This window comes from Miscanthus floridulus, chromosome 5 (genome assembly GCF_019320115.1).
Source record: "Miscanthus floridulus cultivar M001 chromosome 5, ASM1932011v1, whole genome shotgun sequence".
NCBI lineage: Eukaryota > Viridiplantae > Streptophyta > Magnoliopsida > Poales > Poaceae > Miscanthus > Miscanthus floridulus.
Genome location: NC_089584.1, coordinates 35,418,427 through 35,479,374, shown reverse-complemented (window position 1 = coordinate 35,479,374; position 60,948 = coordinate 35,418,427). Strand labels below are relative to the sequence as shown.

The 60,948-nt window shown below is 45.1% G+C and overlaps 1 pseudogene; it reads left to right on the top strand.

Moving 5' to 3' along the window:
• Positions 1 to 23,862: 23,862 nt before the first annotated feature.
• Positions 23,863 to 40,358, top strand: LOC136454511 (protein argonaute 4A-like; annotated as a pseudogene).
• The last annotated feature ends 20,590 nt before the right edge of the window (positions 40,359 to 60,948 follow it).

Below are 60,948 nucleotides of genomic sequence, written 5' to 3'. Positions count from 1 at the left end.
AAGGATGGAACTCAGTGTGTACAGAAGCCACGCAGAGACATGCAAGTCAATAGGTACCGTCGGTTGGTACAGAGAGTAGAATTTGACGAGAGGGAGCCGTATAGGGTTGGCCTTTAAGAGTTTAGCATGACCCACTATCAAAATCCAAGGATTCTGAGACCTGTCTTAATGGCTATTTTATATAAGTTTTATGTAACATTAAATAAAATGTTACCTTAGCAAAACGATGATATGACAAAGAAATCTAGAGGAGAGAGAGAACAATCGCTTCATCACGGTGAAACGAGTTCACACCGTTTCCAAGATGTTGGAAACCGGGTGAAACGTTCACTGAGGCCTTTCCGTGTCATCTTTTTTGCTTTCCCCGATCCAGTGTGGCTGGCCGCACCATGGTGACTGTGGGGGTATGGCCCCTAAGATATGGGCCGTATCATCGGAGGTGGCCCGATCTACAAGATCAAGATGTGCACGGCGCTGTTCGGCGTGCACCGTAAGACATTATATAGTACCAAATATGATACTTTACTTGTAACCCTACCCCTCCAGAATATGTAAGGAGAGGCAGGGGTCCTCTACTCGACATCATATATTCAATACAATACACTAAAGACACATGACGTAGGGTATTACGTCGATCAGACGGCCCGAACCTGTCTAAATCGATGTCTCTGCGCCTTGTGTTACCCCCACCGACAAATCTACCATCGTGGGATACCCCTCGGTGGACTGCCGACGATATTCTGTCGACAGTTGGCGCGCCAGGTAGGGGTGTGCGCTTGATCCATGGCGAGCCAGATGGATATCAAATCAAAGCGCATTCTCGTCATCAATCTCGTGGAGATCCATACCGGTCCATGACGACGATTCATCACTGGCTATACCAGCCCTTGCGATAGCAGATCCGATCTCGGAACCACCTCCGAGGTCGTCTTCACCAACAACTCATCACCCGCCAGGTGCTCGCCGTCAACGCCGACCAGACGCTCCGTCCAAAGCTAAGTCACGCTTTAATATTCTTCTAAATATTCTTCGATCTTCGTATATCACCATAATGTTTCTCCGAACTGTTTTCTCTATGTTTGCTCTCCAAATGATTTTTCGACCCCCCAAACAGTCCTGTTGATGCTCAGACGCCTCCAGAGATGGCCCTGTCTCCGGCAACTCCCTACACGTGCTACGGGCTCCGCGCTCTGCGTTATGGGTGGTCGGCAGCGGCTCCTTGGTCACGCCTATTCCTCCCACACGTGCACGGACTCCGTGCTCGACGTTATGGACTATGGGCTAGCTAGGGCTAGAGACTCAGCTACACACTAACTGGTCGGGCGGTTTATATTAAACATAAATATATTTTCACGCCAACTAATCACCGAACTGCATACGCCGTTTCATCACCATTGCTGATTTTTCTCCGGAGTTTTTTGTACATCATGTACTACCCGTTCTACATATTTGTATTGCAGGATCATCGTCCAGGTGATCGGACCACCTAGTGCTCGGGCTTCTCCACCGATCAACTGGTCGGACCGCTTGGTTCATGGACTCCGTCGCCAACCAGTTGATCAGACTGTTCGCCGGTCGTTTCTACTCAATGTTCACTTCACCGCCGACCAGTCGACCAGAATGTTCATCGCTCGTGCTTCATCACCAGTTACGTCGGTTACCCCTCGGGCCTCGGATTCTTCGTGCTCGAGGACTAAGTGAGCATACTTCACCACACGAGCGTCGTCAACTACGTCGGTGCTCGGACCTCGCCGCCTACGCCGGGTACTCCTCGCTCCTTGGTGCTCGGTCATCGCTAGCGACGCCGGGGACTCCTCGCTCCTCGATGCTCGGTCATTGCTACCAACGCCGGGGACTCCTCGCTCCTCGGTGCTCGGTCAGCACCGCCAGCGCCGGGGACTCCTCGCTCCTCGGTGCTCGGTCATCACCAGCGACGCCGGGGACTCCTCGCTCCTCGGTGCTCGGTCATCGCCAGCGACGCCGGGGACTCCTCGCTCCTCGGTGCTTGGTCATCGCCACCTACGCCGGGGACTCCTCACTCCTCGCTCCTTGGTGCTCGATCATCGCCGCCAATGCCGGGGACTCGTCGCTCCTCGGTGCTCGGTCATCACCAGCGACGCAGGGGACTCCTCGCTCCTCGGTGCTCGGTCATCGCCAGCGACGCCGGGGACTCCTCGCTCCTCGGTGCTCGGTCATCGCCAGCGACGCAGGGGACTCCTCGCTCCTCGGTGCTCGGTCATCGCCGCCTACGCCGGGTACTCCTCGCTCCTCGCTCCTCGGTGCTCGGTCATCGCCGCCAGCGACGCCGGGGACTCCTCGCTCCTCGGTGCTCGGTCATCGCCGCCAACGCCGGGGACTCCTCGCTCCTCGGTGCTCGGTCATCACCAGCGACGCCGGGGACTCCTCGCTCCTCGGTGCTCGGTCATCGCCAGCGACGCCGGGGACTCCTCGCTCCTCAGTGCTCGGTCATCGCCGCCTACGCCGGGGACTCCTCGCTCCTCGCTCCTCGGTGCTCGGTCATCGCCGCCAGCGACGCCGGGGACTCCTCGCTCCTCGGTGCTCAGTCATCGCCGCCAACGCTAGGGACTCCTCGCTCCTCGGTGCTCGATCATCACCAACGACGCTAAGGACTCCTCGCTCCTTGGTGCTCGGTCATCGCCAGTGACGTCGGGGACTCCTCGCTCCTCGGTGCTCGGTCATCGCCAGCAACGCTGAGGACTCCTCACTCCTCGATGCTCGGTCATCGCCGCCTACACCGGGGACTCCTCGCTCCTCGGTGCTCAGTCATCACCGCCAGCGACGCCGGGGACTCCTCGCTCCTCGGTGCTCGGTCATCGCCGCCAATGTCGGGGACTCCTCGCTCCTCGGTGCTCGGTCATCACCAGTGACGCCGGGGACTCCTCACTCCTCAGTGCTCGGTCATCGCCAGCGACACCGAGGATTCTTCGCTCCTTGGTGCTCGGTCATCGCCGCCTACGCCGGGGACTCCTCGTTCCTCGCTCCTCGGTGCTCGATCATCGCCGCTAGTGATGTCGGGGACTCCTCGCTCCTCGGTGCCCGGTCATCGCCGCCAACGCCGGGGACTCCTCGCTCCTCGGTGCTCGGTCATCACCAGCAACGTTGGGGACTCCTCGCTCCTCAGTGCTTGGTCATTGCCAGCGACGCCGGGGACTCCTCGCTCATCGGTGCTCGGTCATCGCCGCCTACACTGGGGACTCCTCACTCCTCGCTCCTCGGTGCTCGGTCATCGCCGCCAACACCAGGGACTCCTCGCTCCTCGGTGCTCGGTCATCGCCACCGACGCCGGGGACTCCTCGCTCCTCGGTGCTTGGTCATTGCCAGCGACGTCGGGGACTCCTCGGTGCTCGGTCATCGCCGCCTACACCGGGGACTCCTCGCTCCTCGGTTCTCGGTCACCACCAGCTATGCCGGGAACTCCCTGGTTGGTCGGACATCGCCGGCTACGCCGGGGGCTCCTCGGTGCTTGGATCTTGTTACGTCTCGTCGGTGTGCTATCAAGCTGCTCCATGCTGTTCGGATTAGGGTGCTGATCTTGGGCAGCACGTCTGGGGTCTTGATACGTGCATGTCAGACGACGTCGGTAAGCTTTCAGACTTATTTTTCTTTGACCCTGCTACAAGATTCATTCTTCATCTTCTAGTAGGCTCAGGGACTAAGTGGGCACACTTCACCTTGCGGTGAATGTGCTTGTTCTCATCTCGAGGCTACGCCCAAGGACTGGCTGCCTGCTCGGCTGGTCTTCTACTTTATGATTCTGGCACCACGTGACTGCGTCACCTACTGTTAGGCTCGGGGACTAACTGTGGGGGTATGACCCCCAAGACATGGGCCACACCATCGGAGGTGGCCCGGCCCACAAGATCAAGGCGTGCACAGCGCTGCTCGACGTGCACCGCAAGACATTGTATAGTACCAAATAGGATACTTTACTTGTAACCCTGCCCCTCCAGAGTATGTAAGAAGAGGAAGGGGTCCTCTACTCGACATCATGTATTCAATACAATACACCAAAGACACAGGATGTAGGGTATTACGTCGATCAGACGGCCCGAACCTGTCTAAATCGTTGTCTATGCGCCTTGTGTCTCCATTCGGTTCCTGATTATGCGCACCCCCACTGACAAATCTACCATCATGGGATGCCCCTCGGTGGACTGCCGACGATATTCTGTCGACAGTGCCCGTTCTCCTACCATTCCCCGATCCGCGTTCGTGCTGCAACCAAAAATCAAAAGCCGACATCCTCTTTGGCACCATCATGGAATGAGCCAAGGGATGAGTCGCCAGCAGCCTGTGCTGCCATCGTCTATCTAGAAGGCATGAAATTGTGGCCACCGTCTGTACTAGAAGCCATGATTGTTCAATTAGCAAACTTCCTCTCTGCTGAAAAAACAATTAATAAAACTGAGTAAAGAAGCAACCTTTGTGGCTCTAGATTTATCTTCTTTCCTCTGCAATCTTTTTGAGTAGTCGACATTTTTGTCTTTGGTTCAAGTAGTACTTTTTATCTTAATGCAAGAATAAAATAACCACATAGTTTATATTGCACATTTGATCATGACACCATTCAAGAATTAAATGCTACAATTAACCTATGAAACAGTGAAAGAAACTTGTGCACTGAGATTGTTTCATTTATCTGAAAAGCTGTCACAATAGTCTTGAAAACTATGACGTGAAATTCCCATTGAGACTGGCCTAATATGAGATGGGTAAAAAAATTAGGTGAGAATTATTATGGATAGATTAATTGGTGCCTCGTGCCTGGTGGTAGTAATAATACTACAAGTACACCTCTTCATTTTCACTTTAAGAGTTTACCATTGTCGACATGGAAATTTGGATCACCGTGCAAACACACGACAAGCCTGGGAGATTTGCTTAACTCCAAACATAGGATAAGTTGGTTTTTGAGTCGTTCGGTGTGTCAGTGAATTTGACTCTACAATTGACAAGGAGAGAATAATCAGTAGTTTAAGGTGGAACATGCCGGTGTTGCACCAGACAGTTCCAATATGTTGCTTGTAAGGGACCGTGACGCCTAAGAGAGGAGTGAATTAGACAACTTAAAATTCTACTTCTAACTAAGGTCTCTAATTCCACCTAGTCAAAACCTATACAAGAAAAGTAATCTATCTAAATGTGCAACTACGGTTTTACTAGGTGTGTTGCTATCTCTACCGCAAAAGAGTTATGCAACCTAAGTACCAATCCTATCAACTAAGCTAGGAAAGCAAAGCACATAATCAAGGTAGCAATATAAATACGGAAGGTAAAGATGAGGTAGAGATGCAAACTCCCGTCGACGACTCCGGTATTTTTACCGAGTATCGAGAAGTGTTCAAGCTTCCCCTTAGTCCTCGTTGGAGCCCCTCGCAAGGAATCCCTCACAAGGGTCAAGCTCCCTGTCGGGTAACTCTGTGGATAGCCTCGGGCTTTCCCCATGCGCAAGTGGTCTCCGATGTGCCTTCCATTAAGCCTCTCCCAGACCGCTCCCCGCCATCTTCACTATCAAGCTTTCCGGCTGAAATGCCGCGGACCTTGTTCCCATCGGTACATGGTGACGGCCACACCACAAACGCGGTTGATGTGGTCTCGCAAGATTACAAGCCCCACAAACACGGTGCGTGCAAGCACCTTGGGTTTAGAGGTATGCAAACCTTACAAGCAATTAGACCTAAGCCTAGATCAAGCGCATATGAGCATGGTCTAACTAACCTAAGCACTTCGCAAAGCACCTACTCTAATCACCAAGTGGTCTTTAAGCCCTATGCATGTGGAGAACACAAATGTGGTGTAGGAACACTCCTCTACCTTTCCCTTGCTCCCTCACACCTTATTTGACCGGTTGCAACTCATATTTATAGCCCCCGTTGCAAATAGAGCCATTGGAGACCAATTTGTAGCTTTCTATAGAGGACCGGACGCTCCTACGGTAGTATCGGACGCGTCCGCTGCTGCATTTTCAATATGTCGGGCTTTTGTATTTTGGGCATAACTTTTAGCTCCGAACTTCGATTTTGATGATCTTGGACTTTTCGGAAAGCTAATGAAAAGCTCTACAGCTTTGAGCTGGTGCCATGTCAATTTGAGTAGATCCAAGATCATGAGACAATTATAATTCATCCACATCTTTGTCTCGGCTTCGGTGTCTTCAATTTTGTTCGAGTCTTGGTCCAGGCTTCTTAATCTTTGTGTCTTGGGCTCCTAGCTTCACTTCTAGATTGATCACATAACATCTAGTTTCTTCCTTTAAGTGTTGATCAATTCTTCATGTTCCACTTTCAGTCCAAGTCCGTTATGCAACGTATTGGACTACAAAACATATACTTGTAAACACATTAGTCCAACTTGATCAAGCTGTTCATCAAACACCAAAATCCAAACTAAATGGACCGATGGTCCATTTTCCTTACATGGCTATGCAGCCGATTGATATGTCCATCGACTGCAGAGTCGACATCCAGAAATTAACATCATCGACAGAACATAATCAATTTAAAGCATTGAGCCGATAATCGAGAGAACAGATAAACATGATAAACATAGGCTATAGGCTAAATAGCCGATTCTGATAGTTTTATCATCAACCATTGGATACAAATAAATTTATAAACCGATTAAACTCAATCCGGAATAGTGTTTTTATAGCCAATTGTACTATCAACAGAGTTGATGTAGCATTGATAGTGGAACAATAAACTAAAGATTAGTGATCGATAGATCTACTTGTATTTCAGCAGAATCATGAAAGCATGTTACACGCGTGAAGACGCAAGCTATCGGCTAAATAGCCGATAGAAACATAGTGAATGAACGACGTCATATTTCATTAATAGATAAATCTGCTAACCGGCAATATTCAATCTATTATACTATCAACAGGTCAGTCAGTTGATGCAACATTGATAGTGGGACAATAAACTAAAGATTAATAGCTAATGAATCTATTTCTTAACAAAACAAGACTTTGAATACCCATTATGTTCGATCAAGATTAAGATAAATTAGTCGATAAGCAGGATCTAACGTCAAAAATAGAATCTAAATATCAATAACAACAGACTATCTAATTGAAGAACTCGCCAAAAAAACTACATTACTCCTACTCTTAAGGGTTGATGTGAAGCCAGAAAAGTAAAGACTGATTTTGACTGATGTGTGGATGATTTACAATCTGCCGTGACCCTTTATAATAGGGCCGCTGGACTTTGCGTATGAGAATAAGACTCTTTCATATGTATATAAAGAAGCTAATCTATTACCACCTAAGAATAGTTAGAGGTTTCGTCCACCTCCCCTTGGTGTACGCGCGTGGACTAAACGAATCTCGTGCTCGCGGCAGGTCCAAAGTCCGCGTGGCGCGTGCCTGAAGTCCGAAATCGTACGTCCCGCGCCCCGGTACAAGATCCCGACCCGCTTCACGCCGCGGACGGCTGACGCGAGGGTTGATGCGACCGGCCACCGTGTTCTCTAATCGCTGTTGTTGGCCTACAAGTGTTAATCTCGCTTGCATGCAGGTAGTTCGTAAACACACAACCATATAATTTTACCAATCCTAATTAGGTTGCATTGCTGCGCTCTTGATCTAGATTGCTGTTCTAATCGCTGTTGTTGGCCTACAAGTGTTAATCTCGCTTGCATGCAGGTAGTTCGTAAACACACAACCATATAATTTTCCCAATCCTAATTAGGTTGCATTGCTGCGCTCTTGATCTAGATTGCTGTTTCACTGGTCTTGGAATTTTGGGCTTTAGTTGTACTAAATCTACAATATTGCACCGGAGGTTTAATCACAAGCAAAATCTGAGACTGACCTTATTATTACTACGTAAAAAGTACGGACTGGTTTCGTCCAATGTGCGCGCCTCTATCAGCCTGTTTGGGAGGCCGTATCGTATCGTGAATTATTTACTGCTGGCTGATTTGATGTGAGAGAAAAACACTATTCCTGACTGAAAATTTACGATCATTTACGAGCGAGCGAACATGTGTCGTCCAATCGTGTGAGTCTCGGTTGAAATTTCTGACGCGCGCTTCATGGGCCCCACCACCGTCCGCACAGCGCTGCGAGGTATCCATGGACTGTCCGCACGACTGCACAGCGCTCACGAGGTCCCACCCTCCCCCAGCTTCCCTGTGCCGCTGCAACCTGGGCTCCACCATGCATGCGCTCACGCCGGTGCCTACGCACGCGAACTCCGACTCCAGGCTCCCTATATCTACATTGCGCTTGCGATTTTTTTTTTATTTTTAACACTTTTTTTTAACTTTTTTTTAAAACTGACACAGTTTTTTTTTCTTCAAATCTAAGACTCTTGGACGCGCCTATTCGCACGGCGCGGCGAATTCAAGCTGCCGCTCCATACATGGGGCGTGGCGAGGCTGCCAACGTGGCAGCGACCAAGGCCGCTGACCAGTGATGTGGCCCAGCTCTGCTGCGTCACCCGTCAGGGCGCGGCAGAGTCAAATATAGGCTCGCGGCCCAGTCCCTTTTCTCCATCTTTGTTTCACTCCGCGCCACACAGCAGCCGCCACCGTGCCGCCCTGCCCCCGCCACCGCGCCTCCCAGCCCGCACCACCGCGCCATTGCCTCCCGGCTCCCCCACGGCCGGCCGCCAAATTTTCCTTCCTTGCCGTTCCCCTCCCTACTTTCCTCGCAGCTCCTCCTCGGCCTTGTCAAGGTAATGAAGCTCCTCCTCGGCTTCCATGGTGGATCGAATGATTTGAATGAGTAGTTAGGGTATGAAGAAAAATATAAGTTCGTTAGAATGTTGGATTGAAGGATTATGATTAGGACTGCCAATGTTAAGGTTAATTGGTTAGTTAGAATTATGATTATCATGTATTTTGCTTGTTTGAGTTTGCATCTCAACTTTTATATGTGAATAAATATATAGACACATTGTTGATGTACCAAATTTTATTTTTTACTGACCAAAGTATAGTTTTATATAGTTTTCATATTTGCATCTAAGATAGAGTTTGCACCAAAGTGTAGGTTATATTTTATTTGTTGTAATGCAAATGGTTCTCATTAATATTAATTTGTGATGTTTTGATTTTTGTTTGTTAAATTACAACTGTTTTGTTAGATGCAAGAAATGTATCGGGAGGAGTTTTGACGAAAACGGGGTCGTCCTTGAGAATTATACCCCGACGCGTCTAGCAAAGATGCCCCTGTCCCTCCTAACCTCCCTGTCCCTAACTGTGATTGTGGTTTCCCGGCCGACGTGTTTCAATCGAGACATCCAGGCACAGCGGCGCGTTGCTTCTACACATGCAATCGTTTCAATATAAGTAATTGTTTCCACTATCTTTTTTTCTTCATTTGTGTAAGTAGGCTACTAATATTTTGTTGGAATCTTATTGTGTAAAACCATGAGAGGTGCTTTTTCTTTCAGTGGATCGATAGTGCAGACAAGTTTGACCCTAAGTACCTCCTTTTCGACGATTGGTGTAGAGGGAGACATCCATGTGAGCACTTCCAGCGGTGGGTTTCATCCCCCCTAACCCCCCGCCAATGACGGCTTAGGAGAAGCACCTAGCCACAGTTAGACGACTCGAGGAACCTCCTCTGTGCGAATGCGGAGATCGAGCTATGATAAACCCTGAGAATACGTTGGAGTTTGTGTGTCCGAACAAACACGAAGTAAGTGAAAAGTGTATCTGTTTAAATGTTTAGCTCTATATGTATGCATGTACTAATGTATTCTCTTGTAGCATTATGGATTTGCGAAGTGTCGTTTCAATGAGTGGCTCTACGGTCCTAAGAATCAATGGTCGGAGCCACCAAAGGCAAAAGAAAAGAAGAAAGAAATGTTAATTTACAAAGCACCTCCAGTCAAGTGCGAATGTGGTGTTAAATCTAACTACGGTCTAGTCCCTTCGGAGCTTGGAATAGGCTATTATTGCGGCCATATAGTTGATTATGATAAGGTTGGTTATTTTTGTGGTAAACATGAAATCGTATTTTGTTTTTTTTGCTAAGACATATATGATATAATTTTTTGTTTGAATAGAGCACTAAGAAATGCAGGAGGGAATGTTATGATGGTCAAGCTAAGTTCTTGGATGAATTAAAGGGGAGGCAAGTAATTGCACGGAAGAGAGGATATGGACCTGACTACATTAACCTATTCGTTAAACATTATAAAAACAAGATGTGTGAGTTTGCTAGACAACACAGTATTCGTAACCCGATTGATGTTGGGCTTGACAAATGGAGATTGGAGAGATGGAGGGCGTTAGAGGAGGAGAGGGTAAGGAAGGAGGCAAGGGAGGAGAAAACAGTACAAATACAGGTCTTGAACGACCATGTTGTTGCATTGTGTGCCAGTGAATAATTCAAAGCCTTATTTTTATTGTTAGCTTTTAAATATAATATAATCGCGTTACTAACTTGTTGCATTTCATACATGAATGGATTGGATGTAGCGAGAACCATGCCGCAGAGGTGGCCCGTGCAAGATTTGAGGAAAAGAAGTTACATGAGCACAGAATGTGAGTTGGTCGCACCATTCAATCTTCGATTGTGTTGTCTGATGAGGGGGACGAGGATGAGGATGTGTCGACAGAATATCGTCGACAGTCCACCGAGGGGTATCCCGTGATAGTAGATTTGTCGGTGGGGGTGCGCGTAATCTGAAACCGGATGGTGACACAAGGCGCAGAGACAGCGATTTAGACAGGTTCGGACCATCTGATCGACGTAATACCCTATGTCCTATGTCTTTGGTGTATTGTATTGATCTGGATAACCAAGTAGCTTGTCCGCTAGGGGACCCTTGCCTCTCCTTATATAGTCTGGTGGGACAGGGTTATACGTAAAGTATCCTATTTGGTACTATATAATGTCTTACGGTGCACGCCAAGTAGCGCCGTACACGTCTTGATCTTGTGGGCTGGGCCACCTTTGATGGTGCGGCCCATGTCTTGGGGGCCATACCCCCATAGCTAGTCCCTAAGCCTGACAGTAGGTGACGTAGTCACGTGGTGCCAGGGTCATAAAGTAGAAGACCAGCCGAGCAGGCATCCAGTCCCCGAGCGTAGCCTCAAGATGAGAACAAGTACATTCATCGCATGGTGAAGTGTGCCCACTTAGTCCCCGAGCCTGCTGGAAGATGAAGAATGAATCTTGTAGCAGGGTCAAAGAAGTCCAAAAGCTTGCCAACGTCGTTTGACATGCGCGTATCAAGACCCTAGACGTGCTGTCCAAGATCAGCACCCTGATCCAAACAACATGGAGCAGCTTGATAGCACACCAACGAGACGTAGCAAGATCCAAGCACTGAGGAGTCCCTGGCATAACCAGTGATGTCCGACCACCCAGGGTGTTCCCAGTGTAGCTGGCGATGATCGAGAACCGAGGAGCGAGGAGTCCCCAGCATAGGTGGCGATGACCGAGCACCAAGGAGCGAGGAGCAGGGAGCAAGGAGCAAGGAGCGGGGAGTCTCTGGCGTAGCCAGCGATGACCGAACACCGAGCAGCGAGGAGTCCCCAGCGTCGCTGGCGATGACCGAGCACTAAGGAGTGAGGAGTCCCCGGCGTAGGCAGCGATGACCAAGCACCGAGGAGCAAGGAGTCCCTGACGTCGCTGGCGATGATCGAGCATCGAGGAGTCCCCAATGAAGCTGGTGACATCCGAGCACCGAGGAGTGAGGAGTCCCCAGCGTAGGTGGCGATGTTCGAGCACCGAGGAGCGAGGAGTCCCCGGCGTCGCTGGCGATGACCGAGCACCATGGAGCGAGGAGTCCCCGGCGTCGCTGGCAATGACCGAGCACTGAGGAGTGAGGAGTCCTCGGTGTTGCTGGCGATGACCGGGCACCGAGGAGTCCTGGGTGTAGGCGGTGATGTTCGAGCACCGAGGAGTGAGGAGCGAGGAGTCCCCGGCGTCACTGGCGATGATCGAGCATCGAGGAGTGAGGAGCAAGGAGTCCTCGGCATAGGCGGTGATGACTGAGCACCGAGGAGCGAGGAGTCCCCAACATCGCTGGCGATGACTGAACACCGAGGAGTCCCCGGCGAGGCTGGCGATGTCCGAGCACTGAGGAGTCCCCGGCATAGGCGGCGATGTCCGAGCACCGAGGAGTCCCCGACGTCGCTGGCGATGACTGAGCATCGAGGAGCGAGGATTCCTTGATGTCGCTGGCAATGACCGAGCATCGAGGAGTCCCTGGTGTAGGCGGCGATGTCTAAGCACCGAGGCGTGAGGAGCGAGGAGTCCCTAGCGTCGCTGGCGATGACCGAGCACCGAGGAGTGAGGAGCAAGGAGTCCCTGGCGTTGCTGGCGATTCGAGCACCAAGGAGTCCCCAGCGTAAGCGGCGATGTTCGAGCATCGAGGACCGAGGAGTCCCCGGCGTCGCTGGCGATGACCGAGCACCGAGGAGTCCCCGGCGTCGCTGGCGATGACCGAGCACCAAGGAGTCCCCGATGAAGCTAGCGATGTCTGAGCACCGAGGAGTCCTCAGCGTAGGTGGCGAGGTCCGAGCACCAACATAGCTGACGACGTCCATGCGGTGAAGTGTGCTCACTTAGTCCTCGAGCATGAAGTATCCGTGCGCTCAGGAGTAACCGATGTAGCTAACGATCAGTCCGATCAACTGATCGACGACGGAGTCCATGAACCAAGTGGTCCAACCAGTTGATCGATGGAAAAGTCGGAGCACCAGGTGGACGATGATCCTGCAATACAAACATGTAGAACGGGTAGTACATGATATAAAAATAAATGAACTTTGGAGAAAAATCAGTAATGGTGATGAAGCAGAGTATGCAGTTCGGCGATCAGTTGGTGTGAAAATATATTTATGTTTAATATAATCCGCCCGAACAGTTAGTGTGTAGCTGAGTCTCCAGCCCTAGCTAGCCCATAGTCCATAACGTCGAGCGCGGAGCCTGTGCACGTGTAGGAGGAATAGGTGTGACCAAGGAGCCGCTGCCGACCACCCATAACACAGAGCGCAAAGCCCGTAGCATGTGTAGGGAGGAGCCGAAGACAGGGCCGCCTCTGGAGGTGTCCGAGCATCAACATGACTGTTTGGGGGTTCAAAAAATCGTTTGGAGAGCAAATATGGAGAAAATAGTTTGAAGAAACATTGCGGTGATATATGGAGACTAGAGAATATTTAGAAAAATATTAAAGCGTGACTTAGCTTTGAATAGAGCGTCTGGTCGGCGGCGTATGGTGCTATCTGGTTGGCGTTGATGGCGAGCACCTGGCGGGCGCTGAGTTGTTGGTGAAGATGACCTCAGAGGTGGTTCCGAGATCAGATCTGCTGTCGTAGGGGTTGGCGTAGCTAGCGATGAATCGTCATCGTGGGCTAGCATGGATCTCCACGAGATTGATGACGAGATCACGCTGTTGATTTGAGGTCCATCTGGCTCGCCATGGATCAAGCGCACACCCCTACCTAGCTTGCCAACTGTCAACAGAATATCATCGGCAGTTCATCGAGGGGTATCCCGCGATGGTAGATTTGTTGGTGGGGGTGCGCGTAATCAGGAACCAGATGGTGACACAAGGCGCAGAGACAACGATTTAGATAGGTTCGGGCTGTCTGATCGACGTAATACCCTATGTCCTGTGTCTTTGGTGTATTGTATTGATCTAGACGACCAAGTAGCTTGTCCGCTAGGGGATCCCTGCCTCTCCTTATATAGTCTAGAGGAACAGGGTTACAAGTAAAGTATCCTATTTGGTACTATATAATGTCTTACGGTGCACGCCGAGAAGCGCCGTGCATGCCTTGATCTTGTGGGCTAGGCCACCTCTGATGGTGCGGCCCATGTCTTAGGGGCCATACCCCTATAGGACGACACTGCTAGGTTAAGCGATCTGATCGCTCTTACTGAGGTGGGCTTGCAGGCGGAGGAGGCTGAGGACGACACTGGTAGACTAAGCGAGCTCATCGCTCTAGTAGAGGTAGGCTTGCAGGCGGAGGAGGCTGAGGACGACATTGGCAGACTAAGCGAGCTAATTGCTCTAGCAGAGGCGGGCTTACAGACAGAGGAGGATGCCGATGCGTTCTTCACTCAGGCCACAGATGCCGCAGATGAAGCAAATGCCACTTACTACGGGCGACAGATAGATCAAGGCGATGCAGGTGAGCCTAGCCACATGAGCCAGATGGAGGAGGATGTGTTCTTGACTCAGGCCACCGTGGCCACAGGTGAAGCGGAGGCAGCTTACTATAGGCGAAAGGCAGATTAGGGCAATGCCGGTGAGCCTAGCTATAGCAACGAGGTTATGGTAGAGGACTGGTACTCGGATAACGAGTTGCTTACTTAGTATGTTTCAGACTAAGGATTGATACAGATGTGCTAGTTCAATGTTTTAGATTTGGTATTTGTATCATAGTAGAACTTTCTAGGTGATGCATTGTGTTTCATTTAAACTATTTATGTATTGTACCCATGTAACAAACACTGTTTAATTTTTGTAACGAACATTGTGTTATCTCATAAAACTTTCACCACAAAAAATGGTATTACAATGCTGCTGCTGATGCGCTTAGAAGGGAGTCTGGTCAGCGCCCAGCATGGCACGGCGATCAAAGCGGCAACAAAAGAAACAAGGCACTTCTGTTATGTCGTCGTGTCAGTTTAACGAATAGGTCAACAGGAAGGATAAGTGCACGAGACAATCAATACACAAGTTCAGCAATACTAACTTGTACGCGTCCCAAGTTCATCGCAAGTTTGACAATACCATTGTTTGACATAAGTTCAGCAAGTCATAACTATGACACAAGTTCATCAATATATAAGTTCGACATTACTCAACATACTACATGTTCCATCAGTATATGGGTGTTCGAGTACAAGTGCATCCTAAAGAACTCCTACGACCCAGGAGTATATGGTGATCGCGGACATCGCTACCTCTTCGAACATGAAGGCGGCACGTTAGGGGTGAACCCAACGTCGGTATGGTCTGGCTGGCGGTACACTTGGCGGTACTGCTGAGTGTAACTAGGACCTTGCAATTATAATATAGGCATCATTACTTACAATATTTAAGTAATTGTGACATATATGGCGAAGGGTTGTTTCAAGTACCTGTGCGTCGAACTGTGTAGGAAATGGTGCATCACTAAGCTGAGACATCCCAATCTCATCGTAGTCCTCCTCCTCGTCTTCATCCTCATCCTCCTCATCCTTGTCCTCCTCAATGTCGTGCTCCGTAGGACCCTTGCCATGATTGTTGGGAGTACGAACATAAGAGGTCCCACCAGCCGTCGTGTTGGAGGAACCTGCTCATGTCGGCATAGTGCTAGAGCGTAAGGAACTAGATAGGTCTAGGTCATAGGGCATCTCCCATGGAGTATCCACGTAGCTAAGCTTCTATGCCAGCTTCTTGTAGCTCCTCCTCACTTTCTACAAGAAAAGAAAACACAGATGAATGAGTCATGGGAACCATTTAACCACTGTCATGGCTTTGAGAATAGATGTACATCGACGAAGACATGTAGAATGCCGTGTGGCTCCCCTCTGGTCTCGTGAAGTCGCACGGCTTCTTCATTGGATAGACTTGTCAACTGTGATGCCTACATACACAAGCGAGCTAAGTTTTTATCACTACAATTCATAGGAACGCCGACATGCAGTTGTATTGAAATTCAAATTTCTTACCACGTATCTCTGTAGCGGGGCTCTCTGAAGCTGTGTCTCCATCCTTATCGCCTCGTCATATGCATTAGCAATGTCATCCTCGTCTTCATCCTCATCAATTGGCTTGTTAGTGTAGGGGTGAAAGGACCTAGGATGCCACCTAGAGGGGAGGGGGTGAATAGGCGTTTCTAAAAATTAACACCTTTAAATGAGGAAACAATTAGAAAAGGGAGTTTCCAAAATGGAAACTCCAAATTAAGAGTAATACCACCCCTCACAAGTTAGCCACAAAGTAAATAAGGTATAAAGAATATATCTAGAAGCTACAACCCTGCAACACAAAGTTAGAACAAAAAATAAATATTTTCAGTACTGAGCTCTAATACCGGACGTGTTCGATATACATGATTTCTACAGATCAGCCCCGAACTTGCTCCTTTTGATTTCTATCTTCAAACCAAACTGTAGACACCTACTAGAGATGACAATATATACAGAGAGCCTGCACAAGAGCTAGAGCAACACAAATATCAAATGAAATGCGAATTGAGACACGATATTTGTTTTACCGAAGTTCGGACTCATTTGAGTCCTACTCTCCATTGAGGGGGCTATGAGCGACCCAGCGAAGGTCAGCCCTAGAGGGTACCACAAAGGTCACTCTAGCCGATGTCTTTTCCAACTCCTTTTCCTCCTTCCACTAGTTGATTCCGAGGCGGCGAAATCAACCGTTACAAACTTTCCGAGGCACACCACAATCTCTCGGGTGCTCTCCAACGACGCCTAGCTGTCTAGGACCGAAGAGTCCAAGAGTAACAAATGCAAATCATGAGATTGACAATATGCACAGGTGCTCAAGTGGTTGGATTTCTCTCTTTTTGAATTTCACTCAACCCACAATTTGATTTGGCAAATTTGATCAATCACTCACTAAGAGAGGGTTGGAAGAGTTGGCAAGGCTAAAAAACATGTGTGTATATCAGCAGAATCAGTAGCCTCCAAAGGTGGAGGCTTGGGGGTATTTATAGCCCCCCTTGGAAAAACTAGCCGTTTTATAGCCATTGTCATATCGGACACATGCATACTGGACACGTCTGGTATGACTTACACTGCGCCAACGGTAACTGAGTTACAGTGATGTTGTGAGGTGTCAGAACTCCCGACGAATACCAGAACTTCCGATCGTCGGAACTCCTGATCCTCAAGGCTTTTGAAAACTAACCGTTGGCCTCTGGTCGTCCATACCAGATACGTCTGGTATGAATACCGGACATGTCTAGTATGACCAGGACAGTGAACCCTCTAAGTCAGTTAAGCGCGAAATGTTGGAACTCCCGACCTATGCCGGAACTCCCGACCATCAGAACTTCTGACTCTCGTCAGAACTCCCAATGAACCAACCTGAGAACAATAAGAATTTTATCGTGGCTTGACACATACCGGACACGTCTGGTATTGCCAGACCAGCAAAATACAAGTTAGCTCTTTTGTCTCTCAAACACTCAAAACTCACATGGGTTGGCTTGAGCACTTATGAAACATTATATATCAACATGATGCATCCCTCTTAATAGTACAACATTCCTATTAACTCAAATTTAAAAGTATAACGAATTTAAACCTTTTGAGTTGATCTCTTTCAACCGAAGCCGTGTATTCCAATCTTCATCAAGTGAGGGTGCTAACATGTCAACTTTGATCTTTTTCACTTGAGCATAGCCATCTTGAGCACGTGACTTGATTCCATTCATCAAATATGAATAACTCCAAATGCATCAAGTCACTTCAAACACTTTGTTCAATATAGATTTGATCCTCCATATCAATATGACCATTGTAGCTTGATTAGTACCTCAACTAAATGCAAGTACTTCCTTCTTCACCCTAGCTAGGTTCTTTGGCTGCCAAGCCATCGCTTGCCCTTCACCCTTGCTTAGTAGCTCGAAGCCTTTCCTTGCTATCTTCACCATCTCAATCCATCAAGTCACATCTTGTGTTGAATCATCCATTCATTTATATTGTTATCTTTTTCATTTTAATTTAGCAAGCTTCAAATATGAGACCATTCCATATGCAATCCCTCATGTCTCATTAATTAATTCTTATGAGCTTGCTTTCACATAGTACAAGAAAATCCCACAATAAATAAGCCTTTGTATGAATTCCATTTGCATTGTTGTCTTGTACTTACACTAGATTGTTTATACAACAACATATCATTTTGGCTTTCATTAAGTACCGGTGAGATAACCTATTACCTGTCCACACTTACAAACGGGTTAGACCTTTAATCACATTGTCATTCAATCATCCAAAACCCTCTAAAGGGCTAGATGCACTTTCAAGGGGCCTGCATATGTGTGTGGCTACTCCTATGCAACCATTGGAGGTAGCGGTCGAAGTTGCGTTGGTCGTGCGATGGTATCTTGGCGATCAGGACCCTTTGCCGACTGTCCCATTCGTGGATGAACGGGGCATGCGTCATGGCCCAATTTTTCTCCTTGTACCTATTCCTTCGATCGTACCTACAAGTTTAATGTAAGTTAGTGGTTGTATGTATACACATGACTGCTAAATTATTATGTTTTAGTTGTCGCACCTGTGCAACTTTCTGTTGGTTGTGTACAGTGGCGGTGGGCATGGCTGCAATCTTCCGAACTGCCTATACACCCTTATAGGGTAGTGCATCTTGACCACGTGAAAGAAAATTAGTGACCCATTAAAAAGCCACTCATCCGACTCTTCCTTAGTGTGAGGACTCAGGTACCCCTCTAGCTCGAATCTGGACCAGGGACACCAATTCACCTAAAAGTTAGGTGACTATAGTTAGGTTTTTGGAATAATAAAAAAGCAACAACACCGACTAGCAGTATCAAAGTGGTCGTTACCTGGTGCTGTGTCAGGACGTCTAGCGTGTCAGAGTACTGCATGTACCGTCGCTTTGGGTTCCCTCTAACTACCTCCACTTCTTGTCAGACGTACAGAGCAGTCATTCCTACGTCCACGTGATTCCATGCCTGCATTGAATAGTATAGTCAGTCACAAGTGCGGCATCAAGTTTGAGGAAAATAAAAAATCGATGCACTTACAGGTAAACCGTGAATAACGGGCCTCCTGACTGGCCATCGCTCCCAACACCAAACCTGTAGTAGGTGGGAACAACCTCCTAGGTTGGCACCTCCTGTACTGCATCGACAGGCAACGCAGAGCTAACGATAGATCCATGCTAGGACCGCGTTGCCCTAGCTGTACGCTCCTATATTCTCCCATGACTGGCTCAGTATGTTGAGGAAGGCCCAACTGATGGGGTTACCCGATGCGTCGGGGGATAGGAAGGCGCCTAAGAAGTGCCACAACCACACCCTAGCATAACTCTCAATCTCCTGCTCTAGAGCGTCTGGGTGCAGCGGCGCCCCAAAGTTTTCTGTTATCCAGACCGAACTGACACCGGATGTTTCCCTGAAATTTTTGAAGGACAATTACATAAGAGTTGAGGGAACAAAAATAAACATTAAATTATACAAAGATAATATGCATCATAAAAGTTATGTACTACACCCTCTAATTTAAATAGCAAAATATTTTGCGGAATATGTAGATCAACGACAGACTTAGATCATAATATATATTTGTCATATAAGAGACCAACCAAAGACTTGCATATGTTGGTGTCAAAATGGTAAATGTTTGGAACATAGAAATTCTTACTTTGCTCTCTTAGCATCCTCGTCCTCGGGTGGTCTTCTGCCATAGAACTACTCCAAGTCCATCCAGTGATCGTTATCAAGGATCCTAGTCACTGGAAGACCCCCCAACCGTAGACACAGAATCATCTTCACGTCCTGCATTGTGATAGTCATCTCGCCGCAAGGAAGGTGGAAGGTGTGGGTCTCTGGCCTCCACCTATGGGTTTTTAATTCAATACGAGAAGTTTTTAATTCAAATAATGAGACAAATCAATGCTTTGTACTGTCGCAAACGTGTATCAAATCATACCTATCGACAACAACAGTGAGAAGTGCTGGGTCGAGGATCAGTAGCCTAGTGTTGAAGATGCAAACGATCTCAAGGAAGACGACACGCTGTATGTATGGTCGGTATCGCTCGTCCCAGCGGTGCGGCTGGTGCGTGCATAGTCTAAGAGGTACCAAGTCCTCCTGAAGCTCCAACAGGCACTTGGCTCGGTGGTCCTTGTCGTAGTGGTCCTCAAGAATGGGGTACTGCCGATGATGATCCCCCATCCTAGTTTAAATTTCAAATGGATATGTTAGAACAAATATTAAGAGTACTATAATTTGATGGAACATTAGTGCATTAAAACAAAGTAAATGTAAAAGAAATAAACTATTATGCAAAATTAGAGAATAAACATATATCATAATAAACATAGCTCCAAAGTTCTAATGTACTAACATAGTAGTTTTAAATAGCATAGCAAACAATTAACATTAATATAATAAAATGTATGCTATATGCATCTGCTGTCCTTGCCTTCTATGCCTGCTAGCCTTGTGACCAGGTTCTTTACAAATGGAGCAAAGATTCCTGCCATGGGTCTCGTTGAAGTCTCCCCCTCTATACATGTCTTCGCCATACCCTCTCATAGCGTCCATGTCCCCATTGAGTTGCTTCTTCTTCCTCCTACCTAGGGATGAAAACGAATCGGATATGGACGGATATCACCGATATTACATTTGTTTTCATATTTCTGTCTGGATTCGGATTCGAATACGGATAGTATCAACTATGTCGGATAGGATACGATTGAATATCGACATCATAAATATGCGATTTGAGTATTCGGATACGGATACGGTATCAGATGTTGGATATCTGGACTCAGATACGGACAGATCTCAACCCCTCTAAACGGATTCGGTTTCGAATACGGTCGGAAAATATCCGTACCGTTTTCATCCCTACTCCTACCCTTGCCTACCTTCATTAGATCTGGCATGTAGTCATAACCATGATAAGGTGGCCACTGTGTCGGGTCAAGGTATGGCTCGAAGCTCCTCTCCCAAATACTAACGGTGTTTGAACGGAGATACAAGGGTGACATATATGGTAGATCCTCATAGTTATACCCGCGAACCCTGTAGGCCGTGATCATATGAGAGCAAGGGGCATGCATGATCTGAGGGACGTTGCAACTGCACTCTACTTTTTCAAGATCAACTCGGTAGTTTCGTCCACCATAACATTCGCCGCCCAAGCTTGTGCCACCCTTGCCCCGTACACTAAAGATATGGCGGCGGGGTCCATACGGCTCAGCGGTGTGCTGCTTGGCCAATTCCTTTCAACTAAAGAGTATAACCGTGTCATTGTGTGTGAAATATAAACCCAGAGGAGCCTAAGGACATGTAAAAACCATAGACAATCTGCTACAAAGTCGGTCTAAAAATCCTAGAAATTGTCATCTCCAAATTCAGTAATATAAATCTATGTGCGAAGGACAGGAAAAAAACTCAATATCAGGGCCGTGCTCGATTTGGAACGAAAGAATTGGCATACATATGAATTATTTTGAATAAAATCAAAAAACCAGAATGCATTTGGAAATAGTTAATGTTCCCAATGCAAAACTGTTTAGTAGTTTTGTATTTTTACCGAAAATGATCAAATCCTTCGCATGAGACGTGGACAAAAACTTATGACCCTGTACAATGCACGGGCACCTATCTAGTCTGAATATAATATTCATCTCCAAGAGTTTGCTATCTCAACTTGGCATCCATATAATTTTGGCAAAACAAGAAAAAATAGCCTCCAACAGTTTGGCAAAACAACTTAGCATCAATAGCAACTTGGCAAATCTTCCCTCCGCGCGCGCAAATATACGCGCGTGTATACGGCTTGGTATCCGGGGCTCTTCGTTTCTTAGCGGGGCTCTTCGTTCTCTTAGCGGGGCTCTTCGTTCGCTTAGCGGGCCTCTTCATTTTGTTAACAGGTTTTTTTATTTTACCAAGTCAAAAATGCCAAACTCTTGGAGATGGATTGTTTTTTTACTTGGCATATAATTTTGGGAGTTGGCAAATCACAAGATTTGCCAAGTAAAATTTGATAAACTCTTGGAGATGCTCTAAGTCTCCCATTTTTGCTTGTCTTAGGCCAAACCATGCATGCACTTGATCTGGTAACGTGCACGTATGCATGCGCTTCTCTAATTGAACTCATCTTGCATCCTCATCACGTCGGCAGCCAGGAGCCAATTAATTTCCTTTCCTTTCATGCATGGACTCAAGCACGGCCAATCAAGAAGCTTCACGTCTTCATCCAAACATATATTAATTTTCTTGTATAGCCGGGCCAAATATTATTTTCGTTCTACTTCCGTAAATAATGCTTCACTGTATTTCTATACGCTGCTGCCTCTCCGTTGCTTTATCTTTTGGTCAAGTAATATTAGAAAATAATTTAATCAACCATGCCAATCCTATCACGCTTGCATGCAAGTCTTGTTAGCTTGCTTCCCTTCATGTGAAGAGGTATTGGACATCGTGCTTCTCCCAAAATATATTAAATAGTGTTTCCTGGCCGGTTCATAAATATTCCTTAATTAGGAATTTTTTTTTGCTTTTGACATCATCGGCCGATCTCTTCCTTTCCAGGATAAACTTGTCAAATTTTGGTGTAAACAACCATGACCCACTATCAAAATTCAAGGATCCTAATATGAGGTGGGTAAAAAAATTAGATGAGAATTATTATGGATAGATTAATTGGTGATTGGTGCCTGGTGGTAGTAATAATACAAGTACACCTCTTCATTTTCACGTAGTTGAGTATTTTGAGTTGGCCAGGTGGGTGGTATCCCGGGTCTGCATGTCAGTGAGACTAGACAAACTGAAACGACACACAACACAAATGCAAGAAACCAGAAGGCAACTTCTGTTTATATAAGAGAGATGAGGGTTTTCTGGCTTAGCCTGGCCAAGAAGAGGAAGGGTTTTGCAGCCTCCCGAAGACAAGTGGAGGAGGAGCAAGAGGAGGGTTTTCTGGCCTTCCACGGCTGTCCTCGAGCTCCATTGGTCTCGGTACATCGCCTTCCTGCTCTTGTTCTTCTTCGTTTCTCTCACGCGTAGGAGTAGGAGACTGCGCCTTGCGTTACTACCTCCTGCTGCGCGGGTCTGATTTCTCCCGGCAAGGTTCGGGTTGCTTATCTCTTTTCTTGTTGGAGCAGGCCTGATGCTTGCATCTTATGACACACATGTTGCGTTCTATTGTTAGATAAACATCATTCCATGAGTTGTTGGTGATTTTGGGATCGTGTCTTTTCATATCCTGTGTGGCATCTTGGCTTAAATTTGTGGTGATCTTGGGTTTTTGTAGTTTGTTCCCAAGAGTAATAAACGTTGTTAGTAATATCTTTACCCAAATGAGAAACCTGTACTGGAAAAATGGTGGGTGTCTGCAAGTTCTCTCTGCTCCCCTCTCCCCCAAATTTTGCAAGTCCACGTAGCTTGAAAACTCTATTTGTTTTGAATGTAAATCGGTGTGTGGGAATCTGAAAAAGTAGTACCTTGAATTTTGACTTCCGAAAAAGAAGACCATCTGATGGTGTGCTTTGGTTATATATAGTTGGTGACTTTTTTTTCTTTGCGAGCATTTCTATGTTAACTTCTGCTTTCAATAGTTATTTAACTATCCACTTCCAACAGATCTGCCTGACTTATCTTTATGAAGTTGGACAAGAAACTCAACCTATCTCAAGTTTAGCTTTTGGGGTGCATTTTTTTTTAGATAAGGGAACCAAGCTCCAGCCAGCTTTTGGGGTGCATAGGGCTTTACGATCCTAGACTGAATTGCTTCTGAAAAGTGAAAACTAGCCTTGTTAGGCTTTGTTACAACTATTTCTGTTTCAAGTGTTTGTGATCTTAGTCAAAGCATAAACACACATTTAAATATTTCATTGTGCATATTGCTTTCTAAAGACCCATTGTATTTCTTCTCGCTGCTCGATACCTCAGGGTAGTTTATAACAACAGAAATTCCTGTTTTTTTAAGATCTTGTTATATTTTAATTGTATTAGTAAAAAATTGTATACTGCTAATAAAATTTCCCATATTTGGAAGCACTAATCAAGTTTATCATTCAGTCTAATGTGGAAAAAAATTAGATGGAATTGGTTCAATGCAGAAGCTGTCCCTTGAGTTAGATGAGTGGCAGTCACTTCTATAACTAGAACACTTTTCTGTGTTTTCACTGCAGACAAATCTGGCCTAGGATGGAGTCCAGCAGTAGCAAGGATGGCCTGAACAAGTCGCCAATTCCTCAGAGACTCCCAATCTCGAGGCCTCATGGGTCTGGCACAAAAGGGAACCAAATACGGCTTCGTACAAACCACTTCAAAGTCTCAGTTCACAGTACTGATGTCATCTTCTACCAGTACAATGTGCGTGTGGTTCTGATAATCCTACCTTCTGATCTTTTTGGACCCTAAATTCCCTCTTAATTTCACACATCGTTCCACTTTCAGGTGAATCTGAAGTATGAAGATGATGAACCAGTTACATCGAAAGGGGTAGGTAGAACAGTGATCGACAAATTGCAGGACATCTATCTGACAAATGTGACCTTTGCTTACGACGGTGAAAAGAAACTATTCACAATGTGTGCCCTTCAGAATGTCAAGGATGAGTTCATAGTAGTAGTGGAGGATGGTTCATCTGCAAAGTAATCATTCCACCTTAACTAACCTTTTCTCATGTTGACTATGATCTTGAGTTAATCTGTCATTGGTTGCACAACTTATCTTGGTTTCAGGACCGCTAGGAGTAGGATCCCTGGAGGAAATGGAAGTCCAGAAGGAAGTCACACGAAACGAATGAAGCGGCCCATGCCTTGTAAGACGTACAAAGTGGAATTGAAATCAGTGGGAGAAATTCCATTGAGTGCCATTGACAAAGTCCTGAGAGGTCAAGAATCTGATGATTGTCAGGAAGCCCTTCAGGTTCTTGACATCATACTTAGGCAAAAGTCAGCGAAACAGTAAGTGATACCTTTTTGCTAAGACTGATTCTTTAAAATGATTTTGTTAACAACTGATGCAAAGGTTTGTTAAATGTCACAATCTTTTTGTTTGTACCAATAGCAAGAGCTAAATATTTTTGTTACATATGAACTCCTTGCTTCACTGAATCTTTGCTCTTTTTGTCTGCACTTCCCAGGGGTTGCCTTCTAGTTAGACAGTCCTTCTTCCATAGCCCTTCCGAGCCCGTTAAGTTGGGTGGTGGTGTTGTGCGATGTCCAGGATATCATTCCAGCTTTCGACCCACTCAATCTGGACTTTCACTCAACATAGGTATGTTTTCCACAGGCTGAATGATATTACTTGTAATCAGATCATTGCTAAACAGTCTACGACAAAGTGATAGTACATTGCATACAACTTTTTTCAACTGGTACAGATGTGTCTACGACTATGATTGTGGAACCTGGGCCTGTCATTAATTTTATACTGTCCAACCAGTATGTCAAGGACCCTCGCAGAATTGACTGGGGCAAAGTAAGTCATGGCCTTGATGCAACTCATGTTTTCCCCCAATAATATGGTAGCCCAAGATTGACTAGTCAACCAGATTACTCCAATGCTCAGTTGTTCATCATTGACTTGTTTTTAGGCAAAGCGTGCATTGAGGAATTTGAGGATCAAAACCACTCACACGAACTTTGAATTCAAGATTTCCAGCCTGAGTGAGAAGTCTTGCTATGAACAGAAGTGAGATAATTAAATTCTTGAATTTGATGTTTTTCAGCAAGGCCAGCTGGAGGTTGTTTAACATCTAATTCTTGATTCAGGTTCCCATTGAAGCAAAGAAACGGCAATGGATCCGATTTCGTGGAAATAACGGTCTATGATTGCGAACACAAGGTTGACAAGTATCCTTGTGTGTTCGTTTTGTGATGAGTGATTGTCAATGTGATCCACGAAGTGGGTTGAGTGGTGACTAACCCTACCATGGCGAAAGCTATGTGTGCGACATGTCTTTTGGCTTGTGTTGTGCAGGTGTGGAGCTCAGATGCGGTGGTCGACGGCGAGGTGAAGGTCAAGGAGGACGTGCCGTGCCGACAGACCGGGAGCGGTGAAGGACGGACGTGAGGCTTGGACCAAGGGACCCAGAGGCCGAGTGACTAGCCGCGGTGGCTGACACTTAGGATATCGACAAGTGCAAGAAGACATGGAGTGACGGTGTTGACCGGGTCAAGACGGCGGACGCGCGAGTCAAGTGAGGCTCATGAGGACTTGGCGGGCCGGCCGGTCGAGGACGACGGTGACACGCGTCGGATGGCGGGGGATGCGTATGGAGTACGCTACCCGCGGACGGTTTACGGGTTTGGGCCTCAAAACCCGGGCGGCGGTTCCGAGGAGGGACGGACGGCACGTGGCGGCATCGGGGAGTTCGCGTCGAGGCGAAGCTACCGGTGAGAAGGCGCGGTGGCTGTCGGATCAAGATTACACCGGGTTGGACAACAACATCCTTGGGCTTAGCGGTTCAACTCATTTGTATCTAGGGGCAAAATTGGAAATGTGTAATAGCCCTATTAAATAGGACGAGGGAGCCCCCATCTCCCCTACCTCTCTTTCATTTTCTTTTTCTCCTTTTAGACTTAGGGTTTCTTGCTCTTGAGAGAGGTCCAAGAGCTGAGAAATTCGTGGGTGGTTTTTGCTTGGTTTTAGTTTGGGAATGGAGGCCCGAATCCTCCTCGTGCCCTCTGGGATTCATCTATTTTGACTGTGATTTTTCGTGTTCATGTTGTGCTATTTTTCTTCATTTACGTTCATGGCCGCGATCTGATATTCCCGGAGTTTGGTTTGGTCTCAAGCGATGATTCTTTGGGGATTTGTTCGTAGCTGGTTCAATTTCACCTGTGCAAAGTTTGGGAACCATTCGTTTTGATTTGGTCAAGTTCTTCTCGATTTTCCTTGGGCATCCCTTTTCTCTGTTCGTGCTCTCAGCTTTTCTCTGTTCGTCATGGTCGAGGGGTGTGCTCTTGTGGAATCCAGCAGAAGCGCTAAAGGTGTAGCGCTGTCTGCGAGGCCTCCTTGTTCGTGATCCTTGCGGCAACTGCAGCCCAGCAGCACGGGAGCACCAACACCGTGCGTACCCAGGTGCCACTCGATCCCATCCTGTGCACAGCTCGCCCAAGCGGCAATTTGGCCAAGCGCAACAGGAGCCATGCGCTCCCAGCATCGTGTGGACGCTCGCCCGTGCCCAGGCTGCCCAGGTTCTTCGATCAGTGCGTTACTTTTTCTGCTTTGCTTCGGCGCGGTGCAGACCCCGCCGGTGCCTCTGTTTCATTTGTGCCTTGTAGCTTCGCTGCTTGTTGTGTGGTGGCACTAGCGGGTGGGTTTCAGTAGCAGCAGAAGCAATTTGCTCAGCAGAGCAACTCGCAGTTTGCGTTTGTCCAGCAAGTGCAGCAATGCTTTTGATATATGGATTTTGATTGATCAGAAGTTTGCATCTTCCATCCGTGAGAATACCAAAGCATTTATTGACTAATCATTGGAGTATTAAAATACTACTTGCTATTTGATTTGGTTTTCACGGTTGTGAGATAATTTGCTTTCGTTCAACAGCAGCAGCCGATTTCAGGCAGGTGCAGCCGTGAGCATTCCCTAGCTGTGTTCTGTATTTCGTGTTTCTGTTCCTGTCATGAACGCATTGCTGGACGAATTGCCGATTTGAAGGGAATTATCGGTCTAGAATTTTTGTTTCGTCCGCAGTTTGCGCACTTGAGCTCCGATTTGATTTCCGTTCATTACATCGACTTCATGGTGTCCCGCTGCGTTCCTAGGGAATATCTACCCATTGTTTGGGTCGTGGACATCACGGAGAACATCTACCCATTGTTTGGGTCGTAGACATCACGGTGTTTTGTTTGTGCGTTTGGCGGTGAAGTTGGGATAGTCGCCTAAATATTTTGAAAGAATTTTTACGGCTCGCATTCACCCCCCCTCTGGTCGCCATTTCCGGTCCTTCAATTGGTATTAGAGCCGGTTAAGGATCATTCCACCTTAATCGGTCCGTGATCCACGAAGGCGACATGGAGCATGGTTCCGGCAAACCACCGCACTTTGATGGGTCCAACTATCCTTATTGGAAGATCCGCATGTCTGCGCATCTCTAGGGGATTGATTGGCTCGTCAGGGAAATTTGCGAGGATGCTACTTACGTTGTGCTCCCTGTTGCGGCCCGTACCACCCAGGATCACAAGGATCGGCACAACGCAAATAACAAAGCTCGCAGTGTGCTTTTCTCGAGTCTTTCGCTTTCTGAGTTCGAGCGTGTCTCCGATTGTACTACAGCTCAAGAGATCTGGGTGAGGCTTCAGAGCTATCACGAGGGGACCACACAAGTCAAGACCAGACTCTATGAGACGTACAAGCGTGAGTACGAGAATTTCTCTCAGCTTGATGGCGAGTCCATCGATGCCATGTTTTCCCGCTTTCAGACTATCGTCAACAAAATGAAAGCGAACAAGGCCAACCTACCTTATAGTGATCATGAGAGGGCGCTCAAGCTTCTCTATGCCCTTGATCGAAAGGTATGGGATGTGAAGGTGTCAGCGATCATCGAGTCAGCCAACTACGACACCCTCACCATCGACGAGCTTTTCAGCAAGCTCAAGTCCACAGAGATCGACTACCAAACCCAAGCCAAGCTCAAGAATCCTTCTGCACCAACCATGGCTTTGGTCTCAGGTAGTGGTTCAAGTTCATTGACTAACCCTTCACAAGCTTCCTTCTCTTTGTCATGCTTGATGTCAGTCACAGAGGAGCAGCTGGAGTCTCTTGGGGATGATGAGTTGGCACTCGTCATTAGTCTGTTCTCTCGGTTTCACAACAACCGTTTGAACCGCCGACGCAGTGGTGGCACGAAGGAGGGATGCTATGGATGTAGAGATCCAGACCACTTTGTCGCGCACTGTCCCAAGAAGAAGCCCTTCACCAACAAGTATGACTCCAGCAAGTGCAAGGATAAGCGCGACTACACCTCCGGCAAGCACAAGGCCAAGGGCGGCTTCGACAAGGAGGCGATCAAGAAGGCATACCGCAGGAAGGCCAAAGCTCAAGAACGTGCCTTCCTCACCTCCCTCAGCGACCTCGATGATGACTCCGACGATGATCACTCTTCTTCTCCCTCGACCGACGATGAGTCCGAGAAGAAGCGCGAGGACAAGCTCAACGGTCTCTGCTTTATCGCCGGTGCAAACCGTGGTGGGTTTTGCACTATGGCGGTTGATGGTGGAGCAAAGCTCAAAAAGGACGTCGATGTCGACGATGATGAAAACGAGGTACCACCCACACTTGACTCACTTATGCTTGAGCTTGATACTATGAATGATACATTGATGAGTCAAGATAAGTTGCTTAAGCATGTTGCCCGCGAGAGAAAAGAGTTTAAGGACCAGCTAGAGGTTGCTTTGAAGGAGTTGGAGCTTGCCAAGAGTGGTGTAGTGGTGTCAGAGGAGGAGGAGTGCGATGAGTGCGCTATACACATGTCTAACCTCTCTGACTTGCAATCCAAGTATGCTATTTTGCTTGATGAATGTGATGAGCTGAAGTCTCGTTCTGGGTTGCTCGGTGCGTGCAAGTCCTGCTCAGGCTTGCAATCTGAGTTGGCAGAGAAGGTTGCCAAACTTGCTGAGCTTGAGAAGGCCAACTCAGATAGCACCACCACTACATGTGTTCGATGTGAAGCTTTGGTGTTGGAGCTTGAGTCCTGCAGGCACGACAAGATGGGAACCGAGGAAGAAAACACACAACTTCGGTCCATCTTGAGCTGGATGTCATGCAGTGAGCCCTAGTTGGGCATGATGGTGAGCCAGTTCAGGCGAGGAACTGACTCATCGGGAGTAGGCTTTGCTATAGGAGGGAAGGGTGAGCATGTCTATGGCAAGGTTGGTGAACATAGTGGTTTGAACCCAAGTGAGAAACCCACCAACACTCCCCAATTGATCAAGATCCCTCCACCAGAGCCTACCAAGCCTATGATCAAAGATGGCGTGTTTGAAGAACCACCAAAAGCTCCACCATCCAAGCAAGTTTGGGTTCCCAAACCGAACCACTTTCGGAACTCACTTGATACTCTACCCAACATCTCTAGTGCACCCCTTCCTAAAGCCAAAAAGCCTCAGAGAGTGAACCACACCCACAAGAGAGTGAGTCAACCACCACCCAAGAGAGAGGTGAGGTACCAATGTGACTATTGCCATAGAGATGGTCATTTGGCTAAATTTTGCTTTAGGAGGAAGAGAGATGAGCGGCATGAGTACGAGTTGGACAACCGGAACATGTACCATCCTCCCCATGGCATACATGTACCGCCTGTTCAGAGGCGCAGTGTTAGGCCTAGAGGTGCAATGCCTCAAGGTGCTAGGCCTCAGGTGGCGAGACCACGTGGTGGTCGTGCCTGGCGTGGCCCAAGTCATGATCTATATGACTCTGGACCTCGCGACAGTGGCTTTCAGTCCCACACTCCTAGCGGACCACGTTTCCCCCATGTGGTGATCGCTTCTCTCCAATGGGACATGGCATGTATAGTGTTTTTCCTAACACTTTTCTAGGGCAAATGACTCAACACTGGTATTCTCCTCATTTCACTAACCCCAGTGTTGTGCCATTTGCTCACCCCCTGTCTTTCTATTGATGCAGAGCGGAGGCCTGGAGAACACGTGGCTTGTTGATTCTGGCTGTTCGCGCCACATGACCGGAAGTTCCCAATGGTTCTCCAGCCTCGACCCTATGCAATACAAGGAGTACATCACATTTGGGGACAATAGCAAAGGTAAGGTTCTGTCTTGTGGGACCATTCGTGTCAACGAGTCTTTTATCTTGAAGGACGTTGTTTTGGTTTCAAGCCTGCATTTCAATTTGCTCTCTGTTTCGCAACTCCTTCAAGGTGGGTTTGAGGTGCGCTTTAAGACTAGACTTTCTCGTGTGCTCGATTCTCACGGACATCTAGTTTGTCAAAGCATTCCTTTTGGCCGAGTTTTCAGAGCTGATTTCTCTCAGTCTTTCGGTTCTTCTCGCTGTTTGGTTGCTGGATCTTCTTCTAATTTGTGGAAGTGGCATAGGAGACTTGGTCACTTGAGCTTCGATCTCCTAGTGAGGTTGAGTTCTCTTGACATGATCCGAGGATTGCCCAAACTTAAGTTTGAGAAGGACCTGGTATGCCATCCCTATCGCCATGGGAAGATGGTGGCTGCTTCCCATCCTCCAGTGACTCAGGTCATGACCACGAGACCCGGTGAGCTACTCCATATGGACACTGTTGGTCCGGCTCGGGTTCGGTCAGAGGGAGGGAAGTGGTACGTTCTTGTGATCGTGGATGATTTTTCTCGCTATTCTTGGGTGTTTTTCATGGAGGGCAAGGACGAAGCGTTTTCTCATGCTCATGACTTGATCTTGAGGTTGCAAACTAAGTTACTAAAGAATGCCATACGAGCTGTCCACAGTGACAATGGCACTGAGTTCAAAAACTCACAGTTTGACACCTTCTGTGCTTCGTTGGGTCTTGAACATCAGTTTTCTTCACCCTATGTCCCTCAGCAGAATGGTGTTGTTGAGCGCAAAAATTGGACTTTGGTTGAAATGGCCAGGACGATGCTCGATGAGCATAGGACTCCTAGGCGTTACTGGGCCGAAGCCATCAACACCGCTTGCCATGTTTCAAGCCGCATTTTTCTTCGTGCTTTCTTGAAGAAGACATCCTACGAGTTGCGGTTTGGGTGTCCACCCAAGGTGAGTCATTTTCGAGTCTTCGGTTGCAGGTGCTTCATTCTTAAGCAAGGTAATCTTGACAAGTTTGAATCTAGATCTTTGGACGGTATATTTCTCGGTTACGCTTCTCATTCACATGCGTACCGTGTGCTTAATCTTGAGACTAACCGTGTCGTAGAGACTTGTGAAGTCACCTTCGACAAAACCATGCCCTCTTCTATTTCTGTCTTTGAACGTGCAGGTGATGAAGAGATGGGTGACAGCATTTTTGTTGAGGATGATGATGACGTCGATTGGGATGATCCCAAGCCATCTCAACCAGCTGCCCCGATCAAGCCAGCTTCGACCACTTCGGCTCATGGCCCCGAGCCCTCCACCTCTACTTCATGGGGTCCGTGCAAGCCGCTTCCTCGATCGACTGAGGAGGCCCTAGCTGTGGATGAGGGGGAGGCGACTTCGTCTTTGGGTGCACCTCGACATATCCAGCGATGCCATCCTCCTCAGACCATGATCGGCGACATCGACGAAAGGGTAACGCGTTCCAAGTCTTATCATATTTCCCATTTCGCTCATTCTGCTTCTGTAGCTTCTTTTGAGCCTCGAGATATTGGACATGCACTATCTAATGCCGATTGGGTTAATGCTATGCACGAGGAGTTAGAGAACTTTGAGCGGAACCAAGTGTGGGTTTTAGTTCCACCTCCACCAAAGTGCCACCCCATAGGTACAAAGTGGGTTTACAAGAACAAGCAGAGTGAGGATGGGGTGGTGGTGAGAAACAAGGCGAGATTAGTGGCTCAGGGTTTTTGCCAAAAAGAGGGAATAGACTATGAAGAAACCTTTGCTCCTGTTGCCCGTCTAGAAGCCATTAGGATTCTTTTAGCATTTGTAGCTTCGAAAGGGTTCAAGCTATATCAGATGGATGTAAAGAGTGCCTTCTTGAATGGGTACATAGAGGAAGAGGTTTATGTGAGGCAACCCCCTGGCTTTGAAAATCCAAAGTACCCCAACTATGTTTTTAAACTCCACAAAGCCTTGTATGGTTTGAAACAAGCCCCGAGAGCCTGGTATGAACGTTTAAAAGCTTTCTTGCTTGATAAGGGTTTTAGGATGGGTTCCGTAGATAAGACTTTGTTCCTCCTCAAGCAAGGCATAGACATCCTTTTGGTTTAGATATACGTGGATGATATAATCTTTGGTGGCTCTTCTCATGCTCTTGTTGCCAAGTTTTCAGACACTATGAGCAGGGAATTTGAGATGAGCATGATGGGCAAATTGACTTTCTTCCTTGGGCTGCAAATCAAGCAAACTCGTGAGGGGATGTTCATGCACCAAGGCAAGTACACCAAGGACATGCTCAAGAAATTTGATATGGGTGAGGCCAAGCCTCTTTCGACGCCCATGTCAACCACGATGGCCCTAGATGAGGACAAGGAGGGAGAAGCCGTGGACTAGAAGGAATACCGAAGCATGATCGGATCCTTGCTGTACCTAACGGCGACGAGACCGGACATCTAGTTCGCAGTCTGCTTGTGTGCGTACTTTCAGTCTTCGCCGCACACGTCTCATCGTCAAGCCATCAAGCAGATCCTTAGGTACCTTCGTTTCACACCCGAGTTTGGTCTTTGGTTTTCAGCCTCCTCCTCTCTTTCTCTTTGCGGGTATTCTGATGCGGATTATGTTGGTTGTCGTGTTGAGAGGAAGTCCACTTCGGGGACTTGTCAGTTTCTTGGATCTTCTCTTGTGTCTTGGTCTTCTCGCAAGCAGTCTAGCGTCGCCCAATCCACCACAGAAGCTAAGTATGTTGCTGCTACTGCTTGTTGTTCCTAGTTGCTTTGGATGATAGCTACTCTGAGAGACTTTGGGTTAGAGTTTAGGTGAGTGCCTTTGTTTTGTGATAGCACCAGTGCCATAAGTGTAGCCAAAAACCTAGTCCTTCACTCAAAGACAAAGCACATAGAAGTTCGCTTTCACTTCTTGCGTGACCACTATGAGAAAGGTGATATCGATCTGCACCACATTGATACCCAAAACCAGCTCGCAGATATCTTCACCAAACCACTTGACCAAGCCCAGTTTGCTCGCTTGTGAGGGGAGCTTGGAGTTTGTTTCCCTTTTTAGAGGAGGGAAACTTTGGTTGTTGTATTCTAGTTTTGCTTTTCTTTGAAGTTTAGCCTTGTTTTTATATCATACTTGCATATCATATCATCATGTATCATATTGCATCCTGAGCTTCATCCTTATAGTAGCTAGATTGACACTATGCTCTTGTTGGGGATGTTATGGATATACATGATGTGCTTTTGGCTTAGGCTCCTTTTGATCAATTGATGCATGTTATGAGCTAAGCTTGTTTTCCAAACTGTGAACTTGATTAAAACTTGTTGAAACATGAAATGTGTTCACCACTACTTGTGGCACTAGCATGTGTAGAATGTGTCGAGATCTTTTTCTTGCTTCATGTATATGCTTAGTTGCTACGGCTCATACTTTGAGTTACACACTTGCTTGAGAAACTTGAATTTGTGCTAAAACTTGAAAATCAAACTCAGTGATTTGAAAAGATCGGGATGGGTCTGTACTATCCTATGTCAGAGTATCGAGACAGCTCCAAATTGCACTTATTGGTGAACTTGAGCTCTGTAATGGATACCGAGATCATTGTCTTAAGCTTCTGATTGCCTTTGGCATAGGCTTGACATGGTCACTAAGTCAGGTCTTGATGGCACAGATAACCTCCCGCACACACTTGTCTGACAAACTTTGGTAATACGTTGCATAACTCCGATAACTTTCAATTGGTGTCTCAAATTTGATCAAACCACCAATTTGTCTCTTGACATGATGTGTGAACTTTGTTTGGGGTAGTTCACTTTGCATACATGTGTAGCACAAGGTCGATCTCCTATCTATTTTTGCTATGTGCTCCTTTGGTGGTGAACCCTCTTTTAAAATTGCTCAAACTTGTTTAAATGCCATATTTCATCTCATTTGGTCACCTTGAGCATTTGCTAGCACTTGTATGTGTTGCTATATATACATGACAGCATCCACTAGAGCATTCTTTCAATCTACTTGCTATAATCTTGAAGCTTCTGTATTCGTGCATTTCTGCATTCATAGCTTGTTTTAAGGGGGAGTTGCAATTCTTGGGCTCTAGCTTGATAAGTGCATGTGTCAACAAGGGGGAGAAGTTTCCACACTCACAATGTCACAAGGGGACACAAGGGGAGAAATATTCAGAAAAGGGGAAGAAACTTCCAATTCCACCTAAAGATTGAGAGATATGCATTTATTTGAGAGAGATCGCACTTGTTCAGGGGGAGTTGCATTTGAGGTGTTTTGCTAGATGTGTTGAGCCTTTGCCTTTTCTGGAGGGTCTAGCAGGTTTTCAGCTTTTCGAGCTTTGCTAGTGGTGTTGAGCTCGTTGCCTCTTCTTGAGGGCTAGTTTTGTTTTACTTGGTTGCATCGAGCCGTTGCCCATGTCTTTGGGGACCAAGTTTTGCTCATTTTCAAATGACCCGGTTCTTGGCTTTTGGTCATTTGGGTGAGTTCTTTCTTTTCTCTTCTTCTTCTTTTTCTTTTGCTCAAGCTGTTCGTGTATTGGTGTTGACAATGCACTCATCAAGGGGGAGATTGCGAACACAAGGTTGACAAGTACCCTTGTGTGTTTGTTTTGTGATGAGTGATTGTTAATGTGATCCACGAAGTGGGTTGAGTGGTGACTAACCCTACTATGGCGAAAGCTATGTGTGCGACATGTCTTTTGGCTTGTGTTGTGCAGGTGTGGAGCTCGGATGCGGTGGTCGACGGCGAGGTGAAGGTCAAAGAGGACGTGCCGTGCCGACAGACCAGGAGCGGTGAAGGACGGACGTGAGGCTTGGACCGAGGGACCCAGAGGCCGGGTGACTAGCCATGGTGGCTGACACTTGGGATATCGACAAGTGCAAGAAGACATGGAGTGATGGTGTTGACCGGGTCAAGACGGCGGACGCGTGAGTCGAGTGAGGCTCAGGAGGACTTGGCGGGCCGGCCGGTCGAGGACGACGGTGACACGCGTCGGATGGCGGGGGATGCGTATGGAGTACGCTACCCACGGATGGTTTACGGGTTTGGGCCTCAAAACCCGGGCGGAGGTTCCGAGGAGGGACGGACGGCACGTGGCGGCATCGGGGAGTTCGCGTCGAGGCGAAGCTACCGGTGAGAAGGCGCGGTGGCCGTCGGATCAAGATTACACCGGGTTGGACAACAACATCCTTGGGCTTAGTGGTTCAACTCATTTGTATCCAGGGGCAAAACTGAAAATGTGTAATAGCCCTGTTAAATAGGACGAGGAAGCCCCCATCTCCCCTACCTCTCTTTCATTTTCTTTTTCTCCTTTTAGACTTAGGGTTTCTTGCTCTTGAGAGAGGTCCAAGAGCTGAGAAATTCGTGGGTGGTTTTTGCTTGGTTTTAGTTTGGGAATGGAGGCCCGAATCCTCCTCGTGCCCTCTGGGATTCATCTATTTTGACTGTGATTTTTCGTGTTCATGTTGTGCTATTTTTCTTCATTTACGTTCATGGCCGCGATCTGATATTCCCGGAGTTTGGTTTGGTCTCAAGCGATGATTCTTTGGGGATTTGTTCGTAGCTGGTTCAATTTCACCTGTGCAAAGTTTGGGAACCATTCGTTTTGATTTGGTCAAGTTCTTCTCGATTTTCCTTGGGCATCCCTTTTCTCTGTTCGTGCTCTCAGCTTTTCCCTGTTCGTCATGGTCGAGGGGTGTGCTCTTGTGGAATCCAGCAGAAGCGCTAAAGGTGTAGCGCTGTCTGCGAGGCCTCCTTGCTCGTGATCCTTGCGGCAACTGCAGCCCAGCAGCACGGGAGCACCAACACCGTGCGTACCCAGGTGCCACTCGATCCCATCCTGTGCACAGCTCGCCCAAGCGGCAATTTGGCCAAGCGCAACAGGAGCCGTGCGCTCCCAGCGTCGTGTGGACGCTCGCCCGTGCCCAGGCTGCCCAGGTTCTTCGATCAGTGCGTTACTTTTTCTGCTTTGCTTCGACGCGGTGCAGACCCCGCCGGTGCCTCTGTTTCATTCGTGCCTTGTAGCTTCGCTGCTTGTTGTGTGGTGGCACTAGCGGGTGGGTTTCAGTAGCAGCAGAAGCAATTTGCTCAGCAGAGCAACTCGCAGTTTGCGTTTGTCCAGCAAGTGCAGCAATGCTTTTGATATATGGATTTTGATTGATCAGAAGTTTGCATCTTCCATCCGTGAGAATACCAAAGCATTTATTGACTAATCATTGGAGTATTAAAATACTACTTGCTATTTGATTTGGTTTTCACGGTTGTGAGATAATTTGCTTTCGTTCAACAGCAGCAGCCGATTTCAGGCAGACGTAGCCGTGAGCGTTCCCTAGCTGTGTTCTGTATTTCGTGTTTCTGTTCCTGTCATGAACGCATTGCTGGACGAATTGCCGATTTGAAGGGAATTATCGGTCTAGAATTTTTGTTTCGTCCGCAGTTTGCGCACTTGAGCTCCGATTTGATTTCCGTTCATTACATCGACTTCGTGGTGTCCCGCTGCGTTCCTAGGGAATATCTACCCATTGTTTGGGTCGTGGACATCACGGAGAACATCTACCCATTGTTTGGGTCGTAGACATCACGGTGTTTTGTTTGTGCGTTTGGCGGTGAAGTTGGGATAGTCGCCTAAATATTTCGAAAGAATTTTTACGGCTCCCATTCAACCCCCCTCTGGTCGTCATTTCCGGTCCTTCAATGATTACTACTTGAAGCATTGGGATATAAGACTGCAGGATTCTGCTAATTTTCCCTGCTTGGATGTTGGGAAGCCCAAGCGTCCCACATATCTACCGTTAGAGGTCTGTCAATTTTGTTTCATTAAAAAAATTGTGCCATTGCAGTCCAGGTAAGTCGTTCTTGTTTTGTTTGCGCATAACACTAGAATCTGTCTACAATTATCAGCTTTGCCATCTAGTGTCACTGCAAAGGTACACAAAGGCTCTGACTACACTACAGCGGTCCTCGCTGGTCCAAAGTTCGCGGAAGAACCCTAGAGAAAGGAAGTCAGATTTGTCTGGTGTAAGTTCATCCATGGACATTTAATTAAATAGCTCACTGCCATAGCCGTTTGATTAACATTTCGACTTCTACCATCATTACCAGGCACTGCAATGCAGTAACTATAATTCGGATGATATGCTGAAGAAGTGTGGCATTTCAATAGCTCCAGAGTTTGCTCAAGTTGATGGTAGAGTCCTTCAGGCACCAAAGGTTGGCCAGAACTTTACTAGTTCCCCTTTCTTTTTTCCAGGCTCTTAGGTGTGCTGATGAGCAAATGTTGCACACCTGGTTATGGTTGTCATGTGCAGCTAAAAGCTGGGGATGGTCAAGATCTTATTGCACGTGATGGGAGGTGGAACTTCATGAACAGGGTAAGGGTCTCTTCTGATTGTAGTCCTTACAATATCGCATTAATCTTGTTTGCTGTTGTGCTAACAACAATGCCTATATTGTGCCATTCAGAAGCTCATTGAGGCCAAGGGAGTGGACACATGGGCTGTTGTTAATTTTACGACAAAGTGGAATCTTCGGGATCTTCAGGATCTTGTTCAGAGGCTCATTAACTGTGGTGGCAACAAGGGCATTGTAGGTCTATGTTTCTACCTGATATTGTACAACTCTTAAATTCTCCGTATTCATCCAGGTTGATTTGCAGATAATTTCATCTCCTCAATCTATATTTGAGGAGAGGCTTCAAAGGAATGCATCTGCGGCCAGTAGAGTTGATGATATGTTAGAGCAGATTGGAAAGAAGATTGAAAAGAAGCTTTGTGAACCCCCAACTTTCCTGTTGTGTGTTCTTCCAGATAAGAACAGTGACATTTATGGTTGTTATACTAGCTTTCTTATATTTGAGTGTACTAGCTTGTCAATGTCTCCCTTGCAGGATAAGATTATTACGCCCTATGTAAACCCAAACTGTTGTGAATCTTACCAGGGCCATGGAAGCGAAAATGCCTTGTGGAATATGGTGTTGTGACGCAATGTTTGGCGCCTAAAAAACTCGATGATCAGTACCTCACAAATGTGCTGCTGAAGATAAATGCCAAGGTTTGCGGAGCATTCCCATTTATAAAAACCTCATTCATCATGTTTTGCGTTTTTGTTACTGCCAATTTGAATGTATTTTGTTGCTGTCTTATTTTTTCCTCATCAGCTTGGTGGGTTGAATTCACTTTTGGAAATTGAAAGAAACCAAGCCATTCCGTGTCGAGGGTTCCAACCATTATCTTTGGTATGGATGTTTCACATGGTGCACCACGGTCGAATGTACCATCCATTGCTGCGGTATGTAATGGATTTATGCCTTTTTTTTTGCACTGTTTCTGTTTTCTAGATGCAGCACAGTATGAAGCCCACTGTCATCTTATAACCAATCATTTATTGACGTGGAACCTTGTACTTCTGTGCCGATAAGGTTGTTAGTTCCTTGGGTTGGCCTTGCATCTCCAGATACAGAGCTTCCGTGTGCACTCAATCACCCAGGGTGGAGATGATTGATTCCCTGTTCAAGCCTCAGGGAAAAGAAGACCGTGGCCTCATAAGGTGATTTTTGTTAAAAAAAAGTTATTTTGGGTATGTCTACCATGACTATAATATTTCCTCATGAGTTGCTCCTTGGGACTTGCACTTGCTTCAGGGAGTTATTATTTGATTTCTACCTTAGCTCTGGTAAGCGAAAACCAGAACAAATCATCATTTTCAGGTTCGTAACCCATCTGAAAGTGATATTGAATTGTGCAATCTTAGCAGTAGAAGTGCATCTTCCATCCAGTAATGGAAATGAAGACAGTGTCATGCTGTTTCGTGATTTTATTTGTGGAAGGAATTTATTATCGTTTTATTTCAGGGATGGAGTTAGTGAATATTGAGCTGGCTCAGATCATTGAGGTAAAAACATGCCCTCCCGTGATTTGTTCATCTGCAACGTCGACTTCATCTGTTTGTTAATACATAAATATTTTTCCTCTGATGTAGGCATGCAAGTTTATTAAAAAGAATAAGAATGATAATACCTGGCTCCCCAAGTTCACAGTGATTGTTGCGCAGAAAAACCATCACACAAGGTTTTTCAGAGATGGCAATGATACGGCTAATGTCCCTGCTGGTAACCTAGATGTTTTACTTAATTTGGCTTGGTATCCTAAAAAATTATGTCCTCATCCTGAAGTCTCTGTGCAGGTACTGTTGTGGACACAGGAATCTGCCACCCCAGATACTATGATTTCTACATGTGTGCTCATGCCGGCAGGATTGCAAGTGTGGTCTCTAATCTCTATGCACTTGTGGCTTATGATTTGCTTCACCATGCTTCATGGTAGCCGCTTCATTGTTTGGTGCAATTGATGATGGTTTAAATGGGTGTCCCCAAGAACCTAAGCCCCCAACCCAGCGACTCCCCTCCTAATCCAGCCGATGTGCTTGTGTCGTTATTTCCAGGGGACAACAAGGCCAGCGCATTACCAAGTGCTGCACGATGAGATCGGCTTCTCTCCCGATGCTCTGCAGGAGCTCGTCCACTGCCTCTCCTATGTGTATGCTCACTGACATTGCATGTACTCAGCAGAAAAAGAAGAAGATATTGCATTCCTATTTCCTATGATGTGATCTCACTTGCATTTTGCAAATGCTGCAACATTTCCAGGTACCAGAGGAGCACCTCAGCCATATCAGTCGGTATGCCGAAGCTACTTGCTTGCCCTCGCGATTTGCAGTTTCAGGTTCATTGCTTTACTGATCAGAGCCAATGTTTTGCTCGTGCAGTTGCTCCGGTCTACTACGCGCACCTCGCGGCTAAGCAGGTGCGGCAGTTCGTCAGGTTCGATGACGCATCAGAGACGGCGTCGTCGGCCAGTGGCGGCCAAGCGCCGCCTTTTCCGGAGCTGCCACGGCTGCATGAGAATGTCAAGTCTTCCATGTTCTTCTGCTGAGTTAAGCAGCGCAGTGGGGCCAATGTTGATGATTCGGGGTGCTTCTTGGACTGGGACACATGCTTGCATGTCCGAACAGCTGAACCTGCTCCGAATGTGCTTTTGCCTTTGGACCTAGCTGCTACTACTATATTTCTACCCCATCTATTTATCTATCTATCTATTATTATGTTATTGCAGATTACAGTAGTGTTAAAATGACCACGTTCACTAAGAGGATATACAATTACAAAATTCATCAGAAAAAAATAAAAAATATACTGTTGGATTTGTTGACGTGCAAAGAGACAAGATTTTAAACTAAAAAAGTCCATGCCTAATAATACTTGGATAAATAGTAAATTCAAATAATAAATTCATAAAGAAATTAATTTGATCTCAACAAGAATTGGAAAGCAAAAATGTGTAGATAAAGAGTCTATGTAAAGAAAGTAAATGGAAAATCCAAATAAAAAAACTATGAAAGTTGGCAATTTGATCTCCAAATGAATAAGAAGAGAAAACACCTAAATAAAACGAACATATAAATTATAATTAGTATAAATAGTAAACTCAATTGAGAATTAGCAAAAACATAGTTTGATTTGATGATTTCCATATGTTAAAAAGAATACCTAAACAAAAGATTAGTGTACTATTATAAGGAAAGTTGGACAAGGTCATATCTTTCACTCTCAAACCCTAAAAACTACCACATGAATCACCAAAAAAATTGCGTTCAAAAAAGAATCAGTGAAAAAAGAGAAGTTGCGAAATGATATGATTATAAAATATAGGAAAAATAAAAGCATGTGCTATTGGAGAATTCCATACACTTATTTTTGTTACACTAATCTTACCGAGCTATCACACATAAACGAAGTTATTGAAATTACAATATAAACTAATGTCTCTCCATCTTGTAATATAAAGGATCTTAGGAAATCTCATATAGATAAGTGGAGAAGTGAAAAAATCTAGAAAGGATCGAGATGTCACCTATATGCATGAATAAGAATTCGTGAAGACTCAAAGCAAACCTCCTAGCAAAATTGTAAGATATCTCAAGGAGCCAAGTATGTCAGGGGCTCAGGGCTGGAGAGGAATCTAATTATGCTCAATGGAGACTGTGGCAATAAAAGAGAAGAGCGTATAGCTACCACTATGTAAAAAACAATTTTTAGCAACGGTTCGATTTTTTTGTAGGGACGACTAGTGATAGAGCCGCCCCTACAGTGGCGTGCTCGGGTGTCCAGACACCAGCCGTCCCTACAAATGGAATAGCAGGGGCGGCTGGTGATACGAGTCACTCCTACAAATAGGGTCTGATTTGTAGGGGCGGCTTAATCATCGGCCGCCCCTGGAGTTGCTATTTGTAGGGGTGGCTGGTAATTGAGCCGCCCCTACAAATGCCCCCGTATATATAGCTCCGATTTATAGGGGCGGCTCAATCACCAGCTGCCTCTACAAATGACCCACATATAAAACAGTTGCAGCACCTTCTTTCTTCCTCGGGTCACTCACTCCAACTCGTGAAAGAAAGGTGGGGAGGCCTTAGACACCTCCCAAAAATTGCTCTACTAAGGGGGGAAGGTTTTGGTCTCAAATCCTTTGGTGGAGAGGTTGTAGAAGGTAAGAAAATGATATTCCATATTTTTTTGAAGTTTTAATGGTTGGTTAGTGAGTAATTAGAGTTTTGTTTTTCTCTCTCTTCTATGGTGCTTGAGCTACTTATGAAGCAAATTAGACCCAAGTTTTAAATATACTAGGGTAAATTAGGGAGGGGGACAAGATCAAACCCTTATTTGGTCCATGTTTCTTGATTTTAGTGAACAATTAGTTAGTTTTATGGATGTTTCATGTGCATGTGGATCTAGATCTAGGGTTTGATTTTTTTATTAATTTTGTTTTTATAAATTTATGTTTGATGAAATTGGACTAGGGTTTGTATGAAAGATATTAGGTAAAGTATAATTGTTGCTAATTGTTGTCTTTGAAATTGTTTATTGTAATCAATAAATATGTATTTTAATTATTTATGGATAAATGGGCCATTAATTAATTTTCCTCTACCATGGTGTGTTTGTATGCTTCATGTAATTATATTAGATTTATATTCATATATATCTGAAGTATATACAATTATTCTCAAGTAATTATTAATTTGTTTCATTTTTATATATATCTGAATAAGTAGTCCTTTAATGTTTGTTTTGTTGTTGTTGTAAAAGATGGAGTACAGGAACTCTTGGATGTATGGTTCGTTAAGGTTCAAGGCAGGTTTTCGTGAAGAGGTGGATAAATTTATTGAAGCCGCAAAGAAGCATGCAACGACATTGAAAGAGAATAAGGATACAATTATTTGTCCCTATATAAAAATTGCAAGAACCGTATGGCATGGACAGATGTGACTATCATCAGATCACTATTTGATTATGCGAGGATTTGTTGAGGACTACACAGTGTGGATTCATCATGGTGAAACAGTTATTGTTAACGACGAGGATGAGGACGAATACGACGACGAAACCATAGAATCCCTGTCCCAATATTCAGCAGAGCTTGATGCACGAATGGATTTTGAGTTTGGCAATGAACAAGGTGGTGATGCTGGTGGTTGGGATGGTAACGACTGAAGGTGGTGCCAATAATGATGGTGGAGCACAGTGTCGGGGATGAAGATGATTTGGAGGACATGATTCGAGCCCTTAGACCAGAGATTTTACTAAATAGCCCGAAAGGTCTAGAAAATTTGGAAAGGGTGACAAAAGCATCGAAGGAGACTGTGTATGGTGTTGAAAAGGGCTGTCCGACACATTGGACATTGCTACGTTTTGTGCTTGAGCTGCTCATCCTGAAGGCTAAGTACGGCTGGTCAGACTATAGTTTCAATGATCTATTGCATCTCCTATCATGGGTGCTGCCACAACCAAACTCAGTTCCCACCAACACATACCAAGCGAAGAAGGTCATAAGTCCATTGACAATGGGGGTTGAAAAAATCCATGCATGCCCCAACCACTGTATACTTTTTCATGGCGAAAACGTTCAAGTCACTGGATAAATGTCCCCGGTGTGGGGCCAGCTGATACAAGAACAATGACCTTTACGGTGGGGACGAAGCCTCCACAGGGAAAAAGAGGAATAAGAAGGGTACAAAAAAGGTGGTACAAGAATCTCAGCCCCCAGAGGACACTCCATTAGGCAACGAATGCAAAGCAGAGAAGAATTCCTGCCTTGGTAATATGGTACCTGCCAGTGACCGACCGCTTGAGACGTATCTTCCTAAACCCTAAAGAAGCCACACTCATGACATGGTGGGATGATGAGCGCAAGGTGGATGATGATAAGATTGCACACCCGGCTGAATTGTAGTCAGTGGCAAAGGTTTGATGAGAAGCACAAAGAATTCAGCGATGACCCAAGGAATGTACGGTTTGGCTTAAGCACCGATGGAATGAATCCCTTCAATGAGAGGATGAGTGACCACAGCACATGGCTAGTGATCTTGACCATGTACAACATCCCAACACGGTTGTGTCAGAAGAGAAAGTACCTTCTCCTCACTATTCTTATTTCTGGCCCTAAACAACCAGGCATTGATATAGACGTGTTTCCTCGAGCCTTTGATGCAAGAAATGGAGAGGCTAATGGAGGCATGTGGAGCAGATGTACGATGCGTTTCGAAAGGATGACTTCATATGTAGAGCAATAATATTTGTTACTACCAATGATTATCCCACGCTGTTTGCTTTGTCTGGACAGATCAAAGGAAAGACAGGATGCTTAGTTTGCTTGGATGGTACTACATGGGTGTACCTGGATGCATCCAAAAAGATAGTTTACCTAAGGAACCGACGCTTCTTAAAGACAAGTCACAAGTACCGTAGCAAATTGTTCTTTAGATTTTATGATAACGCCCCGGAGATTGAACCCCCTTCGGAGAGACATCATAACAGAGAACACATGTATAGAATGATGAAAAACATACGCATCGTCTATGGAAAGAAGAATCCAGATGGGACGAATAGAGATAGAAGCACACCTCCTATCGAAGGCGTACCTTTCAAGAAACAATCGATCTTCTTTCAGTATCTGCCTTATTGGCCAGACTTGGAGGTCCCCCATGCCATTGATGCTATGCACGTGTAGAAGAATGTCTTTGAGAGTCTCATTACTACCTTGATGGATACAAGCAAGTCAAAGGATGGTCTAAAAGCACGGAAAGACATGGTGCAGCTAAACGTGATGCCACAGCTTCACCCGGTACCTAAGGCTAATAGAAAATACACTCTGCCCGTGGCGTGCTTCAACCTAACACTAGACGAGAAGAGAGCTATATGCACTTTCCTGAGGGGGATCAAAGTCCCGACTGGGTTTTCAGCAAATGTGAAGAAGCTAGTGTCGATGAAGGACTTGTCAAAAACATACTGCAAGGCTCACGATTGCCATGTGATGCTGATAGTGTTTCTACCTATTGCAATCAAGGCTATAAAGCCAGAGTTCTTGAAAATGGCCATCACCCACATGTGCTACTTCTTTTCGAAGATCTCACAAAAGACGATTGGCAAGCAAGAGCTGAGTGACCTACTATGAATTTGTGGTGGAGACACTAAAACCAACTAGAGATGTGTTTACCTCCTGCTTTTTTTGATATAATGCCACATCTCATGATTCACATGGTTCATCAGATACAGGCGCTAGGCCCTTGCTACTTGCATGAAATGTGGTCCTATGAGCGGTTCATGTCGGTTCTAAGTCGATACGTGCATAATCGAGCATACCTAGAGGGCTCCATGATAGAGGGTTACAGTACTGAAGAAGTCATCGAGTGCTGTCAAGAGTACCTAAAAGTACAGAAAGGGATTGGTAAACCCAATTCTCGTCACAAGGGTAGGCTGGCTAGGAAGGGCACCAGTGATAGAAAAGTGTTCATCGACCATGATTACAAAGAGGTGAGTCAGGCGCATTACAGTGTCTTATAGAGTACACAACTGATGCAACCGTACATTGATGAACACTTGGCTATCATTATGGCGGAGAGAAATGGCCATTCAGATGATTGGGTCATGAAACAACACAAGCAACGACTAACTACATGGTTGAAGGACCAAAACATACCGCCTAGAGAAACCATAGACTCTATTACCATCAGTAGGTTGGAGAAGGGGCCATCGAGACAAGTGACATCTTGGAATGCTTATGACATCAATGGTTATATATACTATACCCATGCAAAGGATAGTAAATATGTGAACCAAAATAGCGGCGTTCGAATAGAGGCTCTCGATGGATTAGGGCGAAAGATCCTATACTTTTTTTTGACCGAAACGAAAGATCCAATACTTTGGCATCATTGAAGAGGTATGGGAACTTGACTATGGAAGGGATATAACGGTGGCCCTGTTTCGATGTCACTAGATCAAACAACACCAACTGAACGAGATCGGATTGAGAGTCCTAGACCTCAAGAATCTAGGCTACCAAGATGACCCTTGGGTGCTCACTTCACGTGTCGCACAAGTTTTCTATATGTCTGACCCACAAAGTAACCTCCCCCCAAGAAGAAGACAAAGCACGTGGTTGCCTCTGGGAAACAACACATTATTGGAGTTGATGGTGTGGATGTTGTTGAAGCTTACAATAACTACGATGAGATGCCGCTATTCATAGACTTTCCTAAGAAGATCAGTGTTGTGAAAAAGAACCTCTCCAAAGACATAATGCCATGGGAACGAAAATGTGTCAAGGGGAAAGTCGTTATAGCGGGCTAGCTAGTTGTTGAACAGTGGAGTGTTTGTGTAAGTGTGTGTTTATAAGACTTCATTTATGCATGCAGTGTGAGACTATATATTTATGTACATGTGTAAGACTACATATTTTTGTATGTGTGTGAGACTACATTTTATGTATGTGTGTGAGACTACCCTTTGTAACATCTAGATGACTCTATTTGAACATCCACTCTATTACTACTAAAACTTTATGAAATCACTTAACACTTTATGAAATGAAGAAATGACCAAAATAAAAGTAGGAGATCTTGATGAGTTATATAACTTTTATATTCATCACCTTTACAGCTGAAATCATTTAGTGTTTGAAAATCAGGTTTGAAGCTAGTCATTTTCTGAAATTTAAAATTTGAATTGTTCAAAATTAGTGACAAAGATAGATGACTAGACTAAAATGATTGAGCATGATTTTAGAAAATTTTAGGGAAAAAAACCATCACATTTGGAGTTAGTATGAGGGAGAAAAACTAGTTACAAGTTTAGCCACAGATTAAAAAGGGAAATCACACTTGTTCATCATTGATCATCATGAACACTTGTAATTTTTCTTTTTAATTTCTGGGTAAAATTTGTAGCTAGTCTTTCTCCCTCATAGTAACTCCAAATGTGATGATTTTTTTCCTAAAATTTTCTAAAATCTTGCCCTATCAAGTTAGTGTGTTGATTTGGTCATTCTTTTCATTTGATAAAGTTTGAGCACTTCAAATTTTCAAATTTAAAAAAATGATAAGTTCGAACGAGATTTTCAACCATGAAATGATTTCAGCTGAAAAAGTGATGAATACCAAAGTTGTATAACTCATCAAGATCTACAACTTTTATTTTGATCATTTCTTCGTCTGACAAAGTGATAGTAAACATTGTTCACAAATCAACATGTTTCTCGTATAGTTCATGAAACTATGAGTCATATGTGAATTTATGAACAATGTTTACTAATACTTTATCACATGAAGAAGTGACCAAAATAAAAGTTGTAGATAGTGAGGAGTTCAATAACTTTTATGTTCATGACTTTTATTGTTGAAATCATTTAAGGTTTCAAAATCTTGTTTGAAGTTGCCATTTACTGAAATTCAAAATTTCAACTATTCAAATTTGGTTCAATGAAAATATGATCCAAATAAAAGTTGTACATATTGATGAGTTCTACAACTTTGGTATTCATGAGTTTTTCATCTGAAATCATTTACTCTTTCAAAATATTGTTTCAAGTTGAAATTGTTTGAATTTCAAAATTTGAATCATTCAAACAAAGTCACATGACAAGATGACCAAAATAAAAGTTGTACATGTTGATGAGTTATACAACTTTTATGTTTATAACATTTTCATTTTATTTCATTTAATGTCATAAAATTGTAGTCGAAGTTTTAAAATTCAAAATTTTAATTTTTGTTTTTTTGTTTTCTATATTGTTTTGATTACAATTGTTTATATATATATTTCTTCATATATAGAATAATACAAAATATTATATTTGTGCATATACACAATTTTTTATATTACTTTGTGTTTTTATGATATAAAAAATATAGAATTTATGATTTAAAAAAATAGAAAATATTTGTAGGGGCGGTTGGATCAGGAACCACCCCTACAAATGCATTTGTAGGGGCGGCTAGATCAGGAAACGCCCCTACAAATAGTCTCGAGTATAAATAGGAGGGCACACGGGAGTCATCTAGTCTGGGCGCTGTCTTCTTCCTCCGACGTCGTTAGGCTGCCCTACGCGCCTAGGGTTTCTGCCGCCGGCCTCGTCGCCGGCCCCGCGCCCATGCCCGCCCACACCCGGCCCCCGGCGCCCACACCCGTGTGCCGATGACGCAGGCTCCCGGCACCCCACGCTTGGCCCCCGGCGTTCCCCCCCACACGCCGACGACGCTGGCTCCTAGCACCCCTGCCCCCGCGCACCGACGACACAGGCTCAGGCGCCTGGCCTCCTGCGCCACCCCTGGGCCCTACGCGCCGCACGGGCGAGCTCAACCCCGCCCGCCACAAGCCACGCAGGTGATCTCCGCCCCTGCCTCTGCCTGGTGATTCTTGCTAGCTTTGCCTTGCGAGTCTGCTCAATAGCTTGCGAACAGAAAGTGCCATTCTGTTCCTTCTTCTTCTTGTATGCTACTCCCGTGGTGGTAGAATCGTCGATTTTATGCCTCGCGGCTAGGTTAATTCGTGCTGTTTCACTGGATTGACGCCACTCCGTTGAGCTCCGAAGTTTAGGGCCCAATTGAATTTCACTAGATTCTTTGTTTACTCACTGTTTACTAGTATTACTGGTACACAACTAGTGGTAGTCCACTTTCTAGAAGCTCTGTTTCTTTGACTAGCTTCCCTGCGTGACTTGGATTCCAAAATGCCACTTCAAAAAATCAGGAAATGTTCTAATATTTGTTCCTAGATTACATTGTAGCTGTCTTGATATAGCCCTCATGTTTTCCCATCAGACAAATTTAAAACTTCTCAGTTTCTGTTGTTAAGTTATTACTTCATTTTTCTTTACTTGCTGTCTTAGATCAGCTCATCTTAATTTTCTGACTTGTCTCCATTGAATCAATCAACTTCTGGTCAATGCACAATATGACCAGGATGGAGTTGGTGTATGGCAATAATTAGTGAAAGCTAGTGGATATCCACCAGAAGCATACTTTAAGTAGTTAATCATGTGAGTGACTATACTTGTATGTGATTTGCATTATTTGGCACACATTAATTATTCAGACGCCCCAGACCAATTATTGGTACCTGACCCTAGTGTATCAGGCTATCAGCCATCTAGTGCTCATTGCTTCATGACAAAACACTAAGGCTGATGCTGACTGGTGAGCACTGAGCAGCATTCAGGCTTTGGTTACCCTGTCAGTGCCACACACAACACAAGGATCGGAAGTTCAGAACTCTGACGAAAATAAAAATCTATTCACAAATAAGGTTTATCAGTATTAGTCACGCAAATCATGCTTCTGACCATGGGATGAATGCAAAATTGGATAATTCTCTCTTTTATGTACAAAACTGGATAATTCTCTCTTTTTCAGGAAACTGCTCATTTTAGGGAAAAATACCTAGCTCCTTCTGTTGTTTATACACCGTTACCACATAGTACTTCTACTAGCTTTTTTTTTCTTTCTAGCTGCCGTTTTACTTTACTTTATTTATTTTGTTTACACAAAAGTTCCCATTTACTACTACTGTTACATTTACGACAGTGGGTGGTGGCCCAGTGTGTAATTGCAGCTCTTGTGCTTTTGCCTTGGATCAATTGGATGGTGAACCACTGCCATAATAATTTCTGTCATAAGCAAAGCAGTTTGCTTTAGTATGCCACTTTGGCATTATAAATTAGCCTATGGGACCAAATTCATTTCAATTTAGAGTCATACAGATTGAATTCGCACGTAATGATCCCTTCTAGTAAAACATCATTATGATTGGTTTCTTAATGAACTAGTGCTTATAGCTGATTGTTTTGGATATAACTGTTTGTATATACTACTACTACTACTATACTGAACTACTACTACTACTCTACTCTACTCTACTGAACTACTACTACTCTACTTGCTACTACTAGCTACTCCTACTCCTACTAGCTGGCTGCTACTCTACTCTCTTCCCTAGCTGCCGGCTGCTACTCTTAACTACTGGCTGCTACACTTCTCTACTCCTCTTCTACTCTACTCCTCTACTATTACTCTATCTACTATTACCCCTCCTCTACTCAACAGCTATTGCTTTTTTACACCATTTCCTCTCTATGTTTGCTAAGCAGCTGTTGCTTTTTTTTTTGCCAAATCTCCCCTCTCCTCTCCTCTCCTCTCCTTTGTTTTGCCGATGATGAAATTGTCCAAGTCCATACATTATATGGAATATGAGCTGATGATCAAGAACTTGTGAGGAACTTAGCATCATTAGCAGCCGCCTCTACATTACCTTCTCCTCTCTTCTCTGTTATGATGCCTTGATGCTCCAAGTTCAAGATCAAATGATGATTGACATGTTTCTGAGGCCTCTACTATTGCCATTTCTCATTTTTTGATATATTGTTGTTTTATAGGACTACTTTGGTTTATAGACCTTTTTGATTTCTTATACCTTCTTGCGTACCTAGAGCACACTTTCTTGCATCTATTAGAACAAAGCGCGAAATAATATCGCGGACACCAGACAGTGCAGCCCGATGCCCCGAACATGATGAGCAGCCAACCCTTAAGGAGCAAACACTAGAGGACCAGCTTACTTAGGAATAGTTCGATAATGAGGTAGAAAGGGATCTAGAAGTGATGCTTACTCAAGAGGAGTGTGACGAGGAGGAAGGCCCCGAAGGAGAGGCCGCTAAAGGCGAAGAAGAAGAGGATGATGACTCAGAAGAGGGATATGAAAGTCCCGAGGATCCTTTCCCACGTGAAGCCAGAAGGAGGCCAACAGAGGAAGATTTGGACAAGGATTTTAACCCGAACGAGGAGGTAGGGAAAAAGCCTTAGCTTGTAAATTTTGCTAAAGCTTTGGTTGTGTTATCTCTGCTAACACTTTGACCTATCGTATATACAGGTACCTCCTGAAACTCAAAAAAGACGACATCGACGTCCACGACATCTTGTTGGACAAGACAGAGTAGAGGAAAGGAGAGCAGAGGCAACAGCCACAGAGACAGATCACGATGCCTCTGCTCCACAACCTCAAGACACAACCACGACTACCAAGCCTAAGAGGAAACAAGGGGATAGAAAAGGAAATCTATATCTAGATAAGGCATGCTATGTGATAACGGAGGTCGGGCTAGCAGGGGAGATCCTTGAGCTAAAGGAATTAAGAGGACAATTCCGTAATGTGATCGAGGCCCTAGTAAGAGATAAATTAAACCTAGCAATCCCTAACTGGAAAGAGGTACCAGAGAACAAAAAGAATGGACTATGGGATAGGCAGCTGAAGCTCAATTTTAGATTTCCAGAGGGTAAGCACGAACTGGTAAAAAAATGCTTTCAGGATGATGGGAAGTCATTTCGACGTTGGAGGTTGGAGCTCAACATGAAGTATATCCAAAAGAGGTTAACTCCCTTCAACGAGTTCGGCAAAATAACTCCTAGTCAATGGGAGGAGCTCATGGCTCAGAAGACTTCACCAGAGGCATTGGAGCTCAGTGCCCGTAACACCGAGCTGGCGAAGAGGAACAAACACCACCATCATCTAGGCCTTGGTGACTACTATGCCAAGGAAGAGTAGTTTAGGAAGATGGACGAAGAAGCCGTAGCTGCTGGGAATATCGATGTGATGAATTTGAAGGTACGCTCAAGGAATTGGATATATGCGAGGAGTATAGAATTATCCGGCGGTAATCTTAAGTTTGATAAGCCAGAGACCCAAGAGGTAGTATCAAGGATACTGAAATATGCTGAAGACAAGGAGAAGGGCTCATTCAATCCTTCCAGAGAGAGGGAAGAGCTTAGCCTTGGCTTGGGAAACAAGGAGCACATAGGCCGCACCAGGGGGCTAGGGAAAAGGACGACCTAGAAGCAAGAATTTGAAGAGGACAGGCACATGTACAAGAAACATGATAGAGACTGGGAGACTAGTCTTGAGCTCCAAGTGAAGGCTCTAGTTGCAAAGGCACTGGAGGAGCAAGGACTGTCTACGGAGCCACGAATATTAGTGACGCTGCTAGGAGAACTGGCATTAGTTGGTAGCCCTCTAAAAGTTCCTAGCAACCAAGGTTCCACTATAGCCACAACCCTTGTCGATCGCATACGGGAACCAACTAGTTGCACCTTTGTGTTTCTCAGCGGCCGACAAAACACTATGATGGAGGTGGCAATGGGTGTGGCACATCCTCCCGGTGGCTTACACCACAATAATAAGATACTATCAGACTACACTAGGGTCGAGGTGCATACAGTGAAGCTCAAGTTCATGCAGTGGTGGATAGACTATGCAACTCTTGAGGGGCTGGTGTTACTCGGAGACGTTATGGGGCAGTTCATCCTCTGGCACAAACGGGACATTATATTGACTGCTTCTTCGCCACCTCCCCCTCTTCCAAATTTGGAGCGAGTTATTGAGGTCGAGGAGATATTTTCACCGTCTTGTGACCCCCACATTCCTGAGATGCCACATTCTTCCCTGCCTCCTAGCGAGCATGTGCCTGATGAGATGCCACAACCTTCTCTAGCTCATACCGAGCAAGTGCATCCTGAGATACCATAGTCTTCTCAACAAGCACAACCAATACATGAACAACAAGTGCCTCCTGAAGAAGGTGATGCACAAGAAGATGAGGACATGCCTGAATGGGAACTTTGAAAGAAGCATCCAATCACCATAAGGCTAGTTTATGTTCTGATCAAAGACGTCTCATCGGTGTCCAAGTAGTTTTCTCATGACCAGTTCAAGCCTGAGAACTAAGTTAAAAAAGTCCCATCACGGGGTTCTGAGGAGGCCGTCACTAGCAAACTCCACCAAATTGCAAAGCAGTATCCAAATGTTGATGCCATCAAATAGTCAAAGGATTGCCTGAAAACATATGAAAGAGGCAAGCCCTTCCTACCAAACAGGACATCCAGCGCCTGCCACTTGAAATGAGAAGGTTCCATGATTGGTACTTGCGTGTTCTCCCAACGAGCATAGATCTCATACAAGCATGCTTTCCCACCAGCACATTTGGAATCCCAGCCGGGAAAATTGTCTTTGACTTCAATGACATGCACACATGCTTTCACCTGGGAGAAATGGAGATGAATCTAATTCGCACATGGTGCCTGTAAGTCCTTGTCCTCCCGATATGATATGAATGTAATCTTTGAATTTTGTTGTAACTAACCCACGCCGTGATTTGTAGAATGCAAGTGTACATTGTCAAACAAATGCCAAGTGTGAAAGCTAGGTATGTAGACCCTCAAGCTATAGCCCAAACAAATTTTAATTACCCTAAACGGTGGACACTGGATGCCAAAGAGCTAGCTGCTGCAAAGACTCTTCAGGAGAAAGAGCGCATCCATACGGCGAAACTAAGGGAAGAGTCCCTTAAGGTTGCGGCATACATTGCCCTGGCTTTCAAAAATCTCCAACAACACTTTACTATATGGCTACCAAACAACTTCGAGTAAGTTCAACTCTATACTTAAAGCTTTGTTCGATATATTTTATTCGATGCAAAAGAGCTTATCTAGTTCTATGATTAAATCTATGCAACAACCACTGGATTTGTATAGCCATCGATGTTGGGAGGAGCATGGCATGGGTCTTTGATTCATTAGATAGGGACACAGTGACATACAAAGACTTCATATCGATTCTCAAGACGTATACATATCAACAATCCTCATTAGCTTATATGTTTGTATACATACTTGTAACATTGACTTTTGGATACTAACAAGTTGTATTTGCTAAAATAATTCAAACAGGGAATTTAGGTTCTATGTCACTAATCATCATGGAAGGCATGATCCAGCAAGAAAGGAAAAGCTGGCTATAAAAACACTATGTGCGGTAAGTGTAACTTACTTCTTCAGTACTCCGTTACATGGCTGTCAAAAGCATTACTTAACATTTTCATATGCAAAACATACAGTGCCCCAAGCAGAAGCCGGGGAGTGTACATTGTGGATACTATATGTAACACCCTAGGTGTTAGCCTTGCATAACTTGACTTGCATAGCATGAGCATGATCATCAAGCATTCATATATAAGCATTTACACTTGAAACAATTGATTGAAACATTTGCAACATTTCTTAGTATTTCATGTTTCCATGTGTATATACATATGATCATGAGTGTATACAGGTAATTGGTTGATATGAGTCACAAAAACATGTTAGCAACACTTAGGTTAGCAAAAGGGAACATGGTTCATGAATGTCACCTTTCATGATCAAGCACTTAAGATTACATGGGTTGACCTGGATAGCCCTATGAGTGACCAATGCATGAAATGATTGTGTGACCTTGTAGTTAGCTTAAACATGTTTAGAGTATCATTATGAACAACTTTGATATTCATTGGTTAGGGGTAAATAGGTCCTTAAGCCCTAGTTTGAAGGCATACCATCATTAAATGTGACATGTTTGACCAAGTTTGAACTATGTGCTAGAGACCTTGCATGGAGGTGGTCACTAAAGCAAAGTTGTAGTGTTTGGCAAGAGGAACAACTTTTATTTTTGGGTCATTGACTGATTTAGCTCCTAACATTCTTGAATTAGGCTCACAAAAATCAGCAAATCCACATTTCAACACTTAGCAATTTTCGCTAAGTCCCTTAGGAACTGATAGACTGACAAGCCGACTTTAGGGGATGATGTAACTCGATTTTGGTTGCAAATTAGCACATGATTCTTTAAGAACAAATGGAGCTGGTACATAGGTCTATAAAAGTCATTTAGGTCATTTACACTATGGAGCTATGGTTTAGCAGTTAAATCATTATCAAAACCCGCTGTCACACCTTGCATTGCTTAACTGAATGAACTGAATGACGCTGATTCAGTGGCCGACACCGGCAGAGCTCGCATGCCACGTGGAGGGAGGCATGGCCGCACGTCACCGACGCCCTGCCCTGTGCGGCCAAGGAAGGCCAGCGCGCGCCTTAACACCCCTAGCACCCGCCCGCACTGAGCCGAGCACACCATTTGCTTTTCCTCGGCCTCCTTCGCCACAGCAGCAGTCGTAGCACCGAGCGCTCGCCACCGTCGCCATCACTAGCGCCAGCTCGCCCTTGCCGCTCCTCCGTCACCACAGTCACCCCACCGTGCTCGCACCATCCCACCGCACCTGCTTTTCTTGTCGTAACGGCCCGGTAAGCCTCCTTGCCACGCACGGCTGTCGCCATTGCTCCGCCGCTACCCTCCGTTGCCGTGGTTTGGCCAAATCTGACCACCTCATGCCACGATAGAGCGTCCAATAGGTGTACCGTAGTGCATTGGTGCTCGTCCATGCCTTGGTTGGAACCGCCGTGGTCTCCACCAATGTAGCGCCGCCGCCCAGCTCTGCCGAGCCGCCATGGCCGCCGCTGTCGTCGTTAGCGCCGGCGAGAGGCCCAACCCAGTAGCTCAATCGACGCGCTAGGTCATGGAGATCATGTCGTGTTGATGTCATCGCCGGTGAAGCTCGCCGTCGATGAGCCGTGGCCACGCGATGTCGCGCAGCGCCGCTGCTCTGCTTCTATGTCACTGATGTGTGGGGTCCCCTATCAGGCGGGACCCGGCTGTCAACGACTGGTGAAAGTAGGATGGGTCATTTATTTACAGTTTTGGTACAATCTTTGAAACTTGATAGGTCAGGCTATGTAGCTTCAAAAATTGTGAAATAAATTTGGTAGTGTTCCTTAGGAAGTGTAGTATTTAGGAAAAATATAATCTTGACACTTGCAGTAGAATTTTTGGAAGATTTAAATTGAAACTTGAAATGTGTTTTTGAATGCATGCAAACTTGTTTATTTTATATCTAGAGTTCCTGTGCTCCAAAAATTATGAAATTTTTGTGGTAAGCTACTCTTGACATGCATGAGCTACTGGTAAAAATTTGAGGATCAGTGCATGTGTAGATTTGTAGTTATAGATTTTTCTTTTATAAATAGGTAATCCTTGTATGAATTTTTATAAATTATTTATGAATCCAATATTCATGAAATTTGTTGGAGGTTATCCTAGTACCATATGGATGATAAGAAAAATAGGAAATCTGTTGCTTGACACTTTTCACTAGGATTTTCTATTTTTGCTATTGTAAGCCTTTCTGTCTTGTCATTTTTATATAGAATGTTCTACTTGGTAAAATAGCATGAAACTTTTACAGTAGTATGTTTGGTAGCATTAGTAAGGCACTGTAAATTTTTGAGAATTTATGATACACATTTAGTATAGGTTTATTATTTAACCTAAGTATCTAAATAAAATGATAAAGGCATTTAAATAATTATTTTGGGCTTTACCATTATGTTTTTTTAGTGTATTTGGTATGCTTGCACTGTTGGTAGACTTTGCGTTGTTGAATTTTTAAATGCTTATATGAAGTAGAAGTATTGTTGCTTTATAATTCGAATTGAGCGGGTTTTCGGACAGGTTTGGTAGTTTGGTATGTTGCATGGTAAAAATGGTGTTTGCTGTAAAAATGGTTAATAACAAAGTTGTAGATAACTTCTTCATGTATTTTGTGTTCAAATTTCAGAGCAATAAGCCAAAGAGTTTGGGAGTTATAGCTGTTTAAAGTTAGTATTTCTGAATTGCTTACTCTCTGGAATTTCTGGACAGCACTGGGTTCCTTGTCTGTTTTGGTTAAGATAAATTGTGAATTAGCTTTTGATGATTAAATAAGAGTTGTAGGCAATTTTATAAGCTTTCCATAAAGTCCAAGATCACAGCATTTGGATAAATAGAACTTCAGTTATGAACTAAAACAAGTAGCTGGTGTTTTGTAAGTGTGGTACATGCACTGTTGAAGTGTTCGATTGAGTAAGTAAGAAGAGTTATGCACATACTCAGTAAAACATGATACACTTGTTATTACATTCAGCACCATGATGTTAAGAATACTTACAAGAATGCATTCATCACGTATCATCAGATTATACTTGTTATGCATACATTCGCAATACCTTATGCCATATTCATGCATCTAGGATTCGGAGGAAGGAATAACGTTGCTGGAGTTCGACGAAGTAGAGGAAGGGGACCAGCAGGAGAATCCTCAAGCCGCAGCTCCCGAAGGCGAGGAGCAAACCCTAAAGAGCTTCTGGAGTGTCCTAATCACCGCCCCACGTCCTTTCTGAAAGGCAAGCCCCGGAGCATTCTAAGTCTCGCAGTAATTTACAAAATATTACTCAAAGCTTCTTATGATTGATGCATTAGGTTATAAGAATTGAATGGAACCACTTGATGCATATAAATTCCTTGTCTATATATATACACCTTTAACCCTATGTAGGTCCAAGATCGAACATATGCTTAGCCATGCTTAGACCGGTAGAAGTCGGGTGATTTCCTATCACCTGCGAGATATAGGTGGATACTAGAGCACGGTTGGCTATATTTGCTATCGTGGAACAGAACCATGGGGTGATGTAAATCGAGGCCGAACAGAGTCTATGTGTAGGTTGACTCATGTGATTCCATCTATGCCGGTTAAGGACCGTACCATTGTTGGAACTTCTGACAAGATTGAACGCATGCCTATCACTTAGTTAGCCGAATAACTCATTCCGACCGCGAAGCCGAGTAGCTCAACTCAGGCTGGGCCCTGTTCCATTGTGCGCTCCTTGAAGGGAGCCAAACTGAGCGCAAGGGCAGGGTAGTCCTGAATGTCCTAGCATTTGGTGTCCCCGATTGTGCGGCGCGGTACGAACCCACGAAATATGTACCTGAGTTGTACCAAAGGTGACCTAAGGCGACTAATGATCTGGTCTACCGGGGTTTGTGTTAGGAATAAATTCCTAGCTGGTTGAAATTGATTCAAATTGCCGTCTCTCCCGGATAGTGAGAAACTTGGCTAGCTCCAGCATCGTAGTAACTGTGTTATGGAACATGATGGTTCGAATGAATATGGAATTATAATACCGGCTATGGTTACTATTGTATGCTTTTAAAATGATATACTACATGTCTGGCATAAGATAGTTGCTAATTTAGAGATGGATAGTTATCATTAACTTGATAACGGAGCTATATTGAATAACTAAGTTAATTGCATTTATGCAAAATGTTGTCAAGCTATCTCCACTTATACGGCCTTGCATGGTCCTTGAAGTCATTTTATTTCTGGTTTATGATGGGTAAGTCTAGCTGAGTACCTTCTCATACTTAGGGTTTTATTTCCCATTGTTATAAATGTCACTATTTATCATGGTTATTGCAAGAGTTGCTTCTATCCTGCTGTGGATGAGGAGTAAGCCTTGGGCAGGCTTCTTTATTAATCCCTCTACTTGCTTTTGTGGACTGTGATCCTATTTTGGCACTGTATTAAACTATGTTGGAAACTTTACTTTCAAACTTAATTTTCTTCCACTTTTGATTATCAAATTTGGTTTGTAATAACTTGGTTTCATACTCTGATGATGAAAATGTATCTGTAACTTTATGTAATATGCGACATGTATGTTGAATCATGTACGATCTTGGTTGTTGTAAATCGTTTATCGAGACCCATCGTGGTACTCGACGGACTACCGGGTTTATATGGGTTCAAGTATGACAGTGCGACCGCTTGTAGGCTGCCATTATACTTGTACTCTTATAAATTGGTCGGTTCTACGATAGCTGGCATCAGAGCAAGATTCAACGTTAATTGTCACATGTGTATTTAAAACAAAAGTTTTTGTTTTCCAAAACCTTTTCTAGCAACTAATAGCTATATAAATAGGTATTTGAAATCTAAAGTGTGTCGATGATCACTTTCCTTATGCCCAAGTTAAGGACTATTAGGTGGCTATCTAAGTACTAACATGGGGTTTTTACTTCGTCGTCCATACGGCGTGCTATTGTATGGATGCCATTCACTTGAATGGTAATGTATGGATCAAATGCCACTATGCCAAGGTAAGATGATGAGTGGCATGAACGCAAGATGTGAGTGTGCGGTCAGGGAGAGTTAGCTTTGGTACGGCTATGTATGCATGCTTGCATGTGTATGTGGTGCGTATTTAATTGTGGGTTTAAACTGTTATCGGGTAGCTTTGATACGAAAGTATATGTATGGGTATACATATATGGAAGTATTTAAATTTACATTCTGCATATTTCATTATGGGTTTGGGCTGAAATGAAACTTTTATGCAGGTACACTAACAACGAAACATGTAGCTCGACTAGTTACGCTATATATGAGAGAACGTATGTATGCCACCGTGTCTACCGTTAGAAACAAATTTTTCCTAAGTTTGTGAGTACGTACGAAATGAGCATGCATCATGATAATTACCATTCACATAATTACATTGTTCATCCCCTTATAAATTTCTTACTCGGTTATGTAACTCTTATCCATTATGGCCTTGTCTCACAAAGTGTACATGTTGATGGTACAGATGGCAGCACTAGTTGGATGTGAGAATTTCCTGATGGTTTTTGGAACACCTACCCTATTGTGGAGAGTTCTGCACTTTGCAGGGGTACCAGGAACCACCCCTTTATCATTGGATTGAAGAGTACTTGGAAGGACAGCCATGGTACAAGGTGCGGCTCACTATACCAGCCCGCACACAACCACCCTTCTGGCAGGAGTGGGAGGCAGAATTGGAAGGGAAGACTCCTTGGGAGGCTACCCAAGTTGTGGCCTTTGACGTTTTGAGGCAAGTCTGCCAGCAGCATGGAGATGCACTCATTGGCAGTGCAGCGAGTATGTTTCCATGGGTGGATCCATCCACCACCAATTGGGAACAACGTAATCAAAACGCATTGATCAGAGATCAGGATGAGCGAGCAAATAGCTCTAGTCCCTCCATGAGTGCAATGTTTGCGGTGATAAAGATGTTTTGTGCACGCCAGGACACCAAGGATTTTTGGCAGGAATCATACACCACCTGCATGGACAAACTCATGAGAGCTAAAGCCACGCAGCATAAGCTCAAGAAGTGTGTGCACAAGCAAAAGAAAGCCGCAAATAAAGCCCGCTGGGAATCTAACCAAGCCCATGCAGCTTTGGGCACTCTTCATGCCCAAATGGAGCAAGTTGATTAGCAGAGGGCAGCAGCTCAAGAAGCTAGAGCTAATGATCAAGCATTACTTGCAGGACTACGGGAGCAGTTGGAGGCCACTCGTATAGAGGTGTCCACAGCTAGACGTCAGTGTGATGCAGTAGAAAACCGTGTCGCTACCATAAGGATAGAGCGAGATAGGCGCCGCAACATGAGTAACGCCCAGAACCGTGCTGAAAGGGGCTTACGCCAGCAGCTTGCACAGGCTCAATTTCAAGTAATGAACCTTCAGCATGAAGTGCACTATTTGAACAACCAGCTGAACCCAATCTTGGATGGGGAAGAAGATGGTCCAAATATGGAAGAAGATGACGATGAGGACGAGGAAGAGGAAGAGGTGGAGCCTGAGGAAGGAGATGATCCTATCTCTGACCTCGATAGTGATCATGACGAGGATTAGATCGCGTAGTACTTAGTAGAGGTACTTAATGTATCATCGTTGGTTATGTAATGGACCTATAGTTGGAGTTTGGTGTTGGTGATTTGAACTATCATGTAATATTGTTATTTGCATGACTATCGCATGTTCGGTTAAAACGCTAATTCCAGTTGATTTATCTGAGCTCATGATTTGAATATTAACGTGCTATGAGTCCGATAAGCGATCAAATTGGTGGTGTCATGTTGCGAGAATGAATTATTATGCCTCTGTTTTTATTGTGAATTTGAGATTTGTCTCCAGTAATTTTAGTTTGGCATGATTATAAATTCATCTGCAATCTTGTGGCGTCAACCAATAATCGCTTATTGTTGCAATTTCGCAGATGACGCGCACCCATGCAAGAGCTGGTAGCAGATAGGATGGCAATGGTGATGACTTACCACCACCACCACCGCCATCCGCTTAGGAGTTCTTTGCCCAATTCTTGGGAAGCCAAAGGACAATGGAGGAAGCTCTGCGCCTCATCGCGCAGAACACCACTCGTGGCCATCCACAGCAACAAGGGGCCGAGCCAAATCAGCACAGTACATTTAAGGAATTTTTGGATACAAAGCCTCCTATCTTTAAGGTAGCAGAGGAACCACTACAGGTTGACGAGTGGCTCAAAACAATTGAGTAGAAGTTTCGTCTGCTAAGAGTCACTGAGCATCTGAAAGCTGAGTATGCTTCTCACCAGCTGCAAGGACCAACAG